This window comes from Panthera pardus, unplaced genomic scaffold (genome assembly GCF_024362965.1).
Source record: "Panthera pardus isolate Hobbes unplaced genomic scaffold, ASM2436296v1 HiC_scaffold_2, whole genome shotgun sequence".
Lineage (NCBI taxonomy): Eukaryota > Metazoa > Chordata > Mammalia > Carnivora > Felidae > Panthera > Panthera pardus.
In genome coordinates, this window is record NW_026526765.1 from 87,956,487 (window position 1) to 88,028,575 (window position 72,089).

Genomic DNA, 72,089 nt, shown 5'->3' on the forward strand with positions numbered 1-72,089 from the left:
AGGTAAAAATAGAAAAGAATTTTGTGAGTAACCTGATTTTTTTCCATCAATCTTTTCCAGTCTTTCTGGGACCATTTAAAACGATTAGTATTTCAAAATGTCAAATTTTAGCATTTCTTCAATGTATATGTTTATCAAATTTTCATTTAATAATTCTGTTATTCTTTCTGCCTGTCATCTTTTTTTGTACGTAAGATTAAAGCATTGCATGTATGTAAATTCCGATTGCTCTCTTATTTATTTTGTAATTAAAAAGTATTTCCATAAAATATTTAGAAATATTCCAAATGTGTATGTAAATTAGACTATTAGACTGATCACAACTGCCAGACTGGTACCCTTTCAAAGTAAGTTATTTATCTATAATTTCAAATGTCCTAACAGAAGCAGTCTCAGGGTTTTCAGCAACTTACAGTTATTGATATTATTGGAAAATATTTTTAGACTGTATTCTAGAATATATACACAAGGTTTCATCTCTGGGAAATTATAATTTAAAGTATGACTAGGCAGGGATGCCTGAGTGGCTCAGTGGGTTGAGCATCTAACTCTTGATTTCTGCTCAGGTTCTGATCTCATGGCTGGTGGGTTCAAGCCCCACATGGGGCTCTGTACTCACAGCCTGGAGACTGCTTTGGATTCTATGTCTCCATCTGTCTCTGCCACTGACTCTCTCTGTCTCTGTCTCTCTCAAAAATAAACATTAAAAAAATTTTTTTAAGTATGACTAGACAAAGAAATGTGAAATGATATAGAATTGCTAAGATGAGGAAGGAATGTTCTCAGAAGGAAAAAACCACCCAAAGGCAACAATTGAGGATGTAGAAAGGGGTTTACCAAGCTGGTTGCAACTTCTCTTAAGAGACAGGACTGTCAATTGAGAAAATGCCAAGGATGAAAAGCTGAATATTGATCATTTCAGTCGGTGATCATTTCCTCCCACTCTTTGACCCAGAAAAGCAAATTAAAACTTTGAAAGAAAAGGAATGAAAAAGTGATGTTCTAATGGTGGGACTCCTTTCCTTGGACAGGGAACCTATGTAAACTGTTACTCATTGTTTTTTCATCTCTGAAGTAAGGCTGGTGAATTACATAGGTGAACACTTTTAACACATCACCACCACAACAAATGGTAAGTGTTAAATGAGTTAAGTAAAAGAAAAACTTAGCCAAAATGAAATGAATCCATTTCAAGGTAAACAACGGGTTTCCATTTCCAGTGAACCTAAGACACTACAAGGGGACCAGATAACATTATCGGCATACAATGAAACCACCTGTTATTCTAGAGTCTAAATTGAGAAATCCAGAAAGTCTCCAGTCTCTCAGTTCAGGATATTTTAGATTTAACAACAAATAAGAGTTTCAAATCTCAAGATGCTAAAGAAAGTGTTTATGATGTAGTAAGTAGCTGATTATAATATTGGGAAAAGATTTGTTCTGATAACATTTTCATGCTTTGGATTTACTTTTTAACATAAAATACTGGTATTTTATAATATTGTACCTAAAGTTTTGCTTCCAAAGTTGTAATAAAGTCTCAAAAGGTAGAATCAAATGAGTATGTAAGAGGAAGCAAAATGAAGGATAATAAAAAATAAAAACAGTCAATGTGAAAGGCAGTGTCTTATCTATATATTAATAATATTGAGGTTAGGACTTCAGGAGCAAGATAACTAAATTTTGGGATTATGCTCCAGAATACATAGACATAGTCACAATGAAGTACAGACCTAGGATTTGGATGCAGAGTCTTTTTCACATTGCAATATTGGGCAACTACCTGACCAGGGATCCCCTCCCCTTCTCCACTCACATGGATGCACACAAAGGAACAGTTGGAAACAGAGCAGGGCTGCCAGTGTCCCACAAATAGGATGGCAAATTTCCCAAGAATTGCACGTAGGGTTAGAGGAAACCAAGGATGGAGAGTGCCTTAAAAAAGAAAATCCACAAAGAGATATCTGACCCTAACCTCGGCTACAGGAGCTAGAGAGAAGAGAAACAAAGACCTAGTTATACAGACGACATTAAAACAAACACATGTACAACATTGATAAGCATTTTGCTTAAAGGAAGAAAAGAACAGGAAGGGCTGAAAGTCTCCACACAGACCAATCTGTTTGATGAAAACATATTTCCTTTTTTCTTTTGCTCTCCTCCAGAAGACAGTGTACAAAGTGCTCATTTATATTTTCTTTGTTTTCATCCCAAAGCTGGAAGATCAAAGAGTTAATAAAACCTCCTTGCTATAGAAGGTCATTACAAAACTAAATGCAGCAATTCAAAGTGGAAAATAGAATGAATGCCAAGGAGATGTTTAACGAAGTAACATTCTACATGTATTCTTTGAAGAACATTTGCAGACTCGTTTGATTGCTTTAGAGCTCACAGGGCACAATGCGTCCTGTGCGGAGCCAACAGTGACTGATGGTTGCGTTCTGCGGCACTGAGGCCAAGCCACTCAGAATCACAAGTATATTTGAGAGTGAATTACCTAATATGGTGGAAATATTCATGAGTATTTTGCATAGCAAAATGGTATTAAAAACTTCCACATTTTCCCCCTTTAGGACTAAATGTCCAAATATAAGACATGAGTCTATTCATTTGAAAAATAATTTGAAGCCCTATTTTCCCAAGAACTGACAAGTTGGATGGCAAGATAAGGGATTAGCTTGATGTTTCCCATTTGCTTTTGAGATCCTTCTTTTTTTTTTTTTCTGTTTCTGTTTCTTTTCCTTATTTTTTGGTCCTTTTTTAGCACTTACATTCTTAGAATGGGAGCAAATACGGAATATAGAGAGGTAGCCTGTGGAATTATCAATATTGTCATAGGATTCATTTGAGAGAGACAGGCTGGTACATTGCACTTGCCTTACTGTGTGACATAAGGCAAGAATTTGCTCTTCACTGTAGCCCTTGAATCTTGGCTTTGAGACCATTGGTTTTTTTCCTAGAAAAGATGCAGAACAGTCTAGAACATCAGAAGTCACCAGCCTGCTGGTGGACCCATGACTATGTGGTGAACCCATGACTATGTGGTGACACAGAGGCCAATGGTGGAGATTATTTAGAGTCTCCGAGGTATAATCAGACTTTTTTTTTTTAGTGTTTAAAAACTTGGGAAATACATGTTGTTTTTCTTTTCAAGACGATAAGGTTCTTCTCTAGGATAATTTGGGAAAACTGGCAAAGCAGGTGTTCAGATAATGATTCCACTCAGAAGAGGAGTGTAATTAAATAACAACATAGGAACATAAAGATATCTGAGATTAAGTTTAAGCCATTAAACTTTTTAATTATTTGGAGCGAATAATTGACCTATTTTACCATAAAATGAAACTTTTGAAGTACTGTTGAATGTTGTCCTGATGCCAGTAGTCTTTTTTTTCCCCCCCTTTTTGCATCAGTGGTGCATGTCACCTTCCTGCGAGGCAACCAGTTTGCAGATCTGGCCAGAGGGAAAATTACTGGGCAACAGAATGAAAAGGAGGCATAAGTCAGCTCAGCTCTCTGAACCCTAGAAAAGGCAACTTCCCTCTAGCTCATGAAAGAGGACGATTGTGCTCAGTACCACTTATCCGGTGCCAACAATCTGGTAAGCCCTCTATTCAGCGCCACACCAAGGCTCTAGCAAGGTGACCCAGAGTTTCGGGCTGAGGTCAGGGAAAGGTCAATGCCTGAAAAATGGAACTAGTCAAAAGGAAAGAATCCTAGGAATGGGTGAGGTTAGTCACCCACAAGAGTAGCCCGATCCACAAAATGGCATAGAAAAGCATTTTTTATGGAATTTAAAGTTCTAAATAATCCCTCTGGCCTCGGCAAGCTGGGGCTAGATGCTCTGAAGTATGCTTATAGTAATCAGCATTCTGTCACGAAAATTCCTATAGACTTCATCCATCTCTTCATTTCTACTTTTCCGTTTCTTCAGTTCCCTCCTCCCCGCCACTCCAAGCTTCGAAACTGAAGACCAGACAATAGGCATGAAGACACTATCACCTTGTTATTAGAAACCCTGTCTAAAAGCTAGTCAGCTTTCCCTTCTCCAGTATCTTTCTGGTGCCTCCCTATAAAGGCAGAGTCAAATACATGCCTACATGATGACGTTAGTTGTGCATGGTATGCCATGAGTACCCATTTTAAATAAGCACTTTCAAGGTAAACGGAACCTTGATGTTTGGAATATTCATTTGTCCTTTCAGAACTGTCCTTCCCTCACGTGATACATATGAGTGCTTCTAGGGTGCCTGTTATGAGCAGAGGTTATCAGGATGAAGGAACGTGGGCTTAGGGTTATTTATTTTCAGGTTAAAAAAAAAGACATTTCTTCCCCTAGATGGCAAAATGAAAACATTTTACAAATAAATCCACAAATAAAACTTGATCACTTTAAAGATGTGAAAAGATTAGGTATACTTTGAAAAGGAGTTTTATTCTAAAGAAGCAACCAGAAGCTGATATGTGTAACTAAAATGTTTACTATTCATCTGCTTTCTTTTTCTAAGAAATCCCCAAATCATGAAGTTAGAAGGTATTTCATTACTTCTCTTTAGTGTGTGGAAGGATGGAGAGAGAAATTTCAATTCTTTTTGTTTTATATTTGTTGTCAAGAATTCATATAAGAAAGTCAATTTTATACAAAATAATTTCATAAAATTACTTTAAAGAGAGTCAATTTCCATAGATCAATTTCAGTAGGTCATATAATATAAGCCTTTTAATATGAGCTCCTTAGTTTTATTAGTACATTATAAATTATTTATCTTGGAAAAAATACATTAAAAACAGAATTAGAATGTCTTTGGTTTATATAGCTCACAGCATTAAGTTAAAATAGTATAATACATGTTATACAGCGAGAAATGTAAATGTGGCCTAAAAGAACATTTTTGAGTCAGTTTCACATTAAACATTGAATAGAAAAGTTGACTTATCTTAAAATAAAGCAAGTCACTATATCACTCTGCTACAAGCAAATGTTTCGTTTGTAAATAAGGATGAACTGACAGTGCTTGAAAGTGTAGTTCATCAAAATCACAACAAGAAACCAAATATTATGAATGTGTAAAATTCCATGTTTATTTAATATCCATTACATAGCCGGTTCATTGAAACCAGACTTTGTAAAGACAAATAACATTTCTGATGAACATAAACAATATCATATAGTTGAAATTCATCCTGTATTTTCACATGAATAAAGATGTCATTATGCAAGAGTTTCAACAATAAAGACCTTGCTGTGAATTGGCATGGCATGCTTCAAGGCAGCACCAGCCTCCGTCAGCTCAAGAGGGGACATTAGCAGCTCTGCGCCAAGGAGCTCAGTGATCCCATGTTCACCCTCAACTGTTGTGGAACCTTTCCCTGATATCAGAGTTGGTGTCCAGTGTGGTCTTTGTCATGGGTACTTCCTCAGAGGACACAAAGCTCAGGCTGGGTATTCCTAATACAAAAAAAGAAAGAAAGAAAGAAAGAAAGAAAGAAAGAAAGAAAGAAAGAAAGAAAGAAAGAAAGAAAGAAAGAAAGAAAGAAAGAAAGAAAGAAAGAAAAAAGGCAGAAAACCAATGGCAATATGCAGATAATGCACTTCTCTAGTGAAGGAGAAGTATTATACTCAATAATACCAATGATTATCTTTATAGTTGCACGTATTTATTGAAGTTTACTGTGTGCCAGGTACAATACTAAGCCCTTAACATTCACTGTTGTATGAAACAGATGAACATAAAGGAAGGGAAGCAAAAATAACATAAAAACATGGAGGGGGACAAAACATAAGAGACTCTTAAATATGGAGAACAAACAGAGGGTTATGGAGAACAAACAGTAGGGATTGTGGAAGGGGGGGATGGGCTAAATGGATAAAGGGCATTAAGGAATCTACCCCTGAAATCATTGTTGCACTATATGCTAACTAGAATGTAAATTTAAAAAAATTTTTTCAATAAAAAAATAAAAAATATGTCAAAAAAATAAGACAAATAAAAAAAGATTTATATCTAAGAAATATTCACTATAGCATTATTTACAATAGTAAACAAATGGAAACATTCCACAGGGGCAATAGTTTGGGAATTAGAAATATGTCAAATTCATAATCAGAATACTATGTAGCCATTAAAATCATGATATGAGGTAATGTCTGTAATTGTCATGTTAAGTAAAAAGAATACAGAAGTTCACAGACTATATAATGTGATATTTGGTTAAAAAAATCCTATATATCTGTGCAGTTAAATTCTGAAATGAAATTTAAAAAAATTCACTGTTGTATAAAATAGTCACAAGAATACTTTAAACACTTTAGTTATTTGTGTTTTATAAACAGGGAAGCTAAGCTCGACAGAAGTCAAGAAACTCGAACGCAGTTTCACAGTAAATAGTAGAACCAGAATGTCCTTTGTGGCATCAAACATGGCTCAGGGAAGACCAGTAGCTTCCTGTGTCTGACATTGTAGATGAGCTGATAGCTTCTTTCAAGCTATTTGTAGCCCTTTTCCACCTTGCTTTTCTCTATTATGGAGGCTAAAATTCCTCACATTCTACAAAGACCTTTTTATGTCTTTCTGATAATATTTTTTCTTCTAATTTTTACATTCTGAACCACAACACAGGTCTTCCTGCTCCTAGGAGTGACCATGTGATAGATTCTGGCTAAGATGTATGGTGAAGTTGCTAGCTAGGTTTTGCAGAATGTTTTTTTAAAAGAGACAAACTCAGTGGTATGGTAGGTCTCTAGCTAAGAGGGTAAACCCCATGTTAAGTATTCTATACAACATATATACACCACACACACGAATGCACACACACAGAGCAAGAAAAACAGACTCCTGGTCCTTTCACCCCTCCACCCTTCTTCTTTACCTATCCTGGATTATCCATCTTCAGATTGGTTGATACATAAAAGAAAAAACAATCCTTCTGGTAAGTCATGTGAATTTGGTCCTTGTGGCTGACTATACTGATCACCTAAAACTGCTTTATAAAGTTTTGTGACTTACTGGGGAAAATAGTCACTAATATTTGTTAAATAAAAGTATAAATGATTGAGCTGTATATCTTAATTGAGGTATATTCTGTTCTGTATTTCTACAATTAAATTAATGCTGGGTGAATTTCCTTTTATTTAAATACCAAACACAAGCACATCTGAAATAGCTATCAGTTCTTTTTGCTCTATGTGTGTAGGTTAAAAAATAAGACAAGCCCTCTGGGCTATGTGCACAGAAAGAATAGCTATAGCCCTGATCAGAGGGTGCCAAAATCTAGAATTGAATTCATTGTTGGGCCCAACAGAAAAGGAAAGGAGAAAATCAAGGGGAGAAAAGAAGACATTTTTGGAAAAGGTAAAACACTCAGATTAAAAAAAAAATTCTGTGAAATTGAACAAAACCCACTTTCGCACCCCCTCCCCCTGTTAATGATTGGAATCCCATTTCCAACACTCATTGGGTGTATGACCAGAGATAAGGTTGTTTCACCTCTGTGAGATTACCAGTTGTTTTCATATATAAAGTCAACATTTTACAGCCCTTCTCATAAGATTGTTTTTGGGATTAACTAAAACAATGAATATAACTTGTCTGGTGCTGTGCCTGACTCATAGAATACAGTTAACAGATTTTAATTCTGCCCCCCACCCAGCTCCCCATTACCCATCCCCTTTGACAGAAAGATGACTTCAAAGACTTCTGTCTAATCTCTGAAAGCATTATTTTTCTTCACAGTCTAGTCCCTATACAAAGATGACATTTGGTTGGACATAGATATTAGTGAAAAAAATGCCTCCAAGAGGGATATAAGCTTCCTGAAGGCAGTAACCATGTCTTATTAATGTTTAATTCTTCAAGAACTTGAGTTTCTAAAGAATGTCCAGTTAAGGTATTTAAAGAGAAAATAACTTTTGAGGCCCCCATATGACCGTTTAATGATTTATCAAGTCTAAAGCCTCCTCTTTTTCAAGGTGTAATCTTGTCAGCATTTACTACCCATTGAGCACAATACTTGAAGACTTGTAAAGTAATTCTGAACAAAGGTAAACCCATATTGTCCATAATAATAGGAAGTCATGAAAAAACAAAAAATATAGTATAATGGTTGTTTACTGTGAACTATTCCCTATGCTAGGCTCCTTTATACATCATCACTAATCATCTTCACAACTATGCAAAATGGGTGTCATTAGCCCCATATTATGAAAGGAAAGCCAGCCACCAAAGACTTGATTGGCACTAATAAATGAATGCAGAGTGCCTTCATCACAGTTTGACTTCAGATCTCTCATATTCCAATGTTGGAGCTCTTCACACTCTACCTACTGCATCCCAGAAGACATGCAGACTATGAATTTCTAGAAAAAAGAAAAAAGTAAAGGAAATCAGACATCCAGTTTGGTGGAAAACAATGTTTGGAGACCTTAATTATTCAGATCTATAATGTCAAAATTATTAATTGCTAATAAAAACCAATAATAGGGTAGGTCTATTTTTAATTTTTTGAGGAACCTCCACAACCCCAATGTTTATAGCAGCACTCTCAACAATAGCCAAATTATGGAAAGAGCCTAAATGTCCATCAACTGATGAATGGATAAAGAAATTATGGTTTATATACACAATGGAGTACTATGTGGCAATGAGAAAGAATGAAATATGGCCCTTTGTAGCAACATGGATGGAACTGGAGAGTGTGATGCTAAGTGAAATAAGCCATACAGAGAAAGACAGATACCATATGTTTTCACTCTTATGTGGATCCTGAGAAACTTAACAGAAACCCATGGGGGAGGGGAAGGAAAAAAAAAGAGGTTAGAGTGGAAGAGAGCCAAAGCATAAGAGACTCTTAAAAACTGAGAACAAACTGAGGGTTGATGGGGGGTGGGAGGGAGGGGAGGGTGGGTGATGGGTATTGAGGAGGGCACCTTTTGGGATGAGCACTGGGTGTTGTATGAAAACCAATTTGACAATAAACTTCATATATTGAAAAAAAATTTAAAAAATAATAAAAATAATAAAAAATCAATAATGCCCAATAGTGCTATTAATAATATAAAAAAGTCTCATTTAATCTTCACAACATTCTGTGAGACAGATGTTATTGCCTCCTTACCTGAATAGATGTTGACATTTAGAGAGAGCAATGGCTTTTCCAAGTAACAGATCTTGGACTTAAATTCTGACTTCATCACCTAGTCTAGTCCAGTCCATCACCATCACCTTTCCAGTATACCACCACATTCTGCCTGCCATGCTACTTTGCCTAAATTTCAGTGAAAAAAGGACAAAAGAAGATATGGCAACATGGAGTAAACACCATCTTTGGCTCTTCCAAAGGGCCTTTACTAGATCTAAATGCTTTCTGCTGACAAGGCTTTTTTTTTTTTTAATGTCTTCTGAGAAGGCATTCTGATAAAGTATGGATTCAACAGAACAAGTCTTCCCACTGAGCAAGTATTAAAGCGATTTTCTGAAGGTCCTTAGTTCATGCTTGGTTTTCAGTATGTCCTTTTCCTTCTTAACATCTGTTTTCAAATGAGCAGTGAGGAATCACTTTAAGGACTAGAATAGCTCTGGGATATTTAACAGATGCTGGAACTTATGTTTTGGGCGCCAGTTCAGATCCAAAGATATATGGTTCTCTCCTCTTCTAACCTATGACTTTAAGCAGTAAGAGCAGACCAGTGTGTTTAAACTAGTATATTGTACCATAAAACCATTGTTTCCTATTTTGATTTAGAGATGCTGGTGAGGAATCAACTAGGATTGTTACCACTGAGAACTTGCACGGCAGTAACCATCATTCACTCCAGTGACACATGGTGTGTCTCTTGTGCTTTTTGAAGCAGGACAGCTGGATATAAGCAATCAGGTGAGGTGGGATAGCATACATTCCTTTAAAAAATCTTTCTGAGTTTGGAAAAGGTGGAACTAGGGTGAGCAGCAGATAGAGCAGCAAGCAGTAGCTAACCAAGAAGAAAGATGATAATTCAAGCTGGGACTAAATTAAAATGAACAGAAAGAAAGCCCAAATGAGCCAATAGCTAAACATGGGAATGAAAAAGACTTAAATGCCAAACATATCAACCTTGAAGACTAGAGGACCCTGGACAATACAGGTGACAATCAAAGCCAAAGGCACTCAGCACTCAGTTATTCTTTCTTTTTAAGGTTATGTATTTATTTTAAGAAGGAGAGAGAGTGTGCATGCTAGCAGGGGAGGGGCAGAGAGGGAGGAAGAGTGAGAGAATTCCAAGCAGGCCCCATACTGTTTCTGCAGAGCCTGACGTAGGGCTCAGTGTGGGTCTGGAACCCATGAGCTGTGAGATCATGACCTGAGCGGAAATCTAGAGTCAGACGCTCAACCACTGAGCCACTGAGGTGCCCCAAGTTTTTGATGCCCCTTAAGTGTTAAAAACACTGTCTTCCAATTTGACAATAAATTTCATATTTAAAAAAAATAAAATTAAATTAAAAAAAATAAAAAATAAATAAAAACATTGTCTTCAGATATTATTAAGGAAAGATACCTGAATCAGGAAGACTCAATTATATTTATAGATAACATTCTGGCTCCTGGAGTGGGCCAAAGATGTAAAGGCATCCTTCTAAACCTAGTGTTTGCAAAGGCTTCTTTCTGTTTGTGCTCTACATTACATAGTTCTCCTTTTATTCCTTCTTGAACCGCTATTTACTATTGTGATATACCATATTAGCAAAAGCAAACACTTCTGTTTCACTCTTCTAACATATATCTATTAATTTAGCCTTCACAACAAACCTCTGAGATAGGATCTATTATTATCCCCATTTTACAAATGAAGAAACAGCACAGAGAAGTCTGGCAGGTTCCCAAAGTCATGCAGGTAGTTAGTGAAACCAAGCCATCTTCTCCAAGTCCTTGCTCTTAACCACTACACAAAGATGCCTTGCTTAACTCTTTAATGCAGTTAAAATATTTGACAGTCCTCTAAGAATAAAATTTCACTACAAACAAACTTATAGGTAACTTCCAGGTATTAGTGGGTCCATAACTGACCTGAAAAATCAAATTGTTTTTATTAAACTATGATTTAATTTCTAGTCTCTTTTGGTATGCAATTATATTGCATAAAATATAGGAATAAAATATATTGTTTTACTTACGTGATGATAATAATTATTAGAGAAATCTGAAAATTTCAGGAAGAACCTAAAAATTATAATTTTTTAAATGGCTGAGTTCAAAAAGCCAAGCTAAAGCTAATGGGGCACCTCTTTGAGATGTGTTTAGTTTACAAATAACAAAAGACTCCTATATTCCTACCATCATTTGTGGGCATTGTAAACATTGTATTAATGAAAATGCTAGTTCTGTTGGTGGCATTTTAAACAAGGAAGAGGCGGCTGTACTTTAGAGCTGAACATATACATAATTGGAAAAGGTGATGATGAACTAAACCATATTTACACAAACATTTGAAGTAATCGCTCATGAGTCCTGTAGAATAGTTTTCCCCTTTTAAAATGATCACACACAGTACCCTATTGGTTCATTTCTTGGCATCTTATTCATGCTGTAAAGCTCCCTGCTGGATAGGAAATCTAGTCTCCGTCACCACCTTTTTTTCGAATTAAGTTTCTCTCTCTTGCTGGGTGCATGAATGAAGTAAAATCTAAGGATTTTTCAATTTGTTTCATAATTTTTTGAAATGGGAATTTCAACCAGTGGCCATCAGAACGACAAACTCCAAAACTTTATGTCACAGTAGCAAAGGATGTGCATAGGAGAGTGTGTGTGTGTGTGTGTGTGTGTGTGTGTGTGTGGTTTATTTATGTGCCCAGCCAGAGACTATTGCAGTGATGACAAAAATTGGAGAATAGAGACTGGTAAATATGCTCTCTGTGGAGAAAAAATGCAAATTTAAAATGAGTTGGACTTTCCCTCTACTACATATTTATTTACCAAAGTCATAGAAAACCCGAACTCATTTCAGGCTTCTTGAAAAGTAAACCAAAAAATGATTAAGCATCTCTGATAAAAGTGTGCATATATGGCTAGAATGCTAAATATCACAGATGAAAAAAAAAAAGCAACTTCCTATACTTTAAAAAAAATCCCCCCCAAAACCTATTCTGACCAAAAATCACTTCCAAGCAATCTAGTAAGTAAAGTGTGAATGTATTAACCTGATGGTTTTCTGAAGTTTTCCTGACAGTTGCACATGTAAAGTTTCCATCTCTTACCTTTCTAGAAGCATGAACTGTCCATCTGTGTATCCTAGACATAACAGTATCCAAGACGACACCAGCATAAAGTATAATGAAGTAGTGTTTCTCAAAATGTGATGCAGGAACTCCTCGAGTTCCATGAAAATCCTACACATAGCCTGTGGATGGTCTTTGTAAGGTTAATCAAATATCAGTGGCAATGGCAACACTCTTTGTGCTGGCATGAGCTAATAATCTACTTATGATATATACTAAAATTAGATGTCAGTTCATTATTGCCTCATCAAAAAGAGCACTAATTCTGATGAATTACTTTGATGGGTACGGCTGGGGTAGGAGCAGTAGGGTGTGGATTCTTTAGTTTTATCCGAGTGGTGTAAGGATTCAAGTATTTTTCGACTCATGTTCTTGGGACACCCATTTTTGTAGCCTCCTGAGATTTCCTAAATTGTTGTTTTACTGATCCTGAATCCAAAGAGAAAAAAGTTGACACCTTCTAAAAGAGATAGGTTTCAAATGACTATATGGGGTGCAATTTACATCGGAATGATTTCTCTTAATTTTGAGCATTAACCATTCCCATTGCTGTAGTACCTCCCAAAGGAAGCATGGTTCATAGTCTTCAGACTGCCTTTTGGCACAGTAACATATTCTCAATCTCACAGTAGTAGCCTGAAGGGCAGGAATTGTGGCCTTTTTTCTTCCTTCTTTGTATCCCTAGCACCTAAGAGTGTGCTCCATAGAATCAATTTGAATGAATGCCTGGAGACACCTAAAGTAGATGATTTGGTGTATAGTTATACTCGATTACCTAAATATAAAATTACTATCGTATAGAAAGTAAAAAACATAATCCTAATGCTTTTCAAAAATGTACAACCACTTCATGACATGCCAAGATGGCTCCTGATATAGAGTCCTTCTGTGACAAGCTCACTACCCCACATAATCATTTGAAGAAACACTGGCCCCCACTTTCATATCGCCTTCCCACCTTACGTATATAATTCTATATGAGTTTAAAAACCTCTTCGTCCCAAGATTTAGACCCACTAACCTTAGGTTTCGCTAACCAATTCCATGTGGTTTTATAATAGCATCTATTCTACAGTGCTCAACATCTTACAACATGCTTTTTCATGAGCACCTGTGTTTTGGAGAAAGTGACCAGTCTGTCACCATGCAGGCCCCCTAATGTCAGCTCACTTCTCTTTTGGCACCTTTCTGGCCCACCAGAGATTGTGGAAGAGGGATACTGTGAAAAGACTATTTAAGTCCACTCATCAAAGCAATTTAAGTGATGTATTGGATTAAAGTGTTATCACTATCTTAGCCAGTTAGGTTCCTGAATGGACTGGAGGAGAGAAAACCTTTCTGATGTACTTTGACTTTAAATTTTAAGTCCGAGTTATTTACCTCCCGAACTTACAATCTCCAACTTTCCTATTTCTACACTTCTGAATAATTGTTCCCTCTTTCTGGAATGTTCTTCCTGGCTCCTCTGGGATAGCAACTCAAATCTTCTGGGACTATATCCAATGCGATCACCTCTGGGAAATGTTTCCCAGTTTTGTCATTTGTCACAAGCACATTTGTCAACATGTGCTTGTGATTGATTTTTCTTACATATTTTCTTGGGCAAACTCTAAGGCCTGTGTCTAATTCATGTTCATGTCTATATAATATTGAAGAGAGTGTCTGATTAGTACTTAGTAGATACTAAGCAAACATTATGGTAAGTGTAAATAATTAATGACTGCAACCACCTCTCAGAGATTTCAATTCCTTCTTCCTGGAATGGAATGTAGAATTAAGCCCTGAAAAAGGAAGTGACCTTAAAATTTGTTATTTTTTTAATTATTATTAAAGAAACTACTCTTTAAGGAGGGATGGAAGAAAGGAAAATTTCTCCTTGGGTTTTACTTGGAGAGGTCACATCTTTGTTCTTTCAAAGTCGGCAAACATCAAACAGTTATTATTCAGGCTAATTTAATTTTCATGGTACTGGGCTATTTTATTATAATTAGCTTCTTATACTACTAATAAAGAAGAGAAAAACATATACAAGGTGAAAGCATCTGTCTTCACAAAACCAAATGCCAACAATTCCAAGATCTTCACTCTTTCCATGGTGGTTATATATCTGAGCTTGTCAATGTTAGAATAGACTTTAAGCTCCTGGTCATTTCCTCAAGCAAATATGATGAAACCAAAGGATCAAATAATGTTTTCAATTTATAATGTCTCACTACAAATTTTTAATTTTTTATAAATGAATTATTAAAGCTGCAAATGATAGTGGCTTCCTTTGAAGAATTATTTAAAGCTCTCTTTAAGTACTTAAAAGATAATAAAGAATAAGAAAATTCTGTGATTGGTTAAAGGGCAAAGGTATGTGTGCTATTGATGACGGCAGGAAACAGTCTGCCAGGTGACTTCAATTCAGCTGAATCATGTGACCCATATTTGTTGAGTAGAGAAACCAAGAAGTAGGCCAGTTAAGGAGGCTTGACAAAGATTGGAGACCCCTGGGTCAGAAACCCTGCAAGCAAAGATAAGTGATTTTTTTTTTTTTACTGAAAAGGATCAATACCTTATACATCTAACTAAGCTGTCTTCTCCATCAGCTAGAGTATGTCTTTTAGTCTCCTTGAGACTCAGTGCCCTCATTTGTAAATGGGACCACTGTAACATCCTTGGTAAATGATGAGGACAGGCAGACCTGAGATAACAACCCTTTCTGAACTCACCTAGAAAGGGGAAAGCTAAGAGAGAGAACCCTACTGGGAATTATACTTCGAATGGGAGGCTGAATGTTGGGAGTAGATTCCACACAGCTATGGGATGACTTGGTTTTGGTAAGTAAATAGCTCTTTGTGTCTGATTCCTCACTGATGGAATGGAGAGGTTTTTCAGGAAGTATAAAACAATTGAAACCTATAAGTAAGAGCAAAGTCATAAAAACCATCTGCAGTCGCATAAACTAAACGGACTCACTCTGACATGAATTGCTAAAGAGGCATTGTGGAATCTTCACATGTAGTGTGGCTTCTAGTCTACTCTCCTACCCCTGTTTCAGGGAGGATTGTGAGAGAGAAGTTATAACGACTGGGTACCTGAGATGAATCCTGAATGGCGCAGGGTGCATGACATGATGCTCCTGGCATCAGGACAGAATGCTCCTGAGACCATGTCATGCACAGCAGTCTCATGAGTGAGCCAAGGGGTTGTAGAGATGGGTTCCAGGCCTTTGTGAGAATGGTTTGCAAGTGATCCCCAATTTCAAATGGCGATCCTTTTCGCTGTGCTCAGATACACTGCATCAGAAACGAATCTGCTCAGGAATTCTTAGAAGACAATCAAATAGGGTGCAGCAGCTTCTTCCTTCTCTGGGGAGTTATGCTGAGCAGCCTCCCTTCCACATATATTGTGCTGTGCGTGGAATGGTGGGGGGGGGGTCCCTTGGAATTCTTCAGAGACTGAAGCCTCTCTAAAGGCTATTTGGCTGGGCTCTCAGAATCAAGAATGAACACGTTAGAGCCAGAAGTGGGTCTGAAAATGGGAATCCTCAATTTGGGAGAGTATTAGTAACTTAGAAAAGGTGGTGAATTTATTTTTACCTCATTAAACAACCTGAATGTTATTTAGACATTAAGAGAGAGAATCAGTGTAATTGTTTCCCATTTCAGCCCTTGGACTTTATTTCATTAATAGATGTTAGTTACTTCTTTAGACAACCAATATATAACACAGATGCCTATTAGTCCCAACATCTGAATAAAGGAAACTGAGGCAGAGCAAAGTTAAGGAATTCATTCTCATCTGACTGGAATTCTTAAATATATTAAATGCCTTACTCTGTTTCACCTCTTTCCATATACAGCATAGATTTTAACACCTAAATGATTAATTCACCAGCTTGACTCTGCTACCCACCTTCTCTCTTCCCCCGCTTTCCCACTGGGAGATTGGCTTCAGTTCATAGATAATACATGGACAAGAGGACAAGAGGAAAGCTTTTATTTATTTATTTATTTTTTTATAAGTCAGTAGTTCGGTGACCGCTCTGTCATTCTGAAATTCTGTTCCTTGTGCTCCAGAATGTCTACTCAGCTGGAGTGGCCAGTACCTTAAGAGGCCATGAGTCTCCATCAGTAGAAGGAACTTGCTCCTCTATCCCCCTCAGACCTCACAGAAATACTTTGTCAAGAATCTCTGGATTTCACAAAGACATGTAGATTTCTTATCTCAAACTGCAAGTTTCACTATAATATTTTTAAGATCTTTAAGACCCATAATTTCCCTGAATTCAAACCTCTTTCTAGTAGCATTTAGGTTTGTATTTCAACGAGACCCTATACATGTGAAAAGATACATATTGTTTAGGAAATTAGTCATTAGGTTTACAAGTATTTACGACTTGTAAATTTAAAACAAAACATATTTTGATTTACTCAGACGCTAGCCTCAAAAGAGAAAAAACACAAGTTTAGCTTTTAATTTAATCTTAAAAAGTTTTATACTGGGGAATTTTTTTCTCCACTTTGGTTCTCAGCTAGCCCATGTCTCACAAATATAGTTTAATTTTCCTGATATTTACAGTTCCTCTGAAATAATCTTATCAAGTCACTCCTGTCATTCATTGTTTTTCAAGCTCAAAGTTAATGTGTAGTATTCACAAAGCGATAGGGGAAAGGACATTTTATTTTATTTATTTAAAAAAAATTTTTTAACATTTATTCATTTTTGAGAGACAGAGAGAGACAGAACATGAGTGGAGGAGGGGCAGAGAGAGAGAGAGAGGGAGACACAGAGTCTGAACCAGGCTCCAGGCCCTGATCTGTTAGCAGAGCCCAACACAGGGCTTGAACTCATGAACCACAAGACCATGACCTGAGCCAAAGTTGGATGCTGAACCAACTGGGTCAGCCAGGTGCCCCGAAAGGCTATTTTATTTTATTTTATTTTTTTAATGTTTATTTATTTTTGAGAGAGGGAGAGACGCAGAGTGTGAGTGGGGGAGGGGCAGAGAGAGACAGGGAGACACAGAATCTGAAGCAGGCTCCAAGCTGTCAGCACAGAACCCAATATGGGGTTCAAACTCATGAACCGCGAGATCTTGACCTGAGCTGAAGTCAGATGCTTAACTGATTGAGCCACCCAGGTGCCCCCGAAAAACCATTTTAAGCAAAATGATTCAAATTAGTAATTTTTTGGAAATGATTCAAAAAGAGAAGTGACATTTACTTGGCAAATGGCCTGTGGACTACAGACTGTCCTGACTGGGATTTTCTGCCCTCTCAAGGCTTTGAGTTTCCCACCTATCCAGTGAGTCAGTCTCCAGCTCCCCAGCACCTTTGTGACTTTTACTGTTTCAATGACTATAGCCTTTATGTAATATTTGCATTGCTGTCTTCTCTGAACTAATGTTTACTTAATTTTTGTCCTGAATTAACTTAAAAATTTTAACTTAACTAAATGTATCTTAAAAGAAAGTTTTGTGTCCCCACCATAAGTAAATGGACAAAATTTATTTAATGGAAACCATACAGTGTTATTAAATTCTAGCTCCACAGGGTTGTCTGCTGAAGACTGAGCCTGAGGCTTGCTTTCTGTTTCTTAAAAAGCCAGAGAAAAGTGGTAGAGAGTTCTTTGTCTGCCCCAGTCTGAGACTTTCTTCCTGATATAATTAGAAGTCTCAAAAAACCTGAAATAATGCAAACTTTCTTATTGTGTTCTTTGGTATCGATATGCCTCCTAAAATTATCTTGTATACACCAGTGGTCCATATATATCCCTCAACCTGGGAAACACAGAGTTGAGTGTTGTCCAAGACCTCTGCCAGCTATAGCTTTTTTTCTTTTTTTAATGTTTAATCTATTTTTGAAGGAGAGAGAGAGCGTGAGTGGGTGAGGGGCAGAGAAAGAGGGAGACACAGACTCCAAAGCGGGCTCCAGGCTCTGAGCTGTCAGCACAGAGCCCGATGCAGGGCTGGAACTCACAAACTGTGAGATCATGACCTGAGCAGAAGTCAGACTCTTAACCGACTGAGCCACCCAGGTGCCCTGCTATCACACTTGATTATACTGCAAACCAGGAATGGCCCGTCTGATTTGGCTGTTGCCCCTTATCTAACCATCAAATTGAAAAATGTCATTAAATCAGTTGAAACTTTTTTGAGCAGTGCTGAAAGACAAATTCTGGGATCAGTTTAACAAAGGTACTCTATTTTGATAAGGGAATTGATGCCGTTTTGACAATATTGCCAAACTTCATTTTCTTTACCTTGTTCTGACTGCCCAGTGACCATTTACATGATGCAAGTAAATGTTTTAAAAACTGAAATGAGGGGTGCCTGGGTGTCTCAGTCGGTTGAGCATCTGACTTTTGATTTTAGCTGAGGTCATGGTCCCAGGGTCAAGGGATCTAGCCCAGAGTTGGGCTCCAATACTGGGTGTGGAGCCTGCTTGGGATTCTTTTCTCTCCCTCTCTCCCTGCCCCTCCCCTGCTCACACTCGCCCTTTACGAAAACCAGTGAAAACTGAAATGAATAGCTATTTATGCTTAGAGTTTTGTTTGTGTTTGTTTTTTTGCTATAATTTTGTACACTTAGAGTAAAACCTCAGTTCAAGAACTTTCTTCCTCCTTTGTGGAGTGCTGCTAGTGTCACACAAATGACCAAAGCTTAGAACCGTTTTGTTATCCAGCACAAAGTAAAATGAATTATTAAAGTTGACTCATATAGAAAGTAGCCATGGAAAATTAGTGGGGAAATTCATTGTTATTTTTTGACTTCTATTACCAACATAAAACACCATAATGGCAATTGAGATATCATTATTTTTCAGTAATCCCTTGTACCTGGCAGGAACTCCAAGGAGTTCTTCCTTCTGCCTGAGACCTAGAGATGGTAGTTTTTATAAGATTAAAGTTGGTGCTAGTCATTTCAGATACTCACTTCCAAGTAGAAGGTGGGGGCTCACCCTCACCATAAGTAGCCTCAAAAATGCACCTGGCTCCTGCCACCATGAGAGAAAATTTCCAGTTAGTGCAACTGCTGCTCCTTTCTACCTACCTACTTAATTCCTACTTCACTTTGCTTAGAAAACAGTACAGGAAATAAAAGGCCAGGCTCATAATTTGCACGGCAAATTACCCACAGCATCTGCAGAACCAGACCCTGGGTTGGAATCTTGAAATTCAGTGGCTTGGAGTCTTGAAGAGCAGTGGCCTGGGAATCAGGAGACCTGGGTTCTGGGTCAGCTTCACCACTAACCATGTGATACTGAGAAACTCTATTGTCTTTAGTGATGTTCAGTGTCACTTTCTCCAAAAGACAGGGTGAGAAGAGACCTATGTAGCCATTTCTTCCCTTCACATCCTATGATTCTATTTCCTATAGTGTTACAGTGATATCTAGTGTTAAAAATAATGTTCAATTATCTGAGACTTTGAAGTAACAACCCAGCGTGGCATGAGATTTTAAAAAGAATAGGCAGCATAAACTCTCATCAACAAGTCACACACTTCATTAAGAAATTAATAATAGACCCACAATTAGACAGATATTGTATTTCTGATTTGCTGGTTAACTCATTGACTCTGCTATATATTGACCTTCAGAAAGCTAGGGAATGATAGATAGGGGCCTAATCATTAAGTAGTTGATCTTCAAACATACCTGCATTAATATTTTATCGATTGCATTTCATTTTAATTGTAGTGTGGTTAAAATTCCAATGAGATAAATATTTTCCTTTATGTGAGAACCCCAGAGAACAGTAGCTTTGAAACATTTATCATAAAAATAAACACAGACTATTACCCAACAATTATGCATAAAAATGTCTGTGAATGACTAGATTAATAGAGGCCTTCATGTAAAACCAATGATCTACATTGAGCCTTACAGGAAGAGCATGTTTCCACAGATACAGAATATTCCCAACCTGGAGAGCTGGCTGAGAAAATGCAGCCAGAATATTACTCATTTAGTCTTTTCTACAACAGCTCCATCCTACAGCCTAAAACTAAAAGCCAAAGACTACATTTTCCAAATATTTGTCAAAAACAAGGGAATTGTGCTTATTTATTTTAAATTCAAACCCAAATGTGCTCATTTTTAATCCCACAGTTTTTAACTCTGATATTCATCTCTTTCCATGAGCAGTAGTCTCACCTCAAGAAAAGAAGCATGTGATAGTCCTTTCAGTCAGCCAGCATCTCTCTGTTGAAATGCAACTATTCGAAGTCAATAAGTGGTAAACTTTGGTAGGAGTCTGACTCAACTTGTTATTAGAGTTACTCCTGAGAAAGGGTCTTCAGTTTGGTGGAGCTCCTTTCTTCTGATCATTCATTTAGCAAACTCTTGTGTCGGGCACATACTAATCTTCTCACACACGTTACTTATCACACTGTATTTTTCCAATGGAATCAAATCTAAAACACCTAGTGACTGAGTCCTGGAACCATACTCCCGAGGCCATATGTCAGCCTACTTCTATCAAGAGAGAGAGAGGGAGGGGGGTGGGGGGGGGGGGAAAGGAAGTCTGAAACTAGAAACCATGAGATAGTATTCTGTGCTCTCTTCTCACTTTCCTGAATTATGTATTTGTCCACACCTGGCTTTCCGCAGTGGGAGGAGGCAGCATAGGCAAAGAGTAAGAACACTGCCTCTATGACCAGACAAATTTGCCATAGAATCCTTGCTTCCCCAATTACTGGATGTGGAACTTGGCAAGTTTTTAAAATCTCTTGAAGCCTAAGTTTCTTCTCTAAGTTGGAAATAATAATATCCTACTTGAAGTTGCTGCAGGGATAAAATGAGATAATGTGAGTAAAGCTCTTAGTACCGAGTCTGGAGATGATAAGCACTCTGGAATGTGCAGCTTCAATTTAATCTTGTCATTAGCGGAGCATAGATATGACAGATGAACTAAGACTTATTAAGTGCCTAGTACTCCTTGGGTGAAGAGAGACTCTAGATATTTCCTCTCTACCTCCACCTCACCCAAGTTTCTTCTTTATGAATTTGAGAGCGAATTCTCTGGCTTGTGTGCCATCTTTCCCTTTATCTCCTCTTTCTAATTCCTTGTGATTAATTTTAGCAATAGCACTGGATATCAGCAAAACCGTCAACGGAGAAAAAGAAAAACAATACAAACTCAAATCATTACCTAAAATTTATTAGTAGATATTTCTAAGTGGTGGAAGTAATGATGATTTTTATCCATTTGACTTTACTCTTTATATTTTCCAAAATTCTGCACTGACATATATTACTTTTATAAGAACAAAAAAAAAATGTATTTAAAAGTGTGTGTGCATGAGTGTGTGTGTGTGTGTGTGTGTGTGTGTGTGTGTGTGTGTAGCTGGGGGAAGTTACTTATAAAGGTCAGTAAAGATGTGGTTGCAGGGGATTGTCTGAAATAATTGGAGCACAACTGAGTACTAAAACAAAATTATTTTAGAAACAGCTCGGGACTTGGAGGACATTGGTTTAAATCTTAATATGATGATTTAGTAGCTGTATCACCTTTGTTGCTTAACCTTTCTAAGCCTCATCTCTCTCATCCATTAAATGGGGTAGTAATCTCATTCTTCTGCAGTTTCTTGAAGGCTGAGCTTACATGTGAAAAAGGTATGATATATGGGACTGAGTTAGAGTTCAGACTTAAAACCTGAAGAGTATTTAAATGCTTTATTTGAAAAAAATAATTGACTAGAAAATTTAGACAAAAACTCCTGCACGAATTAAAATTATTTCATGCATTTGAATGTTTCACCCATACCTGAAGTGTATAACATTGTAAAAACTAAACTTAATATTTTTTCTCACAGTCCCTTCCCCAAGTAGCTCCTTTTCTTAGATTTATTAGTGCCGTTGATGAAAAGATCCGCCTCATGGTTCCCCAAGCTAATAACATCAACTCATTCCAACTTCTGATTTTGCAATATTCAATCTGTTCCTTATTCCAGTTGAGGTTCCCTCTGAAATATTGGTTTGATTCCATTCTTTTCTCTCTCCTTCAGGGTTTATCCACCTCAGCACTATGACATTCTGGGCTGGGTTATTCTTTGTGATGAGGATCTGTTCTGTACATTGTAGGATGTGTAGCTGTATCCCTGACCTCTGTTTAATGACAACCAAAAATGTCCCCCAGACATTACCAAGTATCCCCTGGGAGGCACAATCTCTCCCAGCTGAGAACTCCTGCTCTGCTTTGCACATGTCCATAACAAGAGCACACCCACATCACAGGTCTACATGATACTAAAAGTTGTAAGAGCAACTTTTAAAAACATTTACCCCAAATTTAGTGTTTGAATCGAAAATTCTTACCATGAATCTCCATGTAACTTTCAGAGAGTTGCACAGGAGGATGCAGAAAACAATGTGTTGATATCTCTGATATTCTCAGAATAACGTAGTGCTAAACATTGGCCTTGTTCAACGATGTTATGCATTATTAAGCGAAAAGGTCTCCCTCATCACTGAATCTTATTCTGAGAGTAACCATTTAAAGCCAAAATGTCTTCTTTATATTTTTGTTGTTACTTGCATCTAATATGTATTTTTTACATATCTTCTTGCTTATTTACGTTAGAACGCATATTCATTGCTGTGTAGAAGCAAAATGTAATCTGTAATCTCATAACGTCTTTCATCCACACCAACATAATCACTAGTGTGTTCATTAAATGTTAAATAATCAAGGACTATGTATTTTTATAATGCATAAATCCTTAGTAGATTATTATATGGATGTGTAAGAGTGTGTAAATGATGTTTAGGGGAACTGGTTGGGGCTTTCGCTTATACTAAGAATGCATTATTATTTTTCCTATTTAAAATAATGAAATATTTGCTCTTGCAACAAAAAATTTTGCTTTCCCACATGTTTTCAGAAGTGTATTAGAATCACATATGTAGGAATACCTGCAGTTATATTACTTGAGCATTTACTATGTTGGCTTTGTGCTAAACATTTCATATACATTGTCTCTTGAAAATAAAGTACCTCAGCACAGATACCTGAGAGAATAAAGAATAGATACAAAAGAAAGGTAAAAGACTTCATTTTAAATTTTTTAGAAAATATATAACTAATTTTGGCTCTAATCCTGAGATTTAAAAAAAAAAGAAAAAGTAGCTGTTCTCATTGTAAGCATGAAGGATTCCATTCCCTTGTTTTCCATTTACTCCTCCTTCATCGGAATCTGGCTTCTGTTCTATCATTTTACTAAAACTCTACTAGCCATATTCATCAACAGCCTTTTGTAGTAAACCTTATTGTATGTTACTTCTTCACTTTATTTAAAATACCTTAGACCATTTAGCTTTTTTAAATAACGTATTCTCAAATGCACATCCCAAAGCTAGATTTCTTGCCTGATCTGTAGACCCTGTATTTAACTATACACTGAACATCAGTATCACAACTTAGATGTCTTACAGACAAGCCTATGATTCAATTATGCAAAACTGAATTCATCACATCTCCTTCACCCAAAATCTGCTTTTCCTCCTGTGTCTCCCATTTTAATAAATGGCTTCATGATTACCTCCATTTCTAGAGCCAGAAATAAGGTATGATCCATGGCTTTTCCCTCTCCTTTATCTCTTTCAACCAATCAGTCATCAAATCCTATTGATTCTCTCTCTTCAGTAGCTCTTAAGCCCATGATATTTCCACCCTCCTGCTATCGTCTTAGTTCTGAATCTTACAGTCTTTTGACTGTTTTATGCAGTTATTTCCTAATTGGCCACCCAGATGGTCAACTAAATATTAAAATAAACTGCTTATTTTTCTGAATTGACCAAATACGTATGCTAGCATAGATAAAAGAAAACACCAGACATAGCTGTCAGACCATGCATATTATGGGACTGGTGCAGCAAGACTGTGGGGAGGAGCCAGTGAGAATACCACTAAAGAACATGTGGGATCAGTTGCAGGTGGGTTATGGCAGGCTCCTAAATTTGATTACCGCGAGTCATACAGGAAATGCCAAGGACTGAAGTAAAACCAAGAACCAAAGATCAGTGACTTTTTAAACCAACCAAGGTAACCTACAGACGGAACCCGGGAAGCAGCAGTGGAGAGATATGTAGGATTCTGCAGAATATCCCATTTCTTATCCAGGCCATTTTTAGCAGACTAGGTGCATACTTGCTGGTTCTTAAACAATGACATATTAAAAGATGTCGTGCAGCAACGTTCTTGAGATACGTGGTCTCAAGCCCTATATGTGTATATAGAAGTTAGGAAGCCACTACCCTCCACTGTATATAAAAGTAGGAAATTATTGGATTGAGCCATACATAAATCAATTATCAGTAGAAGGTAATAACAGAGCTAGTTATTTGGGGAAAAGGTAAATTACAGGTGTAATTTTATGTCTTCTGTATCTCCTCTAATCCAACTTCATTTTAGGATCTCTTAAGGCAAAAACTTTGCCTGTATCTGTCTCTGCTTATAATATCTGCTTAGGTTACATCAGTCATCCCCACAGTATAAGTTTGCTTACTTTGAAACAGTATTCTGTATAATTCTTGCCGCTTGACATTATATTAGAAAAAGTGTTGACATGATATGTTAGTCTTTGGAAAGGACAGTAAACACTTGTAAAAATAATTCATTGCAGGTAAATAAGGTAGTTAGCAAAGGTTGCCATTTTAAAGTAAATACATGGAAGTTGGATATTCTAAAAGGCTCTCCTAACTTTCCTCAGACATAGATTAAAACAGTATTTTGTTTTCCGATCAACATCAATTTCTTGCAAATAAGTGTCAGGCTCTGAGTTAAAAAACTACTTTCTTTTGATTTTATTTTTTACAGAAATTTGAGTGAAAGTAAATAAAATTTTTGTTGTCTAAATATTATAGATCTCTGAGTAAAACTTTGAGATTATCATATTCCTTGGATAGTTGATGAGTAAAAACACTGTACAAAGTAGAATTTGAATATTGCATTGATTTTTCCAATTTTAAGTGATTTAACCTGTTGCAGGCAAAATAAACATGGGGATTTGCAATTCCTGTTTGGCTCTTCATTCTGAAGTGCTAAATAGTTTTATTTCTTTGTTCTGTCTATAGTCCCTAACTGATTTCGTGAGTTCCACTGTCTCAGAGGCAACTCTGAATTCTCTTTCTAAAGATGAAGAGTTATGGAACAGATTATATGAAATACTGTATAGTTAAGATTAATTAATGATGATTATAATAGACATTAATTAATAAATCCATTCTAATTGTAATTACTTATAATAGTGAATTAGAAAAAGACTTTATGTTAGTGGATCAATGAGAGAAAAGGAGGGTCTGTAAGTTTGCTGGAGAATGGGTATGTGGTAATAGAGGATAGGGTTTATTAGCAATATCACCTAAATCGCTTGTCCATGGACATTTTTCACATATCTCTAAGACAAGATTTTTTTTCTGATAAGATTTCACATGTCCAAATGGTTCAGTGCTGACAGACTCTCTCAATACTTCCTCCAGATTACATGGGAAAACATCACAAGGAGCGGCTTGTTAGCCCTACCTAATGATCTGATTTTCTGTGAACTAAAAAAAAAGTCTGTCTGCACAAACAAGGTGTTTGTGTCAGGACCTAAAAAATGAAGGTCCTGAATTGATTGATATGTACCTGGCTGATAATGCTATATATATACCACATCAGTTTCTAGTGTTCTATTGTTTTCAGTAAACAATACTCACATTTTTATCATGTTTTTATAGTTTGCAAAGTGATTTCACATACAGTACCACATTGGGCCCTAAGGAAAATACAATGAGATGAGTAGGGTGGATTTTTGCCAATGTATACAGATGAAAAACCTAGATATCTGGAATGTGGCCATAAAATACCATGGCCACTTTAAATCTCCCTTCAGGTAAGGAGTGCAGGAGAAATAGAAGTTGACTGAGCATCTCAACCACAAGCAGTCATCGCTGAACACCAAGAGATTATTCCACAGAGCAAAGAAATCTGCTCTTTTAGTTGTCTCTATACCAAAGGTTCTTTGGTTTATTCTAGCAAGAGTCCCCAGTTCCAGGAATCTAAGTACAGGGTTTCCCCTGTATGTATCCACTTCCAGACAGCTTTTTTTGATTCTTACCAAAAAGTATGAAGGGAAGAAGGTGTATTCATCTGACTAGATTATATGAAACATCAGAAATTAGGTAGGGAGATGGCAGTGGTGGGACCTCTTAAAAACCTTTTGTTTGTTTTTTATTTATTTTATTTTACTGTTTTCTTTGTATTATTTTTTTCTTCAAAACCCTTTGAATTCTTTTATCACCAAACTGGTCCTGGTTAAATTAAAATCCAGTGCTGAATGGTAACAAAAGAAAACAGTCTCACAGACACTGTATCTGAAGAGCTCTTTTAACGTCTAAGCACAGTGGAGAAATAGCGTGAGGACTTGCCTAAAGCAATTGCATCTTCAAGGTTAAGACAAAGTCTTGGTCACTGACCCACATTAACAATAGCTGAAAAAATCAGAAGCTAAGTAATGAAGTGACAGAAAAAGAAGGAAGAACAGAGGAAAGAAGACATGAAAAAGAAAACCAGGAGAAAGGAACAAAGTACAAAGTAGAACTTCTCTTATTTTTTTCTATTTTGAAAAAACATCAGAAAAATATTTAACCATAGCTGTTGTACACAGGTTTAAAATGCAAGAATTAGCTACATACTAACATAAGTTATGAGTTTAAATCCAAGATCAGTGGCACATTTTTCATTTTGTAAATTTTAATTTGGAAATCTATGAGATGTGAGGATTGACCCTGGCAAAATGATGGAGATTTTTAAAAACTAAAATGTACCTAAATCCCTAAACAGAATTGTTTTAACATATTTTTAATATCGTATCTCTAAAATTAGGATAAAAAAATCATAGTGGGACAAGATGAAAAAACGTTTCCATTTTAGGTAATGTAACACACGTGTTCTTCTGCATTCAGAAATACATTCTACTCACTGACTACATTTCATTTTCAATTTCATTGACATATGTTCAAGAAACCCAGTTTTAAGCATGTTCTTTTAGTAAAATGTCACTTTTGCACATGTATTCAATTTGCTTCCAGTTTTTCCCCCCATATGTTTTTCTTTCAGTTTAGTCACTGAGAGTCTTAAAAACTATGGAGGACTATTTTTTTCTCTGTCCCTGAGATGGGCTCTCGTCAAACTCAAGTTATGCATCTAAAAATTCAGTTGTAAGTAAATAAACACAACATTCACTATAAATAAAATAGAACAGTTAAAAATAATAACCTGGAGTTATCTTAATCCTTTATTCTACACAAGGCATTCAGTCAGTTGTCCTCCATTCCAGGATAGAGTGATTTTGGAATATGGTGATTTTGTACCTTACAGTGTATTTTAATAAATTTTTGCTGAATTGAGTTGAAATTGATCATGTCACATAGACTATCTACCTGAGACAGATATCTTTGGGTCATTTATGTTGTTTTGATAACGGTATCCCCAATTTCGCCTTCCCACTCCATTTTTATCACGTGCATGATAGCAAAAAAAGGGAGGATAAAATCTTTATAGAGATGCTATGGCAAAATAGACAATTATAAAACTGATATACTTTCTAGATGGATCCCATTTACTCTAGAAGAAAATATATTGCAGTTTACCTCTACTGCAAACAATTGTCGAGTAATATTTTGACATTAGTTTTGTCACCTGTCCTAAGTCACATGGTTTGTGGCACTGTTCGAGGTAGAATGTAAAAGTGGTGATGCTCATGTTATTCCTAATTGTATTGGCTTTAGCAAGAGAAGGTGGAAAATGGTTTTCCAGGGGTCATAAACGTCAGGGAGGGGATGAAGAGGGCCATCCCAATCTCTACATACTTCATGGTCAACTAAATGGTCCCAATTACCTGGATAATCCTGAAACCTATTGTTCAAATTCTGATTGGTGTATCCATTCTGATTGGTGATTGGTTGCTATATCCATTCTAATCAGTTCATTTACTTTTAACAGCTTTATTGAGGTAAAATGAACATATAACAAACTTCTTTTTTTAACTGTGTAATTATTTCATAAAGTTTATTTATTTATTTTGAGAGAGAGAGAGAGAGAGAGAGAGAGAGAGAGCGCGCACAGGAGGGGAAGAGAGAAAGAGGGAGACAAGAGAAAATCCCAAGCAGGCTCCACACAGTCAGTGCAGAGCCTGATGCAGGGCTCAAACCCATCAACCGTGAGATCATGACTGGAACTGAAATCAAGAATCAGACACTTAACTGAGATGCCCAGGCACCCCTTAACTGTATAATTCTTTAAGTTTTTCCATTTGTATACAACTGTGAAACCATCACCATAGTCAAGACAATGAATACATCCATCACTCCTGAAAGTTTCCTTATACCTCTTTCTAATTCCCACCTCTTGATCACTCCTTCAGACAACTACCAGTCAGCTTTCTGTCACTATATATTAATTTGAATTTCCTAGACTATTATATAAATAATTTGTACTCTTTTTTTTCTAGCTTCTCTCAGCATATTTAGGTTGCAATCCTTCCATATTGCAAAATGTGTCAGTGATTCATTTTTTTATTGCTGTGTAGTATTCCATTGTTTTAATATACTATGGTGTTTATTCATTCACCTGTTGAAGGTAGAGCCATGCAGGTTAGACTTTAGATGCATGTACAGTTGTGATTGAGTTCTGCCTACTTTTCTAAGCCTGGTTCATCCTAATGTAAATCATATACGAAGTATTTCTGTGACAAAATATCAACACCTCAGGATTGGTAAACTATTACCCTTTTTTTCTTGAATTTAGGCTAGGTCTGTGTACTAAAACCATCGGTCATCTCTGTCAGTCAACCCTGAGGAAACAGTTTAGGAAAAACAGCTGATCTGAGAGACTTCAAGTTACTTAAAGCTTTCTCCTGAGTTTCATGGATTCTTCCCTTACTTGCTCTTTTGTTTCTATCTGTTTGAGGAAATTATCCAAAACGTAAGCGTTGGTAACTTTTTAAAAATAAAGATTAGGGGCACCTGGGTGGCTCAGTCAGTTGGGTGTATGACTTCAGCTCGGGTCATGATCTTGGGATTCATGAGTTCTAGCCCCGTGTCGGGCTCTGTGTTGCCAGCTCTGAGCCTGGAGCCTGCTTCGGATTCGGTGTCTCCCTCTCTGTCTGCCTCTCCCCACTTTCTCTCTCTCTCTCTCTCTCTCTCAAAGATAAATAAACGTTAAGAAAAAATTTAAAACAATAAATAAAAATAAAAAAATAAAAATATTAATTGCAGCCTTATACCTGTAAGTCAGGAGTGAAAGATATATTTCATTAGGGGGAAAAACTTCTGTTTTATTTTATAATTTTAAGAGGTATTTTTAAAACTAAGAGTAAAATTTCCTTTTGAAATTTGAAAAATCTGTTGGTGTTAATCTTCTAATTGGTTGAAGGGCATAGGACTGAGACGGGGCAGATTTCTAATTTCATTGATTGGCACTGTAGGAAAATGCTCATATTTCGCAGGTATACCATTATTAATGCCCAATCCTGTAGTCCTTTTTCATGCAGAACTCCCACTGGGAATACCACATGAGAAAGAAATGTAGGATGAGACCCGATTATTATAATTCACAAGACTAATTATGACTTTGAGTTTTCCTGGATAAGCTAATTCTTTCTGCACCCTGGGATCAGTAAGCACGAAAGTAGTCTCACAAGGATTTCGCTGCATTTAACATTACATATATTTATAAATAAATCCAAAGACATTAAATAGCCCTTCAATTCTCTGCTATTTTCTTTGTGTTGTGTTTTTTAAATGATAAGAAAAAATTAAGTAAGACAATGCCACAGGTGTAGTTTCACTAAAAAATAAAAATAACAAATAAGCTACACACCAATCATGTCTTTTTTGGCATTGACTCACTTGTTTTAAACAGACTGTTTATTTTTGTTGGCATCACTGGTGAATAAGACTAAACAGGGACATGGGGAAAGCAAGGATTAAAGAAAACTTGAAAGAAAGGAGAACCTCAGACAAATAAGAGTTGGAAGGAAAAGAGAGAAAGAGAAAGGCTGTTGTAAGATAAAAAGACTGGCAGGAGGGGCTCTGCTTAATTTTCATTTTTATTTGTGGAGGGCTTTGTGAGTGACATAAAATGATGAGATATTCTTGAATGATTTGGAATCTGTTCTTGATTTTTTGGTGTGACAAATCTCACAAACACTGATTCCAGAGTTTTCTGTGATGCCACTATCAACAAATCCCTCCAACGGCCTTTTTTATTCAGTCACCCATTGTACATTTATCTGAGAGGGAATTTCTTTGTGTACTGAGTAATTTCCATGTTGTGAGGTTTCTTGTCTTCAGTTACCTCCAGTTTTATGCTTTAGTCAGAAAACTCACATAGCATTCAAAAAGGAAAACTCAAAGCAATATAGACTTTTGTGCCTCTTACAAAGAATTAGCGCTGTGTGCCCCTACCAATATAGCAATATATTATATAAGGTCAATACTCCTTTTCACATGCCTCTAATACAGATGCATTTTATGAGGTAGAACAGCAAACACTGAATCACTCTAGTAGAGATACACAAAACAAGTAATTATCGCTAGTTGCAGAAAATAATTATGCAGTTGTGTGATGAAAACCAGTTTTTAACTGGGAGGAGAAATTCTACCAAAAGAGCATGTGGAAAAGCTAAATGTTGTATTCTGGAAAATAAGCCATTCTATAAAACTTCCTAATGCAGCTGTATCATCCAGAAGAGGTACCATGCTTTTTTTTTTTTTATAATAGCACATTGCATACTGCATGTAATGCAGTGTGCTCGTGTACAAGGCACACATAATTACTGCTATTTTCTGTTGGCTTTTCTGTCAAAATGACCATTTTCTTTATTATCAATTCATCTAATATTTTAGTAAGAATACCCTTTATTGTCATTTAATGCTTACCAGGTAGTCCTTGATTGTGATTCAATAGACACCTAGGATCACTAGCCATTCTTATTTGGAGTCAGCTATTACTATCATAAATGTTATTGCATATTCTCTGTGTCCAAGATATATACAAAAGCATTTAGTATCAAAAAAAAAAAAAAGCTAATGGGGCTTTATTTGTAATGCAGCATATTTTTCTTCACATTATATGGGACATCAACGAAATGTGTACGTTTCTACAGAAGGTACTATCTCAAATATCTACGGTGAGTCCCCACTGCTCTGACATATACCTAGCCCCCATTGAAGCCAAGAGGATTTTGTTTCCCTAATGTTAAGCATGGCTGTTCTGGGCCCTTTAACTAAATCCACTACCATGAATGAACTTAGAGCAGAAACAGCAAGTGCAGCTACATTTAGGCTTATATCAGCATTTCCGTTTAACACATTTTAAAACTACATTTAAGTAATGTGGAGGTTATGACATGAAGTGACAAAACCCAAGCATGTGAGCTGGATGAAACTATCTTTAGCCAGGCTTCCTGGGCCAATGTAGTGAAGTATATGGGCTAAAGAAAGAGGCTCGGCTTTGCCTCTGAATTTTCAGGAGTGTGAAGGCTCTTTTTAAAGTCTTCATATTAAACATATCTTATCTATACACCATAATGGCATCTGTGGCCAGCAAACAAGCCCGTGAAGCTTGAGGAAGTTTCCATCCTAATCCTTTTGATTGCTTCTTGCTGCTTCCTCCCCCTCCCCGCCCCCCACAGTTGCTTGTTGGACTCCATACATACCACTACAAAATGAAAAGAACAAGCAAACAAGACTTCCTTTGGGGCAATATCTGTGGTTGGTTTTAAGTGAAATATAACTTTTCTGAGCAAAGCTTTGAAACTGGTTTAGTAATTTGGGGCTAAGAAAGAACTGGTCAAGATAGGACCTTTAAAAATCCATTTTATAATATGATGACCAGTGCAAATAAATGACAAATACATCTGCATTTAGCATATCTGTACACATGTATCTATATACTCTTAGAAAATGTAGAAACCTTGATGCATGTACCTAGGGCTCTGTATTCATTTTAGCTTACTTATTATTACTAACATCTTTGGGACACCTATCAATTGTAAATCTGTCGTTATCTCTTCATTTCCTAATTAGTTCTAGAGCTTGATAGTAAATGCATATGTTGGTGTGGTATATCACTTTGCCTTTAATAATAAATTATTATACACCATATTCTAAATGTTTTGCTAGACTAATATTTTCCATCGACAATTTCAACGATGCAGTAAAATCAAATATATATTCTCAAATTGTGTATATTGGGGTTTTTAATAGATCCTAAATATCACTAAATATTTTGCTCTTTTACAAGTTATTTTGTTTTAAAAGGGGTAAAGTGTTCTTTTAAAACTTGGCAAAATAAACATTTGTTGCTAATCTTATCGCTTGTTTTGCTTTAAAGCATGTTAATGATTTTTCTGATTATTTAATATTAACAAGTGCTCTTTTAAAAAAGTAGATCTGCTCATTTGGGGTATTGGGTTTTAAATATAATGTTAAGATTAGTGTGATTAAGTACTTTGAATTCTTAAATAATCATTTTAACCACTTCTAACAAATTTAAGTTGAATGCTTTTAAAAGTTCTTCCAAAACCATCGTCGGTTTTATTTTGTAAAATCTGCTTCAAAAATTAGTCTACCACTGTGAATGAATTGCTTTTAATAGAGAGATTGGGGGAAAAAAAGGAAAGGGAGATTTAGGAGAAGAAAAATGTCAAGTGAATCAATATGATTAATTAAATTAAATGTGGATTTATAAAACTCATATTCATAGATTTACACAATATATTCACAGTGACATTTAAAACATGTTTTGAAAATCCCTAAAATAAAGTCCCATGTACATGAAGATATTTTCCATCTTTAAGAAATAAAAAAAAAACCCTTAACAACATAATAGAATTATACAACTTTACTGCCATCTCCTATACATTTCGATAGTTTTTTGACAGAAAAACCAGAACAATTTTAACATGTAAAAGTTTTAAAGAAAATTATATCCATTTTTGCTACTATCTAAGATGTTTATACTTAAGCCAATAGATAATCTTGACTACTAATGCAACACAAATAGTTTTTCTTGTTTTAAATTCACATCAAGGTCATTTTGATGTTAACCCATTAAGTCTACCTATATGGTGTTAACCCGTTAAGCTCGCTATGCTATTCTACTGGATGCCAAAATTGTTAAATTTAACAGGTCAAATATTTATGAAGAATGAATGTCAGTTTTTACAAGCTGTGAAATATGATGTGGAGGAAAGGAACTGGTTCTTAGGTTTCTGAAATTGCTTTTTAAAAATTCAGGTAATACAAAGATAAAAGTGGTACCTTAAACCTACTTGTAGAATTAACATCTATGAATGATAAAAATGACAACAGGGACATTAGCATTGCACAACAGCTAAAATAAGAGATTTGGAGAGAGTATTCAGGTTCAGACAGTACTTAATAGTGTGATTTGTACGCAAATCAATTTGACTTAAGAAAATGAACAGTCTTTAGGTATTAGTTCTGAGTTATAATTACTTCCATCCTCCCAAAAGTCTGTTAATGTTGGTGGGTTTCTCCCCCCAATCCTGTATGTTTCATATTAGTCTAAAATTTTTTCTTCCAGTTTTCATGAAGAGTATAGTATGTTGCTTTCACAAAAAATTCAGTCACAGCCCAAGCTATTTTAACAAATGACAATTTTTCCCCTGTAAAAAAGGCTCCAAGATAAAGATTTTTACATCACAGAAAAAAATGGAGGAAAATTGAGAGAATACTTTATTTCCTGTAGTAGCTTGCTATTGATGATGAAAAACAAGGAAACAAATGTAATTGGTAAAACAAACCCCAAGGGAAGTTTCAAGTATCTCAAACAGGGGAATATTCTTAGTTGTAAATAGCTCAGTTTTATTTCTAGAACCTAAAATATGTATCTCTGCCCCCCCACCCCAATCTCGCTTCCAATTTCAATACTTCAGCCTTATCAGAGTAAACAAGCTATTGTTAGAATAGAAAACCCAGCTAGGTCTGAGGGCCTGCTGCCACTTCCCTCTCTTCCTAGCACAATCCAGTGCCAATAGCTTTTGGAAAAGGGAAGAAAGAAAGGTCTGCTACTGTGCTGTGTGGAAGCAAAGGGGCAGAGGGGCATCACTTCAATCTCTTGGCTCTGGTCCTTTCTCTCTCGCATCTCCAGAGAAAAGAGATGCTCTTCATTCACAAAACAAAACAAGAAAATCTCTATAATTATTTTTGGCTCAGCTCCATTGAAATGCATTCTCCTGGAAGCATCTCTGTTTTAGATTAAAACAATGCTTAGAATATTCATTCTTTGCTCTTTCTTTCTCACTCACCCTGCACGTCACCCCCAACCACCGCTCTCCCCCAGCCCACCTCATTTTTCTCTTGCTTGCTTATTTCCCAGCCTTGGTTTCTTTTGCTCTCTGTCACTGCCTTTGGTTGTATTTTCTTTTTCTCAATCATACCAAACTTAGGCCTTAGAGTTTGTTAGCATCGATACCTACAAGTGCAACCTAAGGTCTCCATGTTCACTGTCAGTTGGTCAAGACTCATAACCTCTGCCAACCAGGAAGTTTCCCCAATCCTGTGTCCATCATCATATTTTATGATGGTTGATTTGTGATCTGATGTTTCAAAGCAAAAAGTAGGTGATTTCTAGCCTTTTCCTGTTCATTAAAATTGGGAATAAAATTTACTTTCTCTTTCCTCTAGCCGTCTTCAACGCACAGTCCTCAAAAGATGGATAAAATCTTCATTGTCCTTAGTAGGTGGTGGTTATTGAATTCCAGGGGTAAGGTATGGAAAATTTTTTAAATCCAAATTCCATCATTTAGTCACTGACAAAATTGAGCTCAAGAAATCAGAATGTATCTATTAATTTTTTTTTTCTATCACCACCTTTACCTTTGGTTTTGTTTTCCTTAATAAGGGCAAAAACTTTTACCATTTCTCTTTTTGTTAAGGGAAAAAAATTACAGCAAATGGAATATAGAATTCCTGCTTGTGTGTGCATATTAATAAAAGTTATCTGCGCTATGAAACATGGGGTTCTCTTCTCTAAACAGTGGGTTCATTTGTGCCCTGATTTTTATTTATACTGACGTATTTTGTGGAATTCCAACTTCTTATACCTTTCAATTCTTGGCAGCTGTAGACAAAAGTTGCTGATTAACCTTTTGTAGACAGAGGTAGATCTGATACCTACTTTGATGAGCATTATGTGTTTTTCTATGTCTCACTTTCTCATTGGAATAATTAATTTGTGCTCATTTCAAATTCTTGGTTGTTAGCAAAGGCATCCAACCTTAGTACCTATCACCCATGGAATGTATCCTATTTAGGGGTGCCTTCTTGCTCCTTTGAACAATGAATGTTTTGTGTGGAGACTGTAATCACATATAAGTAAGAAGTAGCCTTCCTGCACTATCTTGACAAACAAAACAAAATCCTGACAGTTGCCCAGATGTGAAAGGTCTCTGGGATTTCCTATCTGCCCAATAACACTAAAGTAATCTTGTAAACATGTATTTAAAAGAGTTTGAGAATCTATTTCTAAGCCCTCACAAGAACCCTGATTACTGAACTCTATTTGGTTTACCAAGTAGAGAGAAAGAAAAGAAAAAAAAAAGAAAAAAAAAGGAAAACCACACACACTGCAATTAATTACACTGTAAACATTTAATAAATATTCTTTCTTTCTATCCTTGCCCTTTTCAAAAGGAAAGGTGGTAATTTACATGTGCTATGCCTTTTTCTTCTCATTGTTTTATTTCTTTTCTTCCTGGCTTTCTTTAACTTGTGTAGAAAAGAGGTGGACATGTTTGAGGAGATAGAAATGTTTACCTAGTACATTTATTTTGTCATATAATAAAACAGCCTAGGCACCTTCTACTTTGTCTTAGAAGCTTTGTTAAACCACTAGTTCTGGAAGCTGCATTTTAATTACAAAATATTGTAAAGGAAATACAGTAGGAATACACAATCCTTGATTCTCAGCCAAATGAGAGGAAGTTTAATAGCAATGTATAGTTGCAGGAATGGTTATGTTGGGGATCCATATGCATTTTCAACTCACACATTCAGGCAGTGCAATAAAGCAGGGAAAAAACAGCTGATACACAAAAGGGACCGTCTAGACAGTACCCCATCAGTCTGGCTAAATTTGGTGCTGGCATTCCCAATGGGATTGTAATATAATTGTTCTGGTGTCTGCGTTCATTCCCCCTGTCAAACACCATTCCAAATATATATCCTTCTCCCCCCAACCCTTTTCCTTCCATAAATGTGAAGCCCAAATTGTGCCATGCTAGAGAGAGTGTTAGATGGCCCAACACCAAGAAAATGTTATAATTTAGCAAAATCACATTGTTCACTTTCTTAAAAAAAAAATCCCTGTTACTTCCTAAGTCCAAACAGAATTAATTCCACTCAGATTTTGATAATTTAAATTAGAACATGGAAAAATTTACATGCAAATACAAATAACCTTGAAATATTGAGCACTTCAGATGAAAGTAAATAGACCTTTTTACTCCTTTATATTTATTAACCTTTGTTAGAAAATTTAACAGAAATCAGAGATGTGAAAGTGTAATGATGGACATGGATCATAAATTCTAATGAAGGAAAGGCTAATGAAAAAATGTTAAGCAAAAGCACTGAAAAAATGTAAATTGTGTATTTTTTCTTTCTTGGGTTTAAAAGCCATAATATTTTTTGGTCTCTAGCCATCTTTTGAAAGTTAAATTTCTGTTAATTTATATATGAATGCTTCAATTTTTTTGGCTTTTTAAAGGAGAAACCAGAAATATTGATTCAGTGACTTGTGGTAATTATCAATTAATATTTTCTAAATATTCTGGTTTAAGACATCACGAAAATGAAAAGCACTACTTACAGAGTAAAATAAGCTAAACATCCTATCATTAAAATGAATAATGCATACATTATTGATGAAAATGCTTATAATCTAAAAACTTCCACACCATTGAAATTTAGGTGGTCAGATTTATTTTCAAGAAAAATGCAGATTTTGGGATTGCCATATGAAACAATAACCAAATACACTTACTTTATTTTCTGTTCCAAAGTGTCACCTCTGGGCATTGTTTAGATATTAAAATTGACCAGGAAATGTATTTTTTTAATTTTTTTTTTAATTCCAAGAAAAATTATCTTGAGAAAGAGGCTGAGCTGTTTTGTTTTATTAATTATGGGTGTATATTTGTACTTCCTGTTTGGAGGTTAGTAATCCTTTCTCTGATCCTATAGAAAGAATTTGTCTCCCATCTCAGCAGTTTTGAGATGCTAGGTAGACTAGGATCTCAAGTGAGTTAACAAAGTCCGCACCCTCATCAGGGACCACTCTAACTAGAGCAAATTCAAAGGAAATACTTCAGGCACTAGATCCTGGCTTTATCCAACTTTAGGAGGCTGAGAGAGTGGTACACCAACCAAGACTGGGCTAACGAGAAATGGCTGTTCCAGGAAGATGCAAGACACAGGGCCTCAACCCGCACAAAGACAGAGCACAATTGCACAGAAAATCACCACCAAAGCAATCAGGAAATATTCAGATACATTTTACAGAGGTCTTAAAATTCTCATGTAAAAATGAATGATGAAAGATTATAGAAGTCTTAAAATTCTCACGTGGAAAAATAAGATTAAGAGATTGTGTCTTCTCATTTTTAATTTTTAAAGGTAGCGACTTCATATTTTTTTCCTTCTTTGTATGACATTTTTCTTCCGACTTTGTACATGGGTATGAGAAACAGGTCGTTTAAAAAAGACAAAATAATGATATTTGAACAGTGATTGCCTAGAACAGGGTGGTTTGCTTGTGATTGTTTTTTAATCACTTTATTTTATTTTTTTACATTATGTACAGGCGGAAAGTGAAAGAAAGGCAGGCTGTAGGCCTCTCTGAGATGAAACAGTGTGGCAAAATCTGAGTTTTATACTTGATTCTCAAACTATTGAATAATATCCTATGAGACCTCTTAGGTCTTAACTGGATTAAAATGAATATATTTGTGCTCTGGCTCTTTTCAGCTAACTAATGTGCATGTGAATTGATAGTGTGCGAGGGAGCCGGTGAGAGCAAGTGTATGTGACACAGGGAAAGGATGCGGGCTCCGGGCTGAGGGTGACTATGAAGGAGCGTGCAGGAGGGTGTGGGCTGCCTCCAAGAGTGAGAGCAATGAAAATTAGCAGGCCTTGGGGTCTGGTGCATTTTGTCGAGAGCCAGAAGAGAAGCTTAGCTGGGAGATGAGGAGGGAGGGGAAGCATGGTGAAGGGAGGGAGGGGAAGGGGGTGTGGCGTGTGCGTGTGCGTGTGCGTGTGTGTGCGCGTGTGTGTTGGCTCTGAGATGTCAGTTATGGCTGAGCCTTGGGTTTTTGTTTTGTCGGTTCCTAGCGTAAATAGGCTGGAATCTCAGGTTCAGGTTGGAGTGCGTGCAAAGGCATCATCGTTCGAGTTTCTTTTTCTGGCCCTTCGCTAGGGCTGCTGCTCCGAACATCGCCGCTGCTACAGAGAAGTGGGGGGAGCAGCAAGGGATGGGGGTCTGTCTGCAGCTGCCCCTCTCACACTTGAATAAAAGAACTTTTTTTCAGGGGTAGGGAAGCTGTGAATACCTTTCCCAATAAGAGATGAGGCATATTGAAAACTATATTAAATTACCCTGATTAACAATTTAGCCACGAACAGGGGAGCTTTGGGAGATCTCTATAGGCAGGACTGGGGGCTATTCATGCCAGCAGCTAAGAGGTCGAAAGGTTTCTGAAGTTCACAGGCTCAGAGCCTTTGTTATGCTAACAGACAATCTCAAATCAGCTGCCTAGTGGAGTGTGAAATATAAATGATTCCTTGAGAACTTCCAATAAGTTGTCACTCTTGCTCTCCAAATACCGGGACAGGCTGCTAATTTCTAGCAGGCCCTTTTGCAACATCGCTAGCCCTAAATGAATGCCTTTGTAGTTCAAATAATCTTTTCAAGGGAGCTGTCCTATCATCATAGCCCAAATGCATCTTGGTTTTGACTATTAAATGAAAATCAGGGCTCAGCAGTGCTTGACTTTTCCAAGCGGTCCGATGTTTGGGAAGGGTGGCGGCAGCTCTCATGCACAACAAGTTAGCACCCACTGCAGGAGGGCCAGGGCATTAATAACAGCTCGAGGCCCCAGGAGCTACCCCAACTCTCACCCCCACTCCCTACCAGGAACAATGCTCTGGGAGAGATTTACGTGGCTTCCCTCAGGCTAGACTACCTTCCTCTTTCAACCACACCAACATCTCTCTGATTTATGGACCCTCTGTCCAAGAGGACAGCCAGCTGACCTGCGAGCATCTGACTGGTCACTTCGAAGCATCAGCTTTGGAGATGGATGTATTCATTCTTCAGGGCATGCAAGGCCAAGGGGAAGAGGGCAAGGTGTGTGTGTCCAGGCTGTGCCCCTGGTATCAGATGCTTGTGGATATTATTTTATCATTTTCCCATAAGGAAGATAGGAACGTGGCTTCTGATCTTGGGTGTGACCCATTGAGCATGTCCAGATGGATAGAAAGAGGTCCTGGTCCTCTGAGTCTGAATTACAAAGCTTTTTAAATGAGGAAAACCACTTCCCATTCCAAAACCAACACAAGTTGGAGGCAGTGGGAATGAGAATCTATCTGGGAAAGCATGTGCCCAAATTAAACATTCTACTAAGAAAGGACAAAGCTAATTTATACAAATAAAGAAAACACATGAAAGAGAGGACAGAAACCAAGGAAATTAGAAATCCGTCTCCATCGATCTTGCCAAAGGAAGGTCTTGCCTTAACAGTAATAATTTAGGTCCTAAAAATGTTGATATTTCTGACTCTATGTGCTCTACTTCTTTGCTGAAATACAAAAAAGTCCATGATATCACAGAAGTCTCTGGGTTTTTTTTTTTTTTTCCAGACAGAGCAGGTTTGATTTTTGCCAGGGAATTGGGGGGAAAAAAAACAAATGGGCTGTATTTCTTAATATATTCCTAAGGTAAGTTTATAAACTTATAAATGTACAAAAGCAATATATTTTAATACACCCTTAGGTAACTTCATAAATCTTGATGATGCAGCTCTACAGAAAAACCAAAAGCCTGATTCCCCTTCATCTTCTTCCTCTAACTACGATTTAAAATACTACACCAAAAGTGTTTGGGGGAGTTCATTTTGATTGGTATAGAAACTGGTGTAAGTAAACACTTTTTTTTTTTTTTTTTTGCTTTGGATATACCAAGACTTATCACTATATATTGATAATTAAATATAAAAAAGCAGTAGTATAACTTATACCAATTTTGAAATGACCTAGCTTACATGTTTAAATCTTATTTTTAAAAAAGCCAGGACACAAAATACAATAGGAAAGGACTCTGGGATTCAACTCAGAGAATCTGGCCGTCAGAATAGGAGAGAGTGTTTAGTAATCAGGTCATTATTTGTCTTTCAAATCCGTATTTGTTTCACTCAGTAAAACAATCTGCAAATAATATTGGCTAGAAAAATTAGTTCAGATTACTGACATTGAAGGAGTAAAAATAAAGTTTGTGGTTTCTTCTGCCAAATACCAGAATTAGATACTAATTTGTTACTGATCCCCTCACACCCTTTTCAGAGGGACTTAGGATCCTGGATATCCTTATTTCAGAGATAGCAGAATGATTGGCTTCGGATGCACTTCTAATTAATTACACACAGAAAGGCAATAGCTCAAAGTTCAGTGGATCTGACACAACTTGCTTAAATTTAACTTTTCATCCCCTCTCCGTTTAAAAATTTTTAATTAATATGAAACTATAAGCATCTACATGTTATTGACACATGCTGGATATTCAGAAAAGAAACACCTTCTCTGTGCTTCCGAATACTTATTTTACCTCTTCCAAGTGTCCTCTCTCTTTCCGTCTTTAACACATCAAAACAGGGAAGAAAGCGCTTTTGTGTTATAACTACAGAGAAAACATTTGAGAATGTGTCAATGCTGTGAATACCAGCACCAGTTTGGGGGTTGGTTTGTTTTTCCCCCTGCCGTGGTATTTCTTTTCCCTTTGCTTTTGCAGTCTTTAAACTCTGACCACTTTGAGAAAAGCAATGGTTGAAATGAAAAGTTAGGACAAATTGTGTTAAACCTGTGTGTTGCCAGAATATGAGCATGATGAAAGCAGTGTTAGGACATTACAGACCCAGAGCAGCTCTCCACACACAGAAAATTAAAATAAAAAATAAAAAGCTGGTCTTTTTTCTTTTTTTTTTACTTTCTTAAATACTTAAGACCTGAGACAAAAGGAATCCCTATTTAAAAAAAAAACAAAAAACAAAAAACAACTTTCCAAGGTCGCCATTTCTCCAGATTGGGGGTATCTGAATGCGTGTGTTTGTGTATGTGCATGTGAGAGTGTGTTTGGAGAGAAAAGAAAGAATGGGGGAGGAGGAAGGGCAGATAACTTTACTGACATATTAATTCTTTAGATAGTAGTAAATGAATGGTCCAAATAGACATTTGTTTCCCTTAATAGGTTTTGTACAGGTCTCTTACAAGCTGTGGCATATGCTTCATTTATATGTATATTTATTTAGAAGGATTGAGAATAATAGGTGTAGTTTGTCTATAGTCACAGTTATTATTTAAAGTCCAAAGAGGTTACAACTTTTTTCTACCCCAAACACGAATACAAAGGTCTCTTGTATGTGCTTCCTTGCATTACGTTCAAGGCCAATTAAAAATAAAGGTAATATTCTAACTCTCGAGCCTTGGGAGGAGAAAGGAGGCTAAAAGGCAAAATGACTCCAAGATGGCTGCCTCTTCCTTCTTCCCCCTCCTTTCTGCCTATTTTCCACATAGAAATTAATGTAATATTTTGTTTAGAAATCACATTGTAGGTCATTTGCAAATGAGGCAGCCTCGGAGGCACCAGTATCTGCCTAGAATACTCTCACGATGCCATCGAGGTATGGAGAGATTAAAATGCAAACATTCAAATGTATTTAGATTTGTACACAGTGGCTAGACTCACACACATACACACTTGAATGTATGAACAACACACACAGCTGCAAATGGAATAAAGGGCTGAAATCCTTCTTAATTCTTAGGACAGAGGGCAAAGGAGGGCGCCAGGCCACCTCCTTCCTCCCCAAAGGTTCGAAAATACCCTGTTCATGGTCTGGATTCGATTTTTTAAAAAAGATATATCTTTCTGATGACTCTCTCATTAGGCAGACTTCTAAAGTCTGGGGAGACAAGATTTCCATAAATTATCTCTCTAACTCATCTCATGCTGGTACAAAATGCAACGCTAAAATTGTTTTTTTTTTTTTTTTACTTTTGCATTTTTTTAAAAGAGAGAATAGCAAGCTAACCAGCTTCCTGACTAACATGTTAAAGGATTAAGATCACTGGTAATTACTGCTATTAATTATAATAAATATATATTCTCAGTGATAAAATCCCACCCATAAAGCTAAACTAAAATCATGTCGAGAATAAATAAAAGTATATTTGGGGCTTTATAACAGATTTATAGCAGGTTACTCTCTAGACTGAAGTGCACTAGGCATAGAACAAAGCAAATGGTTTAGTTCCTATAGGAAATATATTAAAAAGGAAAAAAAAAGAAAAAAGCCCACAACCCTTTATCTAAAAGCCATCAGGGACAAGCACTCAATACAAGTTAACAAGCAGGAACTGATAAGATAACATTTATATGAGGTCAGAAGTCAAATGCCAGTCAAAGGCTTTTAACCTCTTGGGTCATAAACAGGAATAGTTAAAAGTGAGAGGTAGTTATTTATCGGATATTAAGGGTACCTGATCATTGCCAGAGAATCACCAATGATGAAACTAATTAGGATTTATAGAAAAAGAACTTTGTAGCTGTTCAAAGAAAATTAACCTACAAACCCATCATTCTGCAATTGGTAGAGAGAAAAACAAACAAAAAAACCCACCCTTCTTTTGAGGGGGAAAAGAAATCTAGCAATTTAAACAGATTTAGTAACAAAATCTCTCTCAGAAACAATATTTAAAGTTAATGTATATAGATTAATATATGGTAAATGATAGACCTTGTAAATTCTGTATTAACCATCTCAAAACAAAAAGAAGCATCACATAATTTATTTTCAATTTTTGTTCTTTTTCTTTTATTCCCTCCTTCACACCTCCTAAATTAGACAGGATATAACTCCGATTTCACAATACTTCTTGCCCTCAGAATGCCGTCATTTATAAATTTAAAAATATATATGTATTCTAATAGCAATTATTTGAAAACATCAGAATATCGAAACTGCTTAATTAAAATTTTATCTTCATCTATCCAGAGAAACAGATGTCTCTTCCTTTATTTGCTGTCAGGATATTTTCCTTTGTTTTGATTTTTGTCCTTTTTGTCTTTTTTTTAGGTTCACATTCCAAACAGTTCTTGGTCTCAGAGTCCATGCTGGCTTATATTTTCAAAGCATACCACCCCCCCCCTTTTTTTTTCTCTTTTGCAATAAAAGAAAGCAGATCTAGATATTTCTTTCTAGAGAGAGATAGAGGGATTGTTGTTAGGCCTGCTAAGGCCCACTGTTTCTTTAAACAGAGTCCACAATACACTAGGCGAACATTGTGGATTTAAAATGCTTTTAAATATTTATCAGAAGTATTTTATCATCATATTCAAATGACACCTGGAGTGCACTCACCTTTATTGACAATCTCTGTTCTGAAAGTCCATTTGCTTCCTTAAAGCCCCCCAAGCAGAACAAGGACTACCCGTTTTCATTCAGTTAATGTTTAGTAAAAAACCAAGCAACCTTAATCAGCATGCTGATTGCATCGTCAACTAACAAATAATTTACTACTCTGAGCATTGCATTCCATTAAAAGCTCATTAAATTTTCTGTTCTCCAATGGGAGGTTTAGCTTTTGAACTGCATGCTTTTGCTTCGAATGATCATTTATTCAATTTTTGCAAAATGTTGTGTTTTGTTTTTTTTTTTCCTAAAGTATAGGTGAGCATTTCAATACCTATAGACTACAGGCATATGGAAACACAGTTCAGGGTTTGAGAATGTTCCATTTGATTTATAGACTCTGTTTAATAAAAATTCAACATAATCTCTTGCACTTTTAGAAAATCCTGAAATCACTGAGTATATCTGTGCTTATGTGTGACCCAAACATAGCCTCAGAAATATTAATACATAATATAAAATATCAAATCCCCTTTTTAGAGCTTCGACTTTCCTTTTCCACGTATTACAGCTATTGCTATTTTTAGGATTTTTATCCTTATAAATAGCTGTTTTCTATTGATTCAAAAAGGAGCATGACACCACAAAGATCTTACCATATTTGATGCCAAACTTAATACCTTGGGTGTGTGTGGGGTGGGGTGGGGGGGTGGCTAGTTACCCAAAGAAATCCACATTTTCCGGGGTTTACACATTTTTTACAAACTCACAATCCCCTGAATTATTTTCATGCCCAGACTCAACTAGGAAAGAGTATATTTATTATTTTTAATTTAGGCAAATGTAGGAAAATATCGGCCCCCAAATTAACATGCATCTTTGGATTGCTAATTGTGCTCATTGCAAATTTGGGTCATTTTGCATGAGTGACTCTAATGTAGGTCTGAGATTGCCATGCAGCGCAGTGGATTCCTGATTCCCCGCGCTAATCCTGAACTCGGTGATTGTGTCAGGTGCAGTTCTGTATGCTCTAGCAGCTGGCTCATCCTCATCAATGCAAATAAGGCAACTCCTACAATCAGAGCCTTGTGAGTGTGAGGCCTGATTGCTGAGGGCAGGCTAAAGCACTACACAGACTCTCACTTTCAAATCACGCTAAGTGACAAGACAACTGCAATGTCCCTCCAGTTCAAAATCAACCTTTTGAAAACAAAACAAGAAGAGGATGGCTACAAAGAAGAGGAAAACCCCAGTGTTTGGGAAATGGACTTGTTTAGATGGGCTTTATTTAGATACAGAGGTAATCTAAAGTGCATTTCAACAAATGATTCTCTAGCTCCTATTCTGTCCGAGATACTTTGTTTTAAGGGTTGCAGAGGTGAGGGAGATACAGTCCCTGCCTTCAGAGAACCCTACCGTTTGATGGCAGAAGATCATAAAGAGGAAGATAATAACATAATTGTTATTAAGGTGCAGTCACCGAAATCTTAAATGAAAGCCGTAAAACATATTTTTACAGGAAGTTTTTAGAGATCGCATTAAGGCATGGATGTCAAGAGCAAGACTTTTAGAAGCTTCGGGTTCAAATCCCAGCTTTGCCACATACTTGATCAAGTTATGTCACCTTTCCACAGCCTTAATGTCATCCTCTGCAAAGTGATGGTGACAGAAGGACCTACCTTCCAGGTGTTTTAGAAGAAGGAACTGCATAACATGCTTGCCACAGTGCTTGGCACATAGTAAGTGCTCAGTAATGTCAGCTGCAATTATTATTTCCTCCCTGGCATACAAAGAAGGCGGTGGGGGGGGGGTCCAAAAATAATAATGTGCCACAGTTTGAAAAGCATTTGTTTGATCTGTCTCTAAATTCCCATTTTTCATGTAGCGCTAACCATGCAGAAGTGAAAATACTGTAAATGTGAAAAAGCCCTGCATCTCTCAGTGGTGTCTGGACAACCCTGGCAACTCAGAACATGAAGGAGAGAACAAGAAATCCCTGTGCTTTTCCTTTTCTTCCTTTCCAAACACGTGTGCAGACTTCCCCTGCATTTCAGCCCCACCCTCTTTATTTTACTGCCTAATCTATAAAGGAGGATTAACAGCAGCACGCTGCTTTGGCACAGAGCAGATTCTGGGTGAGGACCTGTAGGTAGAGTCTAATGAATACAATTTTCTGGGACGGTGAGTGCATATTTTTAGCTACATGCTGGGCTCCAGCGTTGGCTCTTGAGACAGATGAACAGATCCTTTGATCAGACTTGGGTGTTGCTCCAAAAAGAACCTTTTTCAGGAAGTAGTTGGGGGAAAATGTCTTCTGTTTCCCTTATTCCTAATTTGTACTGTATAGATTCAGATTCCAGATAACTGGTCCCAGTAAGTTGCATTACAACACTGAGATACACCATTGTGAGGTGTAGTGGTCCTGGGCGCCAGTGAACAGATCCACTTTCTGGCAAAATAGGATGGCTGGTACCTCAAGTGTGTGGTTGCCATCCTTCCTCCCTTGGAGAATAAGCTAGAGGTAGTTAACCCTCCTGGGGGAGGCTTGGCCTAGACAACATCATAGACACCATATCCCCCCTGGAGTTACCAAACAATAAAACTGCTTTCTTTGCCAAATACAAAGAATGGTCTGGAGTTGGATATTAGCAAACAGCAAACCCTGTAAAGAAGAAAGGGAGGGAAGGAGGGAGGGAAAAGAAACAAAGGAGAATAGAAGGGAGGATGGAGGAAAAGAAGGAAAATTGCATGAAAAGAAGGCAGAAAACAAGGTCTTTTCTGCTTTCGTTTGCCAGGGACAAGGCAGCCATCCAATCTTGTCTTGATTTTAGTGCCATGGCGAGGATGGGGCAGCAGAGACGGGGTTTTGATGCAATGCCAAGCGGGGCAGGGATGAGGCGCCAGGTCTGTGGAAATGCTGAGACTTTAAGACCTTGGCACTGGGAGAGTGTGAGCAAGATGGTAAGTGATTTGATCTCTCACATTCCTACTCAGGACCCTCTCCTTCTCTTTCTAATAGGATTAACAGATATTTTCCTAAGCAGAAATCAAAATGTGTCAAATCATCTGAGACAGTCAATTTGTTCACAATGCCCACATTCTTGCCGTACGGATGCAGCACTATTCAAAAACAGTTTTATTTCAAGAGATACAATGCAGCAGAGAGGTAAACATTTATCTTCATAATCTTACACTCCTTTCAGACTGTTTAATTTTTCCCCGTGATTTTCCCCTCCTCTTTCACTCCACCCCCAAGCTCAGCTTCAAAACATTTAGTACAAAAAAGACATGACTTCCCCAGAGGATTCGGGTCTCAGTGATCCTGATGATGCAACGTGTGCTCTCCATTATCCCTGGGAGCTCCCCAGATCTGTTCCCGCACCCTGCCTCACTGCTTCTGTTGTCCCTGGGTCTGTGTCACTTACAAATCCGCTTCAAGCACCTGTGCAGGTTACCTCCGCCTCTTCCTCCTACCTCATTCCCAGTTAGCAGGACTCGTTCCCCACTCCACCCCACCCCCACTCCTTTTTCTCTTACTGCTGTTTTTGCTACTATCATTGTCCCCACCAGCACAGCCCTCTGCAGCTTCTCCTGAAGGAGACATTAAGTTGCCTTCCTTTGTGCTACCTTAAAACTCCAGCTGCCTTTGAACACAAGGACCAGTGTCACCTTTGGAACAATGAATAAAAGTAGTTGGATCGGGATTCCAACTTCACATTGTTGGCATTCCTGAAAATCTCATGCATTTTCATTCCTCCCCCCCTCCTTCTCCTTGAGACCCCCTAAGATAGCTGCAATTAGAAGCTCCGAAATGAATAGAAACAATAGCTACTGGTATATTTTATTCTTAGGATGTGAATAATAGACATTTAGCGGGCGGAATAAAGTCTCATTTTTTCCCCTTTCTGTTACCATTTGTATATTCAGTACACATGTATAGGTAGTTTTTTTTTTTTTTCTTTTTAAGTGGATTGCTGACAGCGTTTTCTGCAATAACATATTTTCCATTGATGTATTTTAGGTGTCTGTTTAACCATAATGCTCTTTGTGATCATGGTGCCAAAATATAATGAATTGGCCCATTCTACCTAGAAAGGCCTCTCCACCAGTTTCTCTTGCCCCCTGTTAAAATCCTCTTCCTCCTGCAGGATCCAGCTCACACCATATCTCCTCCAGGAAATAGTCCCAGATCCTCCCAGGAGATTTCTTCTCCGTCCCTCTCGCCACTTCCCATTTCAGGTCTTCTGCCTCTGCTCCGATCCGAGTTCACGTTATACTCCAGCTAGTGTTAGTGCCTGTCTGCAAAATTAGGCTATGGGGCTTGGAGGACAAAGATGTCCTCCTTTCTGGACTCTTGCCGCTCCTAGAAGAGTGTCTGGCACAGTAGAAGGGAGCTATCACCTGAGGATGATGAACAGTGGATGACCGCCAAGCCTTCCCAGCCCGACAGAAGCCCACCCATTCCTGTCGGGGGTACTTCTGGAGGTGGGGAAATGAAGCCACTCCTGGCCCACTTCTCCCACCCCATTTCCACTTGTATTTGACAATGATTCTGAGACTTCCTCACATTAGAATTTTTAATATTTTTTCATCTAAGTGCTCATCTTTAGTAAATACATAACTAGATGGATTGTGAAGTGAGGGAATTAAAAAGTGCTATCTTATATCTGAACAAATAAATCATTTATATTAGCTCTTCTCCTTCTAGGCTGGTTTGGAATTGGCAACAAATACCGAGGCATCAGTACTCGTTGACATCCGGCATTCATTTATTTATTTATTTTTTTAAGTGCTCTGACAAGTTGTTTACCGTGAGCCAAATGTCAATTAGTGCTGGCCTGAAAAGGAGTTCCTGTGCTACATCTGTTTGTAGTTAGTCCTGGAGTCATCCTGATTATTTTGGCTTTTATTTGAATGAGGTATTTATCTTCCAAGACTCACCACCACCACCACCACAAAATCCCACTTAGTATTTTAACATTTGCTTAAAACCATACTTTGCTGGCAACCCTATCATTTCAGTGTTGAATTTTTTCTCCTGATAAGGCAAATGACACTTTAGCCTTAGTTAATGTAAAACAGGAAGGTGTTAATCTCATTTTCAACATGTCAGCTCTTCCAGGTAGAGTATTAATACGCAAGATCTCCTGCTGGCAGACTCAACAGAATCTTTCTGGCCGTGAAGTGAAGTCCAAACCTGGTAATTTTTGCTTTCCTTTATTGTATGTGCTCAGGTCTGCTTCATTCATTGCAAAAGATATATCACTAGCTAAATGCATATAAAGAAACAAAGGGATGTTTGCAAACTATTGACTTAACTCTGTACTCAGACATTCTGATAGGTTTGCTGTAAAATATTCATACGCTACAAACATTTAGGTATGTTTGATAAGAAAAGCAACTAGAGGGATGCCTGGGTGGCTCAGTGGATTGTGCGTCCAAGTCTTGATTTCAGATCAGGTCATGATCTCACTGGTTCGTGGGATCCAGTCTCCACTGTCAGTACAGAGCTTGCTTGGGATTTTCTGTCTCCCTCTCTCTCTGCTCCTCCCCCATTAGTGTGCAGTCTTTCTCTTTCTCTCTCTCTCTTTCTCAAAATAAATAAATAAACTTAAAAATTTTGTAGAAAAAATAAACAGCAACTAGGTAAGGCATATTTAAAAGACCCTCTGAGATCTATAATTTTGCATTAGAGAACTACAGTCCAATGTTACCATTTGCTTTGTTTACTTTCTTAAAAACAATAATTGTAAAGATTTAAACAAGGAAAAGTGTGGACTGTGTTGCAGCAGGTGTTACAAAATTCCAAATCCCACAAGAAAATTTATAGTCTTGAATAATGTGGGAATCGAACTTTTTATTTTCTTCTTCAGGGTGTAGGTATGAAAGGGAACAAGGTTTTCTGGTATTCACTTGGTGTGGACATTGTCAGAAAAAATTGTTCCCTACATAAATTTTTAGGGGTTTTGGGATTTGTCCTCCTTACCTTATTTCTGTGAATACCGTGGGGACTTTTTAAAGGGCAGTTTCAAAAAAGGGTCAGAGAGAGCAAAAAAGATATCATTAACTGTAGTGGATATAAAAGAATATTAAAAGTAAGCTTTCTTATTGATAAATATGATTAATAGGTTTTTAAAGAAAATGTCCCATGGTTCCAATTTAAGGAAGAATTAGAATTGGCATTTTAATCTGGCACAGGATTAAGATTTTATGTGTTTTTAAAAATCATAGATAAATGGATTATAGATATTGATGAGCTATTAATTCCTTTCAACTAAAAATGTGAGAGAAACGGAAAGAATAAAATGGGACGCCAGCATAGGCAAGTAAAACAGTGTTTATGGAGTGAGTAAAGGGTGGTGGTGGCTGTGGGAAGAAAAGGCACGGGCCTCGAAGGTGCCGAACCACCAAGGCTTCTCCCGCATGAGAACTGATGTCAGAGGAGAAATATCAGCAATGATGACGCTTGAGAGGTTGATTTTTGCTAATGTCCTTCTACTTCTTAATCACATGTTCCTGTTTCGTGGCTGGGACAAGCTTTATTATTCCCACTTTACAGATGCAGAATCACAGGGCAGAGAAACTGAGACTCCTCCGAAGTAAGCAAGCTCCAGGCCCAGGGTTTTTCTTCCTTTTTCTTTTCTTCTCTCTCTCTCTCTCTCTCTCTCTCTCTCTCTCTCTCTCTCTCTCTCTCTTTTTAAGTTTAAGATTGGGGCTTGAAAACTGTGAGAGGAAGGGAAGAAAGATGAACCAAAAGATGTAAAACAAAGAAGGGAAAGTCACTGAGGAATTCCGTGCTGTCACATCTATCCAGAAAAATAAGGCAGAGAAAAAGTGAGATGATAAGATCCTTTTCTTTTATTCCTGTCCAAGTTAATAACATGTACAGTGCCTCCTTTTATTCATCTCTTGTCTGTACATATTTTCCCACACACCATTCTATAGTTATATAATTCATTTTCTTGCCCACTGGGTCAATACTTTATCACTTTACCAGTTTCTTTTTGTAATGGCTTTTTATACTCCTTGCCAGTAAAAGTGTACCCCCAGAAGAAGAGGATGACAAAAGGCAGAAGGTGGACAGGAAAAGCCTGGTAAGCAGGATCCCTCTTAGAGTTACATCTCCATTGTTCTATTTCCCCAATGGGCATTATTATGCATTTCCCCTTAAGCATGAGGCCATGTTATAGTCTGTGTTTAGCTTTTACTAGTTGCATGGATGAACTCACTTAAAAATATAGTAGGATTACATTCTTGTATTGTTCATTGCAGCTACATAACTGATATTTTATATATTGCATCTTAAATCTCCTTCTGGAAATGTAACACACTTACAACCTCTATAATTGGTGTCATTGTTGACATTTTTATTTTCCCTGAAAACAGATTTGTGAAGTTGTCTCCCCTTACCCACAGTTTCACTTTCTGTGGTTTCACTTACCCGTAGTGAACCACAAGTAGGCTGGAAGCGGATGATCCTCCTTGTGACAAATCAGTGGAAGGTCAAAAACAGCCTAACTTTACGGTCGCAGTGCCTACGTCACTCACCTCACGTCATCTCATCTGTCAGCATTCTATCATCTCACATCATCACAAGGAGGATGAGTAAGTACAAGAAGGTATTCCGAGAAAGGGAGAGAGAAAGAGACCACCTTCAAATCACTTCTACTAGAGTACGTCGTTATAATTGTTCGATTTTATTTTTAGTTATTGCTCTTAATCTCTTACTGTGTCTAATTTATAAATTAAATTTTGTCATAGGTATGTATGTATAGGAAGAAACATAGTATCTGTAGGGTCCGGTACTATTCATGCTTTCAGGAATCTGCTGGGGGTCTTGGATCAAATCCCTGCTGACAAGAGGGACTACTTTGCAACTTTAATTAAAAATTTTAAGCTTCACAGGTTAGCAGGTTTGGGGTAAGATATGGAAATAGTGAGGGGCGCCTGGGTGGCTCAATCGGTCGAGCATCCGACCTGGGCTCAGGTCATGATTTCACAATTCATGAGTTCAGGCCCTACATCTGGCTCTGTGCTGACAGCTCAGAGCCTGGAGCCTGCTTCCGATTCTCTGTCTCCCTCTCTCTCTGCCCCTCCCCTACATGCTCTCTGTCTCTGTCTGCCTCTCAAAAATAAAACTTAAAAAAAAAAAAAATTTGGATGTAGTGGGAGAAAATAACCCATGTAAGCAGTTAAATGACTTGCATGGGATCACACAGCTGGCTGAGTCTGAATCAGACCCTTGGACTTTTATTCCAACTCTGCATGCTACACATTGTCTCCTACATTCAATTCTGTCAATGCTAAGTGCTATAGAGGATCGCATTGGAATTCCCTGCTCACCGGCTTACTCTTTTATTAGGGTATGTGCCCAAAAGCTCTAGAAGGAAATTTTTTAAACATCTTTTGTAGGAAGGAGAAATTCTAAGTTAAGCCTGTGCCCCCCCCACCCAAACTTTACAAACAACCCTACCATGTATTTGTTATTATACAATAATATAGATGATGTGCTGATGTGCAAGCAAATTTTTAGCTACAAGTAGCAAAGCAAAAAAAAACCCCAAAACACTGGTCTTATTTTTCTGCCTGTCAAAATTAAGTAGGGATGTAGGCATTTGAAGAAAAACAGGGGCACTAAAATGTTTTCCTTACTCAAAGCTGCCATCCCCAAATATTCTTTTTTTTTATGTTTATTTATTTATTTTGAGACTGTAGAGGGGCAGAGAGAGGAGAGAGAATCCCAAGCAGGCTCTGCACACTGTCAGTGCAGAACCTGATGCAGGGCTCAGTCTCACAAACTGTGAGATCATGACCTGAGCTGAAATCAAATCAAATGCTCAGCTGACTGAGCCACCCAGGCACCCCCCACCCCCACCCCCCCGCCACGTATTCTCCCAATCAACCAATATTTAGTATTTAGTACTCATTTCTTGTCAGGCACTGTGTTTGTTAGAGTCGTGAGAGTCAAGAAAACAGACCTAATACCCACCCTACTAAATGAGCTAATTTGGATAACTATTCTACTTTCAAAACATAAGCAACTTATCAGCCAGTCTTATTTTGGTATGAATTACTTTGGATGAATAATTAATTTTCTTGATTCTTTGTTCTAGGTGGATATTAGTTAGTAATAGCTGATTTTTATTGTTTATGGTGAGGATTCAGGGTAATATACCAAGGAGGAACAATTAAAGGTGAGAGGTAATTTTAGAGCATGGAGAATTTTGCGAGGGCATACCAGAATGTGACACCAGAGTAGAAAGTTTGTGGTTACCTTGTTCTGGATATGTAGAGAAAAGTAGGTAGGAGAGTGACCAAGGAAAGCTTCGTCTCCTTTTTTGCCTAAGTTATTTTGGTAGCAATTTCTTGACCCAGGAATTTGTGGCCATATAAACTTTAGTAGAGAATTCTGGATGTTACCAGCCTTGAGTGATATCTGCCAAATATCACCTTCAAATGATCTTTCATGGTGATAGTTCTAGCCCCTAAAAGATAAAAAGGAAGACTATTGTACGTAGTTGTGCAAACTATATTCAAAGCCAGATAATTGGTATTTGAAGTGGGTTCAGAGCAGTTTTCTTGTCATTTTCCATCAAAGGACCCCCTAACTGGTGGTACAGGAGGAAGTTTGGGGTAGCAGAACTTCATCAATAGAATTACACGAGTTGTGGAAGAGAATAGGGCAACTGTTAAAGGTAACCCAAACCAGCAAGTCTGAGTGTCTTTAAAATATTGTGGTTGTTTTCTTTGAAAATTTGAGAAATTGTTATATGCCTCCCCATAATAGGCCCATGTTTCTTTTACAAGAAAACAGTGCTTGAATTGACTTGCTATTAGTAAAATTGACTTTCTGGGAAGAAATGTCATGGTTACTGTGTGGATCTCAGTCTGCCTACACATGCTTGCACACACATGGGTATATCCAGAGGGTTTCACTGAGGATGATACTAAATGTGAGATTTCACTTGTCTGAGCGGTCACAATACCATGATTTGGTTGAAATGGGTGCACTTCACGTTTGTTTGTAGGGTGATTACCCATCTCAGGATTCCCATCAGTTTCTGGATCCCCAAATTTGTAAGGATTTTTCTGATCTATATCTGACTGCCAGTGATATGGGCTCAGATGTTCAGGAGAGGTGGAAAATATGGGGCCCAGGTTTTCAGGTCAGAAAAACCAGCATGATGCACTGGGCAGGTGTAGAAATGAATCTGGGTAAAGCATTCTTGCCTTCCAGTTATCTTATGAGCTATTGATAGAGTTTTGCCAGATAAAGCAGGCTGGGTATGAAACTATGATGGACACATCTGAAAACTTTTCAAAGCTTTATGAATGCTCCGCAGTTTGAGGTTTAGTGTTAGGTAAAGATTAGCTCCCCCTACAGTTTATAGTTTATAATGTACCCCTTTGGGTCTGGACTAGAGCATAGTCATGACTTGAGTTCCACAATTAGATACACCCATGTGAGCATTTGAATCAGATGCTAGTGATGCAAAAAAGGATAATTCAGGTAATTTCTCTCCTTCCCTCTCCTTCTTTCTTGTAATAGTAGCTGGGGCTACAAGGTAATACATGGCATAAGAGTCCACTTGTCCTTAGTGGCTGGAACTACTCCTTTATCAAATCCGTTCTGCAACATAATTTTGGATGCCAGTCTGGAAGCTTAACTCAAGCCTAGCTCTCCAGCCCTTTCAACAATTCAGTAAGCCACAAAATATCATTTTATTAAACTCCTTTTCTGCTCAACCAACTGAAGTCACCTTTGATTGCTTGCAACCGAAGGCCCTGATGAAAACAGACAGTAATTAGGAGAGATCAACTTTAGACAGAGTGGTCAGGGAGGTCTCTCTGAGAAGGTGATATTTGCACTGGGGCAGGAAGAATGTGAAGAAGCAAGTAATGTGAAAAGCTAGGGGGAAAGCTGGAGCCGAAGAAGAAAGTACAAAGGCTTCTGTACAGAGGTGGGGGTCCAGCAGAGAACAAAACAAACAAGCCCCCTGTCTTAGTGGAGTTTACCTCTAGTTGGGGTATTTACACGGTTAAATGTAGGCAGATAATAAGTAGTGTAATTTCAGATACCAATCGGTGTTATAAAGAAAACGAAAGAGAGAGTTATAGGCTGCAGACAAGAGACTGTTTGGGATAGGGTGAGCAGGAAAGGCTTATCTGAGGAGGTCACGTTCCTCAGAGACACAGGAGATTTATGACTTAGAGAAAAAAATCCCTCGGGTACACTATTGGGACACCTTGCTCAGGGAAGTGAAATTCATAAGAGTTCTTAAAATAAAAACAAATATTGCAGTGCCATTTCTGCCAAGGTTAGGAATGTTGAGAGAATCCAACAGATGTTAAAATGCCCCTAGAGACAAAAGATTTTTAAATGTCAAACGTGATCCTCTTTTTGGTGATGTTCTCAACCTTATACTTGTCAAATACGTATGACTACATTTTTAGGGAGATAGTTGTTTAATTTATGAATATTCTTTTACAACTACAAATTGGCTTCAATTTTGTTTTGGGTAGTTGCTGTGTGAACAAATACTAAAAGCAAAATAAAGGCAATGCCGGTTCTTCATCACTTTCTCAGAAGCTCTTCTGGTTTGATGGACTGGGCTGTCAACAATGGAATAAAGCCAGTGCTTAACAGAGAGAAACCTCAGCTTCAAGCAGCAGTATTCCAAAATAATCTCTTGGTGAGTGAAGTTGCTGGTTTTATGTGAGCATGAAAAATTAATTATCAATGAAAAGGCATTTACTTTTTTCAGAGCCCATATATTTATTGACAAATAAATGTTCTTTATCTCCCCAGAGGAAAGAACCATTCTCTAAAATTGTTTAATCAATTTACCGACCTGAATCAAAGCTTTGAGGGAGAAAAGAAATGTACTTTCTTAGATCCCACAAAAGACTAAGCACGTGGGTCTTTGGTGTGTTTGTTTTTCAGTAGAGCAATTATCTGGAATATCTTCTCCCCACCAAACCATAAAATTTTCCCAGGAAAATGTAAACAGACTTACTAGTAAACATGACAAGTTGAATATATACATCTACTCTTATTTTTGTCCCAAAACCTAGAAATGGCACTAAGAAACTTCTCGGAAGCACAAACCAATAAGGACAGGGAGAACAGAAGAACAGAACAACAACAACAAAGAACAAGCAAGCAAATAAGGAAACAACCTAGAGGCTAGAAAGCAAGTGGATGAGCGGTAAAGAGAACTTAATGGACCTGAGAATACAGATCCAAAGCTGGCAAAGAGAAAAACTGTCAACTAACTTAATTTTACAGTAGAGACTGGCAATACTAGATGTCTCTGGAAATGGGGCTTGAAGAGAGGTGGGTAAAATAGGAGGATACACTCAAAGTTAAAAAGCAGTCAGATCCATTAACTATGTCCCCAATTCCCAGCATCCAAGAAAGCACTGCCTCCTCTCCTCCCCAGACCAACCCCCCCATCCCAACCCTGGCAGAGGACTAGAGATCTAGTCTCTGAGGAGGGTGAGATGTAGGCTCTTGGCTAGGTGGGGGTTGAAGGTAAGGACAGGATAGTGAAAGTGGGGGAAATACGTAGAAATATGCATGCTAAATGCTGAAAACCCTAACTCTCTTTACCTTCCAAAATAGTAGTTGACAGACTTTTAACTTCAACTAGGAGATTGGAAGATCTTTCCCTACACAGTCTGATAAGCTCAGAAGAAAAGGTTTAAAGATACTGACATTCTAGGCTCTTCAAGTAAAAAGCCAAGCCAGATCACCCTCAAGTAAAACTGTTGGGAAGTTACTTTCCCACTTCTACCCCAACACCTCTTGACACACAGATGCCTGTTATCTTTATGATCTGAGAGAAATCTTTAACTTGAAAGGTAAAGAGACCAAAATAAAGCAAACAGATGAAAGCATCTTAGAGGAAATACATGCCCTACCTGGAGAATCAAACTCCAAAAACAAACAAACAAAAAAACTTAAATCACATCATTAATATCCTTAAAAGTGTTAAAAAAAAAAGATATTGCAATCATGAAACAAGAATAGGATACTATAACAAAATTAAAACATTCAGAGAACAAAATAAGCTATTGGAGTTAAATACACACACACACACACACACACACACACACACACACACACACATATGTATAATAGCAGATGGAAAAACAGATCAGAAGAATTAGAAGATAAAAATTTCTGAAGAAATTTCCCATAAAGTAAAACAGAAGAACAGATGGGAAAAAAAAAAAGACTAGCCCAGGAAACCCTAAATCCAGATAATATTGAGAACAGAAAGAAACAAATAGGGGTGCAGGAAGGGGGATTTATATTAGACTTCTATTGCTGCATAACAAATTACCATGAACATAGCACCTTAACACAACATACATTTATTATCCCACAGTTTTCATGGATTAGGAGACCAGGTACTGTTAACTAGGTGTTCTGCTCATGGCCACACAAGGCTGTAACAAATGATAGGTGACGGCTGGGTTCTCTTCAGAGGCTCATATGTTCTTTGTCAGAATTCATTTCATTATAGCATTGGAACCCCTGGCAGTGTGCTTTTTCAAGGCCAGCATAAAAGAGACTTTTACCTCTAGACTCTCCTTTAAAAGGCTCACCTGCCAAGTCAGTCTCACCTAGCATAATCTTTTGATTAATTTAAAGTCAGCTGATTAGGGATCTACATTACATTTGCCAAATCACTTTGCTTTGCTATATAACATTGCATAATCATGGGGGGGGGGTGAAATTTCATCTCCTTTGCCATACTCTTTTGGCTAGAAGTAAATTAAAGGTTCTATCTATACTCAAGGAGATATAAAGGCATGTATACTATTGAGTGGAGATCCTGGGGGGCAAGTGTAGAATTCTACATACCACAGGAGGAGAGGGAATCACTAGAGGTATAACACGAGACAATTATTCATACTTAAAACACTTAATTTTCTAGATTTAAATAATTGAATGAATGCCAGGAAAATGAAGATAAATCCACACCAGACTGTCAGAAAACTGTGGACCACAGAGAGGTCTGATAAGCTTCCAGAAGGGGCATGTCACAAACTAACGATCAGAGAGGAAGAAGGCATCTAATTTCTAAATATCACTACTTAAATCTTGAAGGCAAAAGAGCAATGTCTTCAAGATTATGAAGGAAAATGATTTCTACACTTTAATTCTATACTTAGAAAACTATCAATTTAGGACAGAATAAAGGTATTTTCAGACATGTAAGATCTCAATTATTTCCCGTGTGCCTTTTCTCAGAAGAATGCCTGAGGATTTGCTCCATCGGAAAGAAGAAAAAATTAAGAGGGAGAATATAGAAGAATTAGCAGAGTAAGGCAAAGAAAAACCAAAAATTATGGTAGAAGAAGATCCCAAATAACCATAATGCAGGATTGAGAAAACCACAACCAGAATGGGAAAATTCAGAAGACTTGAAGAAAGATTTCTTTTGTAAGATGAAATTGAGAATGCAGAATAAAATTGGTAGAATATTTCTAGCATCTTAACGTACTTGAGAGAAATTTAGGCAATTGACATAGAGTTTGGACTTGAATCAGTGATAAATAAGTCAGAGAAAACTAGGAAAACAGCACAAAATGACTAATTCAAAAGTTGTACAGGAAAGGGAAAGGAATCCTGATTTACTACATAGCACAGCTATGAATAATATTTCCATAGTAATAATAATGTCAGCACAAAATTGAGCTAGAAATATATATGGAGAATAAGGAAGTGAAAGTTGTGCATGTGTTATAGGAGCATGAGGAAAGTAGTGAGCTAGAACTTCTACTTCTGTTGCACTAGATCTATAGGTAATACCCCAAACTGAAAACAAGACGAGGCTATGCAACATGCTTTTTGGAGACATGGAGGTAAATAGCAAAACATCAACCAAAAATGTTGGAAGTACTTCTGGGAAAGAGGAAATAGAACAGGAAGAGAGAAGGCAGGAGACTACTATTTCTCTATAATAAGGCTGATAAATCTATTTTATATTTTAAACTGTTCATATAGGACTCCAATGAAAAATATAAAATAAATAAGCATAAATAGCCGTGATTAGATAAAGCAATTATCTGTATAACTGCTTTACTTTTCACACTAGATAAGTTGACTATTTACTTCTTTATGTAAGTTCACTCTAAAGTAATGTTCATTTTGTTGTTTTAAAATCAAGTTTACCAGAACTTCGCATCAAGTCAACGTTTCCATTCAGAGCTTTCCCCTTAAGAAGTGAGACAGTCCAAAGTTGTTGTACTACTTGAAATATTTTTGGAACTGTTTTTAGAATTTCAAAGCCTGTGGCAAACTTCTTTAAATAACTTCAAAGGTGTCAATTCATGGATTTAATATTTTGAAAGAACCAGGAATCATTTGAAATCACATTAGATTTGACTGGTCAAGCCAACTAAAGCTATTTTGGGTAAAAATTAAGGTTTAAAAATAAACTAATACCACTGATATTTTTGATGGTTTATGAATTAGCTGCAAAGGGGACTTTAAAAGGGAAAAGGATTCTAAAAGTATTTTGTCTTTGAAGCATAATATGAAGCTACATTTTTAGGAAGGGGCCCCCATAAAGAAGTTAAGGATATTCTTCATGAAGCACACAAACAGAGATATACATTAGAAACCTACAGAAGCAGGGTCACCTGGGATGCTCAGTCGGTTAAGCCTCCAATTTTTGGTTTCAGCTCAGGTCATGATCTCACAGTCATGAGATGGAGCTGTGTGCTGAGTGTGGAGCCTACTCAAGATTCTTTCTCTCTCTCTCTCTCTCTCTCTCTCTCTCTCTTTCTCTTTCACTTTCTTTCTCCTTCCCTCTGCCCCACGCCAGTTGAACTCACTTGCTCACACTTTCCCTCTATCTAAAAAAAAAAAAAAAAGAAAAAGAAAAAAAAAAGAAACCTACATAAGTGATTTTAAGAGAAAATAAAAGCCAAATGATGTAATATTGTTTACATATGGTAGGTGCTCCTCCTCCCTTCAAAATCCAAGTAGGATTGAGCCGCCCACTGAAAGTAGCAGAGCACCTTACATAACTGTGATTTATTACCTTCTCTCATTGGAAGAGATACAACTGGAAGTAAAGCTATGTTTTTGAATGGACTTCTATCTATAAGGGAAGTGGAACAATTGCTGCCTCGTCAGCTCTGATATCGCTGCATTGATGAATCCGAGACATTTCTTCTTTTCTTCAATGAGGAATGACATGGCAAATGTGGTATCAATGTCTTCCAGTCTTTCTCTCAAATGCGTAATGGAACTCACCAATAGAGAACCTCTACTGCCCTGCTGATTTCAAGCACATTCTCAACTATGTGGCCCTTGTGACCATCCAGCTCTGGTCTCTACTGAACAAACTTTGCTAAATAAAACAAACTTTTCTACCCAGATGGAGAGGAGACTACTGGATTTCCATTATTCATTCCTCCGGGGCAAAAGGAAAGACTACATTTCCTACCCCATCATGCAGATAGGTTAGCCAATGGAACTTGAGAAAAAGAAATATGTATCACTCCCAGGTTGGGCCCATGCTGCACCATGTACTTTTCCTTTCTACCATCTGGATGTAGAGGATGAGGAGGCATTAGGGGAAAGTGGATCCAGAAGGTGGAAGTAGCCTAGAATCCTTCATAAATGCATGTAGTAGAGCCATTCCTGCCATTCTGAGCAACTGCCCTGGTCTGTTATATAAAAAAGAAATGCTGTGATTCAGCAAATTTGAGTATATTCAAGAAAATTTCAGAGTCTTTTTGTTACTATAGCCTAGTCTACACCAATGAAGAAACTGACTTTCTGCCTGGAATAAGGGACCTAGTTTCTGGGAGAGTGTATATATTAAAGAACCCCTCCTAAGCTAGAGCTTCCTACTTGAAATATGCAAAATGGAAATATGTTTGTTTTAGTTTTAGTTAATACAGTTCTTCTAATTAGTAAACTATTGCAAAATGAAAGATAGACTACTTAGAAGTAAATTTTTATAAAGGAATAAACAGAAAACAAATGACTCAATGCACTGTTATCCAAGAAATGGAAGTAAGCTATAATCTCAAAAAAAACATGACAGAAATATAATTAATGTAAAATAAAAGTGTAAATTAATGTGTTAAAGATAATCAGAAGAAAGAATATCCTTACATAGTGGGCTGGTTGGAGTAGGATTTGTAGGCAGCAGAGAAAAGGTAAAGAAGCTTCTGGGGCAGTAGAGTTGCCTTGGTCAATGTAGTGTCTTTTTTAAGATGGAAGTGAGATCCTGAGGTCAAAGATTAGCAGGCAGCAAGGATACAACCACACAAATGAATGGCTCTGCCTTAGAAATGAACAAGAACTTGTGGCTGGAGAGACAGCAGAGAATGAAGTAAGGGAGAAAGAGAAGATGACTAGTTAGAAGGGCAGAGTGGAATGGGAAAATTCAGTATGAGGTTATCTGCCCTGTCCTTGGGTTCCCCAAACCTTTAATAAAAGGTGATGTGAATAGGATCTGATTATTGCTATTTTATTTTTTCTTCCAGAGTCCATGTTGTTTTTAAATATATGAACTTTTTAATTTTGGAACCGTTTTAGGTTTACAAAAAGAGTTATGAAGGTAGTATAGAGAATCCCCAAATACCCCACACACAATTTTCTTAATTACTAACATTTTATAATAGGTACATTTCATGTAATTAATGAATAAATATTGATACCATATTATTAACAAAAGCCCATACTTTATTAAGATTTCATTAGTTTTGATCCAACATCCTTTTTCTGTTCCAGGATACCACACTGCATTTATTTGTCATGTCTCCTTAGGTTTTTGTTGGCTGTGACAGTTTTTTAGGGTTTCCTTGGTTTTGATAACATTGACAATTTTGTAGAGTACTGGTCAGCTGTTTTGTAGAATGTCTGTTAATTGGAATTTGTCTGATATTTTTCTCATGATTAGACTGGGATTATGGTTTTGAGGGAAAAGACAACAGAGGGGAAGTGTCATTCTCATCACATCCTATCAAGGATATGTAATGTCAGTATAATTCCTATTGATGCTGACGTTGATCATCTGGCTAAAGGGATGTTTGTCAGGTTTCTGTACTCTAAAGTTACTCTTTCCCCCCCTTTCCATGCTTCACTCTGTAAGGAAGTCACTATAGCCCACACTTATAGTGTGGGGTGCTAAGCTCTCTCTCCTTAAAGGGTGAGTATCTACATAAATTATTTGGAATTCTGCACAGGAGACTTAGCTACTTCCTCCTACTTATTATTTATTTTTTTGTTTTTCAAATATTTCATCATATATAATTATATATCTATATCTAGATGGACTCATGGCTATTTATTTTATACTGTCAGTTATAATCCAATATTATTATCTTTATTTCGTTGCTCAAATTTTTCCAGTTTGGCCATTTTTCATTTAGATTTTGTGTTCCTTGACATATGCTTATTATGTTTTTTTTTAGTTCTACTTTTCTTTTTTCAGAACTTCCTTGCTTTTTGGGACTATAAGATGCTCCAGGTTCATTCTATATTTCCTGCCCCAGTTCTAGAACAGTATTTCTGCAAGGAGACTTGCTTCCTTTTATTGGAGTGGTATTAAAAACCAAGATCTAGTTTCTACATATACTCATTTCTGCTGCAGTGTCCTTGCTTCTAGATTCTCTTAACTAACAGAACAAGGAAATATATGTGTGTATACTAACCTGGGTATATGTACATATCTATAAATATCTCTATATGTATCCATCTATATATTAAACTGAACATTGTTCATATTGAACTTGCCAACCCTTATCTATTATAATATGTGTCATTCTAGCCTTTTCCCCTTGGTAATCCGCTATTTCTGACTGCAACGATGAGAAACCTGGCTCCCACCATCCATCATCCATTACTTAATTTTTCAATCCAGTATACTGGTATAGTGTTTTCATAATTTTAACCCATACCACCATAGAAAACAACTTGATCAACTAGAATACAGTGCTTATGCATAGTTGTTTTTGCCTTTGGTTTTACAAACTCAGTTCCAAAGTTCCTTAGGTCTGCAACTTATTCCCCAACTGCCTTTAGTGGTAATGTTTCATACATTTGTAGTGCAATTAGATTATGTCGTGGTCTGCATCCCATGGTGGGATCCTTTAACTTCCTGAATGGTATTTTAAATTTTGCATATATTAAGGTTCATTCTTTGTGCTATAAAGTTCTGTGGGTTTCACCACATGCATGGTATCACATAACTACTATTCCAATAGCATACAGAAGAGTTTCACTACCTTAAAATTCCCTTGTGCTTCTCTTAACCAACCTTCTCTCCTCTCAAACTGCTGGCAACCACTGAGCTTTTCACTATTTGTATAGTTTAGCCCTTTCCAGAAAGTTATGTAAATGGAATCATACAGGTTGCCTTTTCAGAATGAATTCTTTCACTTAACAATATGCATTTAAGATTCATCTTTGTCTTTGCATGGCTTGACAGTTTGTTTCTCTTTATTGTTGAATAGTATTTCATTTTATGGATGTACATCAGTTTCTTTATCCATTAACTATTGAAGGACATCTTGTGGCTTCAACTTCTTTGTGATTATGAATAAACATTCACATACAGATATTTGTATGAACATCAAATCAGTTGAGTAAGAAGCATGGTTTACTGAATTGTATGGCGAGACTATGTTTAGCTTTGTAATAAACTGCCAAACTGATTTCCAAAGTGGCTCTGCCATTTTGTGTTGTGAATTCCTGTTCCACATCTTCACCAGCAATTGATATTGTCAGTGTTTTGGATCTTAGCCATCCTAATCGGTGTTTAGTAGTATTTCATTGCTGTTTAATTTGCATTTCAATAGTGACAAATGTTGTTTAGCATCTTCTTATGTGTGTGACATCTGAATATCTTCTTTAGTCCATTCTTCTTTTTAACCTAGCCTTTCCTTAGAAGGAGTGAAATATTATTGACAGAATTTCATGTTTTTTAATTACAGTCATGTTTGAATTTATACTGATCCGTGTTTTCAGAATGTTCCACATTTCTGTCTCACCTTTTGACATAGTATCTTGGATTACTTATGGTAGCCTGATCTCCTTCTTTAATTGTAAATTTGTGTTAGTTTAAATCTCAGAGAGAAATCTTTTTTTTTATTGAAGTTTATTTTCTTTGAGAGAGAGAGAGACAAACACGGTGGGAATGGGGAAGGAGCAGAGACAGGGAGAGAGAGAGAATCCCAAGCAGGCTCGACATTGTTAGTGCAGAACCCAGTGTGGGGCTCCAACCCACGAACCAGGAGGTCATGCCCCCAGATGAAATCAAGGATCATATATTTAACAGACTGGGTCCCCCGGGCATCCCTCAGAGGGCAGTCTTATTTCTAAATTCTTTATTTTATTTCATTTTAATTTTTTTAATGCCTATTTATTTTTGAGAGAGAGAGAGAGCATGAGCAGGGGAGGGGCAGAGAGAGAGGGAGACACAGAATCTGAAGCAGGCTCCAGGTGAGCTGTCAGCCTACAGCCCAATGTGGGGCTCTAACCCATGAACCATGAAATCATGACCCCAGCTGAAATCAAGGGTCAGATACTTAACAGATTGAGTCCCCCCGGCGCCCCTCAGAGGGCAATCTTATTTCCAAATTCTTTATTGTAATTTTTTAATGTTTATTTATTTTTGAGGTAGAGAGAGACAGAGTACAAGCAGAGGAGAGACAGAGAAAGAGGGAGACACCAAATCTGAAGCTGGCTCCAGGCTCTGAGCTGTCAGCACACAGCCCAGAATGGGGCTCAAACCCACGAACTGGGAGATCATGATCTGAGCCAAAGTCCAGATGCTTAACCTGACTGAGCCTCCCAGGCACCCCTTCAGAGTCTTAAAGTGAGAGACAGAGACAACTTCATTCGTTCCCTCATAAAAGTCCTATACTTTTCTTTCCCTTAAAAATATCATGTTATTTAGCTATAGTCAAACTTCAAATATTTTAGAACTGGTTGACCTCCTTTTACTATCATAGGCTTCCTTTTACTATCCTAATATTTTCTTTAAAGTTTATTTTAGTGTAGTGGTTCCCAAAATTTGGTGTATATCAGAATCTCAGGCAGGCAAAAAAGAGCACAATAATGTGTGCTTATTAAATTAAAATAGGGCTTAAGTTTTTGTATTTTTATCAAGATCTCTAGGTGTTTTGGATAATGTTTTGATACTACTGGCCAAAGTTTGAGAACGATTGGTTTGGTGTTTGGAGCTGAAGGCCAGTCTAACCCTGAATAGAAAACACACAGTCAGCCTCTTTAGACACTGATATAATTTCAAAAGCCAATGCTACTATCTTGCTATGTCCCCAACCTAATACTTCCATAGGTTTGTTTGCATAATTTTTGTCTAGGGTTGAAATTAAACATCAGTAGAATATTTTTACAGTACAACATACCATGAAAAACTAGTTTATTCTGCAGATTTCACCAAAGAAGCCATTTAAAAACCATCTGGTTATGTTATACCAGTTAAGTTTTTTAAATTTTTAATTTTTTTTAATTTAAAAAAAAATATTTTTAAAAGTTTATTGATTCATTTTGAGAGAGAGCGCACACAAGTAGGGGAGAGGCAGAGAGAGAGAATCCCAAGCAGGCTCCTCACTGTCAGTGCAGGGCCTGATGCAGGACTCAAACTCACAAACTGCAAGATCATGACCTGAGCCACCCAGGTGCCTCTATACCAGTTAAATTAAAACTATTAATAGATGTGCTCCCGAATTTGCATTTTAAGAAGTGCACTATAACATACAGGGTAGATAATCCATACATCTTTGCATATTACTGGTTCACTAACCCTCTCTATGATAAAAATTAAATGGAGTTATTTTTTTTTACAACAAAGCATTAACCAAAAGTAAGACCAGCTTCAACAATGCAGCATTGTATAACTAGAAATTTTATAACTATTTCTCAAATATTTTTTTCTTTAAAACCTCAAGTCTTCACATGGTTTATGTCCTTCCTAAGCTATGGCTAATATTCAATATCACTTAAGAGGCACAATTCCATTCCAAAGAAAAACTTCATCACATCAAAACATTATTTGCATATTCATAAGATTCCACCTTCAGGCACAGACATGAGCTCTTTTTCTTGCAAACTATTATATCAATAGAAATATACAAATAAGCATCAAGAAAAATGCGAATAAGGATATTAAATGAAAAAATGTTCACTCACCAGTGCACAGTTTATCAGGTGGAGAGTATGCTTGCTTGATTACAAAGTAAATTTTAAAGGGAAATAATTGTGCTCATTGTTCATATAAATATATTTAATCGCCATTATTACTAATAATTGCTAATACTGATGAGTGTACTTCTGAGCAATTATTTGAATTTGCTAGAAAACATATAACATGACTTTTTGGAAAGTATATTTAAATTTTACCTGAGGGGCTATTTTTTTAATCAAAATAACACACCGAGGCATGGTTGAAAGCACTTTGCTTTTTCAAAGGTCTCTCCAAACTCAATTGTAATCCAGAAATGAGTAGTTTCCCATGAAAATACCAACTGCCTTAGCCTGTTTTGCCAGAAACTAGATTATGCTATTCATTTTACTAGTAACTAATGGTTACTCTTATGAAATAGTTTATTTCCTGAAATTTTGGCTCTGAGGATAATTTTATAATGACTACCAGGCAAATATAAATTTTTTCATCCTTTTAAGAAATTTAAATTCCTCTTCTTAATCTTATTTTCAGTATATTGAGATGTATCTAAAAATCTTTTCCTTAGTCAATCCATATCAGATCAATTCAGTCTTGCCTCCAAGTTAAAAGGGATCTTATTCCTTCCATTTAATACTAATCCTGAAAGCAAGAAATACACAAAAAACAACCAAAATCTTTAATGGCTTTGATTTGTTAATCACTGAAAAATTTCAAATATTCCTACTTAACCCCCACTGAAGCACTAACTGTTACAGTGTGGCATAAGTAAAGCATTTGAGCAAATCCTATTAGTGAAGGAGGACCTTTCTAAATCACTTTTCGTGTTAACACATAACTACTAATTTACGAGTTAGGAACAAAAGAGATCCCCCAGAGTTAAACAGAGAGTTGACCTCCTTAAAAATAATCATGCTATTCCATTTCAACCATTCTCAATTGTCAGTTAGAGGTGAGGTTATGACAATTTCCATAAACTAAGGGTGCCTAAAGTTGTCGCTGGCTTAAGAAACCAAAGACAGCCTGCCGCAGTTTGCAAAAATGCTGAGTTGTGAGGCCCAAGTCATTATTTATGGGTGTCTAGCCTTAGAGCTTCTTTAACCTTCCCCTTTAACCTCAGGGGCCACCCAAAGAAGCTGGTTTCAGGGTCAGCAAAGTCCTTTGCTTGTATTTTCATCAGAATTGAGGATCAGTGGGTGGGGATGCCATGCCCCAACCTTGGAATACATTAGAGAGCGAGAACACTTCTGACCGCTTTTGAAGGCAGTTGCCACCAGGTGGTTAACTCGCTCCCTAGCCTCAGAGCACATCGTACTGACTTTATTCTTTATACAGGTTCCTTGTGAAGCAGTGGAGTAATTTTAAAATTCCATTTCTGACCCATAAGACCTTCGGTGATACTGTTCCTGCACGCTGCACAAGCCGCTTTCCCCATTCATGCGCTGCAGGTATGAGTCTATTGTTCACATCTACTAACTAGACGTACAGAAAAGGACTTTCAAGTTTCTCCATTACATATCTAGAACAGTTCTCTCAATCTTAAGTTCTCACATTCATGCTAAGACTTTGATAGATGCAGGCCACAAGTGAGAAAATAGTCTACATTTAACTTAATTAAATTTTTATTGTCATTCTCAAATACTGGTTTTAAAGGAGTTGAATGTACCTGAACTGTAAATATTTTTTTAAATAAAATAACCAACCCAAATGCTATATATGAAGAGAAAAGTATCCAAACCTCTCATATGTATTTCAAAAGAAGCAAAGTCCTCTAATGAGAGTTATTGTTGAAACTGTGTTAGTATTTAGTTGTTAAACGAAGTCATAACACACTGCAGGTTTTTCCTGTACATCCTACGTTTCTCAGCAAGAATCCACCTTTTTTGTTCAACAACTTTATTCTTAATTCAGAATAGAAAAATGGCTTCACCATTGATAAGTAAATTAAAAGTTAGCTTTAGAGGAACAGTAGCTATTTCACAAATGAAACGGAGAGAGTAATTTTCATACTTGGGTATCAAAAGATAAGTCCCAAGCCTGCCATTTGCTTGCCTAAAATGCAGAAAGTTACTTTATGAGTATTAGGACATGAGATTTTAGTACAACTCTAAAAATCGGGTTTTGGAAAACCTGTTTGGGCCTTAGTACCGCATAAAAGGGGTTTTGGTATTTTGGTGCCAGAGAAAGAGTGATTAGTTGAAGAGAAAATTAATGATTTCTGAAACAGACTAAGTGTATGTCTTTGTATGTATGTACAAATGTACATATATAGTTATCTGTTACATTAAAAGAAAATATTATTGACATTGATTACTATCCTCACATGCAGATGTGTGGATAAGTGGAGTTTGGTTTGTGGTTACAGTTTTTTTGTAGATTCTGTTTCTATTTGAGTCTTTGCCTCATAGACCCTGTCTGTACCTACGGGCAGAGCATCTGACCACCAACACCAACATCTATGCGTCACCTCCAGTGTGGCCAGATTGGTAGAGAGACCCAAGCATATTCTTCATTCTGATAATCTGCTGTTCTCAAAATGTTCTCTGACTTTGTATATGAAAATATGAAGAAGCTATTTATACTTGTAACTTAAAGGACTAAGATAACCAGATAAGTAGTTTTCCCAAGGGGAAAAAAAGGATTTCAGGGAATTGGTCACTGTTACATATTAAGTGTTTATGTCCCACCCACATTTACAACTTAAAACCCTAACCCCAAATGTGACTGCATTTGTAGATAGGGCTGTTATGGAAGTGATTAAGGTTAGATGAAGTCAGAGTGCAGGCCCTGATCCGATGGGACTGGTGTCCTAATAAGAGGAAAAGACACCAGAGAGCTCTCACTCTCCTCCATGTGAGGACACATCAAGAAGGTGGTTGTCTGCAAGGCAGAAATAAGGTCCTCACCAGAAACCAAACATGCTGGCACAGTATTCTTGGGCTTCCCAGCCTCCAAAACTGTGAGAAAATATATTTCTGTTGTTTAAACCACCCAGTCTATGGTATTTTGCTATGGAAGCCTGAGCAATATGAAGTATCACTGAAAATATATTCCTAGGCACCCTGGGAGACAAGAGAGCAGGAAAGAAAGGAGTAGATTTGATTCAACCAACCTAACTTTATTAACCATTACTTGTCCCATTCACCCTTAAGCAAAGAGGCAGACCAAAGGTCCTTAACTGTAGGTAAAGAAAGCAGAGTTACACCACAAAATGACAAGTCATTTGAAAAGTTCTTTGGAAGTAGGTCTCTGACTTAGGCCTTTGTTATTGAGCTTTCTGACGTTTTCTAAGTCTAGAAGGGAAACAAAAAATATTGACATATTTTATACAAATTTACCCTGTAGTTTTTCAAAGTTTTATCGTTTAATTCATGCTTTGTTTTGTGTTGTATTTTCAATAAAGTAATAAGCCTCTTGCGAAGACCTCCTCAACACCAGAGTTAGGACCATTCAGAAAACTTGTGATTAACCTTGTGGGTCTCTACCAACCCATCTCCCAACTGGAATAGCCCTCCTTCTACCGCCTGTGTCATAATTCCTTTACTTTCCTTTGTATGTTCAATGCCTTTGTAAATACTAGTTAAAACCATGTTTTTATTTTGTTTTTAACTCTACAAAAAAAGTATCACATTGTATGTGTTCACCTCAGCTTTTTGTACCAAATTATTTAGGCAATGAGCACTCTTCTTTCATATATTTTGTGAGGTTAAGTGGGGGTAAAGAGTGTTCAAAATATCCTTGCATCTTGGGCCCTTGGTCACATTCCTAATGTTCCTTCAGGCGTGGTGATCTTTCCCAGCTCAGCTAACCACCCTGTGTAAGTACAGCTACTCCCAGGCAGAAATGAAAACCATTAGGGAAGAAATTTTGGCACATGAGTTGCAGTTTACCTAGTTTGCCACCAGTTTGCAGAATCTTGGTCGTAGCAGTCAGGTAAACACCCACCTGGTCTGCATATCCATCCATAACAGTGTCTGATGGGAACACTGAAGAAAAACAACACAATCCTGCGGTTATCTTAAATATAATTTAATACAATATCATTTGTAATTCTTCCTATTGCAAGTAATGAAAATTCAACTGAAACTAACTTCAATAGTAAAGAGGATTTATTGGCTCACCTGATTGTAGAGTAATTGTGGGTTTTAGTACTGGTTTGATTCAGTGACTCCAGGATATCAAAACGAAGTCTGTTTTATTTTGTTCTCTCTTGTCTGCCTTCTACATTGTCATCTTCATCCTAAAGATAGTTTCTTTTTTGGGGTGACTGGGTGGCTCAGTCGGTTAAGCATCAGACTTTGGCTCAGGTCATGATCTCATGGTATGTGTGTCTGAGCCCTGTGTCAGGCTCTGTGCTGACAGCTCAGAACCTGGAGCTGGCTTTGGGTTCTAGGTCTCTGTCTCGCTCTCTGCACCTCCCTGCTCTCTCTCTCTCTCTCACTCTCTTTCTCTCAAAAATAAATAAACATTAAAAATTTTTTTTTTTAAAGTTTCTTTTGTGGTGGCAAAATGACTGTAGAAAGAGAGGCTAGCTTTTGGAAGCTACCACAGAAAAGTGAAGAAACTTCTTTCTTAGAAGCACCCAGAAAACCCTATCTCATTTCCTTTCATTTGAATAAGCAAACTCTTTATAATACTTTACTTCTTCCAATATTATTTTCAAAATGCCTATTATTAATTACTTACTAGCCCCAAATAGCTTTTCTTTTTTACATACTTGAACTTGTTGTCTCCAGAAACTGCATTCAGTAATGTATCTGTATGGGTTTTAACTGTTGTAACAGATGTACCACACCTTTGCAAGGTGTTAATAATAGGGGAAACAGTGAAAGGAGGGGAGGAGTATACTTTTACAATTTTTCTGTAAATATAAAACTGCTCTAAAAATTAAATCTATTTTTTTAATGTTTATTTATTTTTGAGAGAGAGAGAACAAGCCGGGGGAGGGGCAGAAAGAAAGGGAGACACAGAATCCCAAGCAGGCTCCGGGCTCTGGGCTGTCAGCACAGAGCCTGACGTAGGGCTCAAACCCATGAACCACGAGATCATGACCTGAGCTGAAGTGGGACACCCAACCGACTGAGCCACCCAGGTGCCCCTAAAGCCTATTTTTAAAAAGTGTGTTCAGAATCCTCTGATCACTGGCCTTTGTGTTCTGCACACAGTGGATGTTATAGAATTCTATTTTCCACTGTCTGCTTTGGCATGAATTTCTAAATTTATTCCTAACTACCCCCCCCCCTTTCCCACCTTGGACAGCAAGATAGATATCATACTTCCTATAGAGCAGTATTGAATATCCTCCCAAGTTATGCCAATATGGGGTTAAAATGCATTACTCTTTCATTTCTAACATCAATAATTATCAACGAGACTGACAAATACACAATCTAATAAGGGATGTGTTTGAATTATCTCTCTTCCGATATTTTCTGAATATAATGATTGGTCCAAAATAAAGACTCATGGAAAGAATGAAGAATACATCCAAATATTTGTAAATAATTCTTTGATTATTTTTCCATTGTTTTAGCTTTGCATATTCGAAGAATGTGGCATTTATATTTATTTTTAGTTGGAATATTTTTTAAGTAGAAGAATATCAATATCCTAGGGTAAAAATAGCTCTAGCTGAGAGCAAAGACTTCTGGGTGCTATGTAGTGCAGAGCCAATACAGTTATCATAAATTTTACTTCTAACAAAAGACATCAGGGTTAACAAAATTGTTTAATTTGCTTAGGCAGGATGAACCTTGTGCCTCTGCAAATTATTTCATGAGCTTTGTGTTGAATAATGCTCTAGAGAGATACTTTTTTCTCCATTTATACCCGAGTAGGAGTTAGCTTCTAGTTTATTTCAAGTACATAATATATGTGAAAAAGTGCTTGCAAATTAGAGGAATTATTGTAACACAAGTCTGCCTTAAGACATACAGGCTCTCAAGTTAAACAGGAATTACGTGCTTTAGCTAAC

At 37.1% G+C, this 72,089-nt stretch overlaps 1 long non-coding RNA gene across 1 annotated transcript; it reads right to left on the minus strand.

The window, feature by feature from the left end:
- Window positions 1–5,057: 5,057 nt before the first annotated feature.
- Window positions 5,058–44,092, minus strand: LOC109274887 (uncharacterized). Its single transcript, XR_002083895.2, has 3 exons — window positions 43,941–44,092; window positions 20,392–20,712; window positions 5,058–5,449 (listed from the first exon to the last, which is right to left on the minus strand). It is a non-coding gene; the product is annotated as an uncharacterized LOC109274887 (long non-coding RNA).
- Window positions 44,093–72,089: the final 27,997 nt, after the last annotated feature.